This window comes from Ischnura elegans, chromosome 9 (genome assembly GCF_921293095.1).
Source record: "Ischnura elegans chromosome 9, ioIscEleg1.1, whole genome shotgun sequence".
Taxonomy (NCBI): domain Eukaryota; kingdom Metazoa; phylum Arthropoda; class Insecta; order Odonata; family Coenagrionidae; genus Ischnura; species Ischnura elegans.
The window spans coordinates 68008923-68081011 of record NC_060254.1 but is presented as its reverse complement, the minus strand read 5'-3'; the positions used below and the strand labels follow the sequence as shown (position 1 = coordinate 68081011).

At 38.4% G+C, this 72089-nt stretch overlaps 1 protein-coding gene across 3 annotated transcripts; it reads right to left on the bottom strand.

Annotated features, from left to right (window-relative positions):
* Window positions 1-21454: 21454 nt before the first annotated feature.
* On the bottom strand, window positions 21455-65950 carry LOC124165320. Of its 3 annotated transcripts, none has more exons than XM_046542675.1 (6): window positions 65738-65950; window positions 57850-58053; window positions 32428-32698; window positions 30812-31500; window positions 25369-25664; window positions 21455-21562 (listed from the first exon to the last, which is right to left on the bottom strand). In XM_046542675.1, exons 2-6 carry the CDS (start codon window positions 58021-58023, stop codon window positions 21517-21519), a joined length of 1476 nt encoding a protein of 491 aa, XP_046398631.1. In that variant the 5' UTR covers window positions 58024-58053; window positions 65738-65950; the 3' UTR covers window positions 21455-21516. The 3 variants fall into 3 exon arrangements, with proteins under 3 accessions (XP_046398631.1, XP_046398630.1, XP_046398632.1); XM_046542674.1 differs by having other exon boundaries at window positions 57850-58032; window positions 65738-65949; XM_046542676.1 differs by lacking the exons at window positions 57850-58053; window positions 65738-65950 and adding an exon at window positions 48832-48837.
* Window positions 65951-72089: the final 6139 nt, after the last annotated feature.

Sequence of the window (72089 nt, the reverse complement as noted above, 5' to 3'; positions counted from 1 at the left end):
CGAGTCCGTCGCAAACGTTTCAATAATGTTTCTGTTTTGACCGATATTTGGCATAATAAATGCCTGTATATTTTTTGAATCACCAGAGAGGTTGCATATAGATGACCATTTAAATGTCAATTTAGTAAATTTTTCTGTGAGCTCTATTGAAAATTTTCCAAAGTTTGCGAAATTGACATTTTTGGGTCTTATCTTTTCTAGTTTAGAGTTTAAAGAACTTACTTCGTTAAAGAAGAATTTTTTCATAGGACTAATATTTAGCCAAGTATGAGCCTTCAACCACCGCGAATGACCTTATTTTGGGTCTTACGGGTGGCCTACTACGAGTACTCTGCGGGACTCGTTCCGGTGTTTTGATCGGGTCAAACGAGGTGTCAAAAAGCTGATAATGGAACGTTGCACGCTATGAAAAAATATTTTCTTAATGTTTTAAAAAACTAGATCATTTGTAATCCCTCGAATGCAACTTCATTTCCTTCACGTCACAAAGGGCAGAGAGGAGTTGTAATGCTGGATAGCTGCTAGGAGCTGGTCATAAGGTCTCCACGGAGATCATGCATACTAATGGCGGAGAATTACTACGGCGACTCTTGTTTCCCTTATCTAAGTATCAAACATCATATCGTAATGAAAAAATTATCTCCTATCTCTAGACGGTTGAGTAATGAATCAGGGATCAAATGGTTCGAAGGCTACACAAAAAAAATGTGAAATCAAATAAACTATTAAGCCTTGCAAAGATCGTTCGTTGTAAATTTTATTGTGAATTATTTCAAATGCCAAATTTAATATACCCAACTCTAATTTATTAAAATGTAAAAATAATATTCATAAAATATTATTTTCGAAAATAGAAATATTATTAATAAACATTAAAATTGATTTATAATTGATTTAGAAGAGAAATTCAATTGTTGCATGTGGGATTATTGTACAGAGAAGAAAATGAGTCATGTTCGTGTATTTATTAGTAAAATGAGCAAGTAAAAATATTATGCATAATATGAAGTATTATTTCTCTCATAATTTCCGGTAACAAAGAGATTTTTTGTAAGTACAGCATAAAATCGTGTGGAAAAAGAAGCTTTGCTTTGAGGAAGCAACATTGAAGACGCGAGATGTTCTTCCCCCTCAGTCTAATTTAGATCTCTTGCTTTTATTGGGTGCGTCAATAGCTCATTCCCTATTAAGGGCGCTAATCCATCGCAATTCACTCGGCGCCACTTGTTTTCCCTATCTCGATATCAAATTGCCACCTCCAGGTGGAGCCTCCATTGATCGTTCCTTTCCACGCCCGCAGCAACATCTCACAATCCGAAACGACAAGAAGATTGCGTGCGCGTGTTCGCCGGGAGCAGAAGGGCCTTTTCACACGCCCACAGACGACGACGTGCAGCCACGGAAAGAGAGAACGATCAGCAAAATGTTCGGTGTCCGTGTCGCGCCGACGACGAACATCTCAGGAAACGCCTCTTTTTTTTGCAGTCGGGAGATTGTGCCGTCGGGAGTACTGGAATGTGATTCGTGTCTCATAACAGATGATCGACCTACCTTACCTTCCCTTCCATGCCTCATGCCATCTTATCGCTAATAAAGCCCCTTTCATCAACCCTCACATCAACACTACCAGGGTTGCCAACTCTGCCGTGTTCTCATCACAGGCAAACCCACGAATTCTCAAGTCTGCCTGAAAATATGTTCTCCCCCGCCGCGCATTTAAATGGGTTTACGAAAGTCGCCACTCGTGTCGCCGATGGACAAAGTGATCCTAGTTTCACTAACTCTTGATTTACTTTGTGGTATTCCATTATAAGTTTTCTCGATAATAGACAATTGCCTATACCACTTATTTTTTTTCAATGAATTATCATCATCTTGCACCTGAAGATGATAATAATTCATTGAATCCCGGGTCGCGCTCTGTTAAAAATAAGTGGTATAAGTAATTTTCTGATATCCAGGAAACTGATCCAAATTTAACGGGGAAATATAGCAAAACATGGGGTTGTTAACTGATGTTTATACACAAGATTATGTAATATATTAAATTCATAATTTTCAATGCTATTCATCGCAATTACAAATATTACAAAGCAAAATATTGGAAACAAGAGGATGGCATACATTAAAGGAGGCCCAGGAGCATTGTGGTAAAGCGTTGTATATTTTGCAGTTTCGCGTGCATAGGTGTGCCCATTCGATATGTTTTTAGGCTTTATTAACTTAGTACGGCTGCTAGTTTAAATTTATCAATCTTATTTTTATTCTCCATACTCCTATTTCGAGTCTAGGGCCCTCTATTTTACTGCATTACAATGAAATAATAATATTTCATTATAAATAGGAAAACGTTTTCAAACTTTAGTAGAACAACTCAGAAGGTCCACGTTAAGCAGACGTATTCAAACTTTATTCAACAACTCATAAGGAATGCGTACCGTATACATCAGGCATAGCATTTTTCAATGAAGAACTTCCATAGCCCTATTTCACTACAAACGCGCCAAAAAATTAAATATGAGAATTAAAAATTGCACTGTTATTGACATTGATGTGGCTCGCTGGAAAAGAGAGGATGCGGACGGATCTGACAAAAATTTCACCTTAGTTAGGTACCGAGTTCAGAGTTTGCCGGTGCAATCAAATTAATGGTCGGCCGAGGTTGAATTTAGGTGGATTTAGCGAGGAGAACAGAGAGAGAGAGAGGAAAAAAGTAAACTAGTTTTTGCATTTTATTTTTTTTTCTTCGCGAAATTATTCGCTCTTTTGCGTACACATCCCATCCGTGGTGGCAGATGGATGGTCGCTAGGAAGCCCACCATGAAGAGGGGAGGTTCTATGGGTTCCTTGCCCCCCCACCAGAGGTCCAGCGCCCTTCCAACCCCCGCTAACCCGCCACGATGCGACGCCACCCAATAGTATGCGGCTGCAGGGAGTTTTGTTGGGGGGGGAGGGAGAAGATAGGGGGCGTTGAAGTCCTTAGCGGCGTCGTCGACGGAGGCGAATTCCAAATGAAAATTCGCGTGCCGTCTGAATATTCAGCTTTTGCCGACGTTCATGCATATTCAGGCTGTGGGGTAGGGTGGGAATCGGTGGAAATTGGGAGTGGGAGGTTAGGATGTTGGTTTCGCCGTTGGGAGAGTGGTATTCGGATTGGCATTCTGTTCGAGTGTGCATTGGATGGGAAGGGAAGGGGCTAATGAACGCCTGGGGACGAAGGGGAGGGTCGCAAATGGATTAAGATGATTTCGAGTAGGGCTTAGAGGTGGATGAGGAGGTGGTGTGGGTGGTGGGGGAGACAAAGGAGCGGCTGGGAGCGAACATCGGATCAGACGTCGAGATGAGAGAAAGCACTTGTGCGTGGGATTGGTGTGCGTGTCTGCATGCGATGAGTATAGATTAAGGCAGCCAACCTAAAAATAAACGCGGTATCAGAAAATGATACAATATTTCAAAAGGGAGCACTTTTTTTAATGCTATGATTAAATATGCGACGATTCCGCAGAGAAAGAAATACAGGGTGAAAATTACTCGCCTTGACCGGGATTTGAACACAGATCCCCTATTCGTTAGTCTTAGATTTTTCCTCTGCTTGAAGGGCTTGAGATTGGAGAGTTATCAATTTGATGTTTTTAAAAGTATTTCCGCACATTTATAGAGGGACCTGGTTCGAATCCCGGTCAAGACGAATGCTTTATTCTTGGGTATCCGGCTTCGAATCCCGGTTTAGTTTTTAATTTTTTTCTCTGCGGAATTTTTCGCACATTTGTGAATTGGGGATGACTCCGTAAAGTTATCTCCCTGGCTAGTCCGGGAATACTTAAATTAGCCAAGGTTTAATCTCAAACATGTCATGCGCTCTCAAAGAGGTAACGATGTAGCCAAGTACCTTAACAATTTACACTGCCTTGGAAAAAAGCAAAATGCTCGACAGATGGAAGCATTAATTGATTCTCTGCTGACTTTTGTAAGAAACAGCAACTTATTTGTCTTTTATAGTCTGTTATTTGTTTCCTGTATACTATTTTATATTTTTATATTTATTTGAGTTAACGTAAATTTGTGTTTTTTTTCTGCTAACGCGCTGGAAAATAACTTTGAAAAATGTCAGTACCTACATTTGCATTTCAACAATCGTAGCTTTTTATTCGTAAATATGGTGATGCAAACTGTTTATAACAATTGGTAAAAGACATAAATACCAGATGCAATTACGTGATATCCTAATCGGTCGATGTTCAACCTTTTCGAAAGTATACTAAAAAGTTTGAAAAACGTTACGTTTAAATTTTTTTCCTCTACTTAAACGCAAAAATCACCATTGTCTCGCATAAAAAGAACAAATGAATTTCGACCTTCGAATTTATTGAAAAACGTAAGAGCTTCAAGGCCAACTTTATGCAACGAAATAGTTAATCATGATGGTCTAAAATGACAATTCTCGCTGAGAGATTGAGCCTCCGTTTGAATGGACAGTTTGAGAAGTACTGCTGCATTCGTTAAAGGAAAATAATATAATAAAAAAATAATAAATACGAAAGTTCCTGGAGAATAAAAGAGAGCTTTAAATCCTCGAAGTCGTTTGTGCATTTTAAGGGAGCTATCTGATGCGTAGATTGGTATTTAGGCCACCAAAATTTTTCTGGAAGTACGAAATTCACCATGCAAAACGTCTTTTAAATAGCTATGAATAAGCCCTCTTATTTCTACCTTCAGGGCACAGAATTAAATAAAACCCGCTGAGTTTTATATCCATACTTGAGTGATCATGTAATCGATTCCATAAATATAGAAAGAGAGTCCATGGGAAATACGTTAGGGATTCCAACCCTATCATATATAGCGTGAGGGCTGGAAAGGTTATGTTGTAGTCATAGATTAGGGTAATTTTTCATTTTTAGCGGGATAACCAGGGGATGAGATATTAATATTTTCCGAACATTTTCAATTCCATTACTGTGATGCCTGTTTTTGAAAAAATTGAGATGAACAAGGATATCAATTCAAATTCTCAGATTCATCCCAATTAGTTAGCCGCATGCATGTTATGAACATGTTTGCCGTATAAACATGCATCATCATAATCTCTCAGGCCAGGACACTATTACATTTAATTACAGCCTTAACAAGTGTAGACCTAAATACTCATGATTCATAATTTAGGATTCTAGCATATGTTTAATTGTTTGATCCTGTCGTTTATCATCTTATTTCTCTAAAAGAATTTCTATTCTTGTACACGATCGCTGTGCTCCATAACATAGCTAAATTTAACTTAATTTTTCTCATGAAAAGTGACGGCTCTCTTTTATCCGAGGAATAAAACTTCATATGACTTCATCTAGTCATTTGTACATTAGGAATTCCAACTTCATAAACATTGCTTCCATATTTATAGTTTATAAAAAATGAGATACAGACATCGATTTTACTTAACTCTATTGAATAATTCCTTAATTGTCTAATTACAATCAATGCGTGTTTACAGCCTTTCGAATTGAGTTTAGTCGTGCTCCATTGCACTTAATGGCTCGTGCCTATAAAATTGAAACGCATTGGTTAGCATAAAAAGTTCTCTTTTTTGATGTGATTAATTCTTATTGATTAGCAAAACTCAGGAGACTGAAATGAAAATTAGGTCACCTGCATGAATACATTGAAACTAGACTTAAGCAGGTTTCAAGTTATCAGTCACCTCATATAGCTGAGGAGCAATATCACTCACTGGAATGTACTTAGGTTCATTTTAACATGCATCAACATCAAATCTAAGCTTTCAAGGCCAATCCTTTTCCTTTCAGTGCTAAATTTCTAGGTTACACATGCACGGTGTATAAATATCATTTCATTTTTCACAATTTTAGACAAAACAAGGTTCCCCTGGCTTTTGCCAGTCATAAATCATACGAATTATTTAATTTAGTAACTACAAATAATTCACCAGCTGCAAAACTGGGAAATCGTTCGCAGAAAGCCGTGAATTTAAGTTTAAGGAAAATTAAACGAGATGTCGGCTTTGGTACTAAAATTATGACCCGAACGAAATATTACTCCAAATCAATTGGAGGAAATATATAGCTAGAATAATAATTATATTGAAGATTCCCGTATAATTCAGAAAAATCGCGTACTTTAGCCGGCCATTTACCTATCTTGAAAGTTCAAATATATATGATGTTCGGGAAAATAAAATTTTTCTCGGATCAGTGGAATTTAAACACCGTCGTGTAAAACGAAATTTACCAAAGTATTTTTATCTATTTTAATGCAGCTGACGCAAAATACCCATTACTGACCTGGTCGCACTATTCTTTGGGGTAAGTGTTGAGCCCGCCTTTAGTAAGTCAAATCATGGTATGGTAGAGTCAATGTATTTAGGAGAGACGACAGACAGCTGGGGTCATTTGGGCCATGAGGGAAGGGTATGGAAGGAAGGGTGAAGAGAAACCCGGCATCGGAATTAGCCTACTCTTTAAAAAAGGCGCCAAGGGATCACGGGTTAACGTCCCATCCGTCGGACGGTTAGTTGCGCTTGAAATAATGTAAGAACTGATGGTTTCCCAATGTATACTGGCAGTAAAGTCTGCTCGGGTGCTCCACCGGGTAAAAATACTCCATGGCTGCCGACGGTTCGGGGTAAGAGTCGTATTCCATTATTCAGTCCTCATATTCAGCCCTGAAGGTGGAGTACCTACAACTCGTACCGCGAAACGTTGGCAGCCGAAATGTCGGAGAAGTTTATCCGATGGATCGCCCGAGCAGCCTTCAGCATTGCGCTCGAAATATGCTCCAATATTTATTCAAGTAGGGATCGGGCAGTCTCTCAAAATTCTCTATCACCGCCCGGATTTGAACCCGAGCCCTTAGGGTGGAAAGCCAACCATCTAGCCACCATATCAACCCGATCTTAACCCCGCCTACAGTATAGAGGCGAAGGGATATAAATGTTTTCCGCGTGACACACAACACCCTTGAAACCAATGACTGGACGCCGGCTGTGGGCCACATTTGCTTTGTTCCTTTTGCTTCCCCATCCCTTTTGCTCGCTCGCAAAATTTATCGGGATATTGACGGTCGTAAATATTCAGGCTGCTAGGTTTCCACGCTGAAAATTAACGAGGAATTACGTGATGCATAACTCTTTGTTTTAAACACCCATTGTTCTGAGGCCACCCGTCTATGGATGCATGTTGCCAACGGCAAATTTATGAGCAGCGCAGTGTGGATGAGCTGCAGGCGCCGAGTGTGAGTTCTCTGAGCGCTTTGATGCTCCCAATTAAATATTCTAAAACAGCCTATGGTGGAGGTCAACATACCATTATTTATAGGGGAGCACGAATTGAAATCCTTCACGTTCCTTCAGTAACTGTACGTAGTTCAGAATTATGAGCACTATTGTTTGCAAACAGTGAAGCACTATTACTTTTACTATTTAATTAGCAATTCCACCAATCTGATAGCCTATGATAAAAAGAGTGTACCTTCAGGGGCTATTAATTACGAAGAATAGTCACTGAATTTATGAGATTGTTAATTAAGCAATGGATATGAATGGCAGATATTGAAATATTGAGGAAATACATCTTGGGTATTTTTATGCATCGCTTATTCAATTGTAAGCATCATAATTACTTTCTTGAATTATTTCATAAAATACCATCTTCATAATTTCTTTAAAAAAAAAAAAAAAAAACATTTACACCACGCACTCTTTTTCATCACCAAAGCATACGAGAAATCGTTTACAGTAAATTCCACTAAGCTGTGGAAAGATGGTCCAATGATTTTATAATTAATATTTAATAAGTTAGGGAATCATAGTTAATGATTGCCCTCCATAGTTACCTATTACCAATTTCCAGTGTCATTTTTTATTTGTCATTACTTTTCCGTTTCATTATTTATTTATTTTGCATGAAATGCCATGCATTTGTATTCGTTTGAGAAATTAATCTCAAGTGGTATTTCACAGAACATGGAAACATTTAGTATTATTACACGTAGTGTTGTAACAAAGAGAGGTAAATCGCATAAACTTCAATTATTATTGACTATATTAAGGACGGAACCGTTATTCGAATCAACGACACGGAGTAAGGGAATCAATATTGATTTTATAAAATGCTACTGTATATTGTTTCAAATATGAGAGATTTACCGATTGTCGGCGAGTTGAAAGAGAGAGAAAGAAAAAAATGAAAGCGAAAGCAAAAATAATTTCTTGATATAAATGAGAAAAGGAAGTTAAAACAAGAACAGCGACCATTTGTAAAAAACCAAAATAAAAAGCAAGACTTATCTCGACAAAGCTTCCAGCAAATGAGCAACTGGCAAGAGAATAGATTCTCTTTCGGATACAAAAAAAGAAGTAACTCTGGTCGGATTGGTGTTTCAGAGCCGAAATTGCCCATTTTTTCATTAAAATCGCTTGCTTTCATGACAACGGTGACTCTGATTGCGCTAATTGAGAAAGTCTTTGAAGTCCGTCTCGTAATGAGGTAAAGTGAAAGTGATACGGTTAAATCCTTAAGAATCAATTGGGGAAAATACCTTTAAGATATTCTCTATAATAAAAGGGCTTAAACGCCTTAATACTCATAAACCATACGGAAAATAGATAATTAGCATAATAAAAGGAAAATAAGTCCCTACTTCAGTAGATTCCCTAAAAGAAACGAGCAGTATCGGTTGGAAAACTTTGGAGCCACCCGAATATTGACGCGGCGACATATAGCAAAACATTTTTTTTTAACTAACACGCTTTAATGTGATGAGTTACTCAAAAGTATTTCACTAAAAATTTGAAACATAACATGTGTACTAAGGCATGGTACGTTTACTTGGGTAACATCCAGAAATTGATTCCATAGTGATTTTATTCAATTGGTGTCCAATTTCCTCAAATTATGCGCTTGAAGCTTCTATTTCGTTTTCACTAATTACTTGTCGTCCTTAAAACTCTTTGAAAGAGCTGTCTACACTCATTGACATCGTTATAAAATGGAAACCAAGCTAATAGCACCTCAGTTAACTAAGTGTTTATAGCTAAAAATACCATCAATACCTCATTCAGAGTTGGGGTTTTTGCTACAAATTTGGAGGTAAAACGATGAAAGTACCCGAATTAAGTGAGTAAAATGACTATGGTTGCCGGAGGCAATCCAAATATTTTATACCAGAATAAATACGGACCTTCATATACTCTACTAATACTGCATTCAATTTCAACATCAACCAGGACTACAGACTCTGCCCTATATCTAAGGACGTGGTTGCTGTTTATGCATAAAAATTACAAACTTGTGAAATTTTTATATCAAGTCATTTATAGATAGTTATTAATAACTATATGCAATGCAGAAAATATTCGTTGCATTACGCTACTTTTACTATTCTTCCATTCTATCATTTTCACTTTTTCTTTTCAAGATTTGGATAAAACGCCCTCGTAATAAAACCTCATTCAGCCGCCTGGAGGTTGTATCATCCGACGTAAACGAAATCTGAGAAAATCTTTATGATGTGGCTCAAGGCTTCATATTGGAAACAATATTTTTCCTTAGCAACGCATGTGCTGTTTGTATAATCTAAGGAACCCTTCACGCCGGACCCTTTGGATCGCATATATAAGAAATCGTCACGGCATCAATTTGAAGCCGGACCTCGCTTCCACACTAATATGAATGTATATAACCCTGCACTACAACCTCATGATGTCGCCGGGAGACTACTAAAGTAAGCGCGTGATGCTAGTGGTATTCGAAAATCCTTATGATTTGATGTTTATCAAGGCTTCATTTTGGGAGCAGTATTTTGCCTCAACAACTTTACCAGTGGCCTGGGAAAGTTTTTATCATATGGTAGTTTTTTAATAATTCCTTTCGGAAACAATATTTTTCCTGAGCAACGCATTTTGCCTTTGCTCTGATTTTATGTGATCAAAGGCACCCTGGACCAAAATTTTCCCTGGATCGCAAATCTTCTTAGAGGTCGTCACGGCATCAATTTGAACCCGGAACTTCTGAATGGAAAGCAAATAAACTACCCTCCAATCCAAAATGAATGAAAAAATCCTTGTAGTAAAACCTAATGCAGTTGCAGGGGGGACTACGTTGGCTGACGTAAGCGCGTGATGCTTGTGGTCAAGAAAATCTTTCTGATATGGCGTTTCTTAAGATATCATTTTGGAAATTATATTTTGCCTTAGCGACGCATGTGCTGTTTTTATGATCTAAGACCCTCTAAACCCTGTACCCAAGTTTGTATCGCAAATATTCTAAGAAACCGTCATGCAGTCGTCGGAAGACTAGTAATCAAGAGATGATAGTAGTCTTGGAAAATCTTTATGATTTGATGTTTATCAAGGCTTCATTTTGGAAACAATATTTTCCTTCAGCAACACATGCATTATTTACGTGATCTAAGGCCCCATACACCCCGGACCCAAGTTCAACGAAATCGTCACGGTGTCACCTTGAACCCAGACCTTCTGAATGGGAAGCAAATACCCTACTGTCCACACCAAACCGATACCACGGGTAAAGATAAGCTCGCCACATATGAAAAAGGAAAGACGTTAGACGTAGGAGGGGTTGGTTGATGTTTGCAAGCACTAAAAGTCCGAGCAAGAGAAGGAGGAAAACTAGTGTCGGGTCTGGTGTGGAAGTCGGCCTTTCGGGGGGTTCGGTCTGCGCCTTCAGGGGTTGAAGAGGAGTGGGGAGGGGAAGGAAGGTATACGCTGGCGGGAAGGAGTATGGGGGTTGAAGGGGCGACAGAAAAGGTTCGCAACGTATATCCGAGCTGAGCGAAGGAAAGATAAACACAAAGAATGTGCGGAAGTTGGGACGGAGAGTTTTGCGGGAGCGAGTTACAGCGGTGAGGGTGGGAAGTGGGGGTGTAATGTTGGAGGAAGGATAGATGGGGTGGGGCAGGGAGGAGAGGATGAGGAGGGGAGGGAGAGATCCGAGGACGTAAATCCTTTGAAGTCAATGAAATAGCTCGAGAGGAAAGAGGGAAGGGAATGAAAACGTGAGGGAGAAGCTGGGGTAGGGCGATGGGATAAGCAAATGCAGCAACCTCGCCTTTAACTCCACCACAAGATGAGGAGAGCCTGGTTTTGTGGTACATATTGGGGGATAAAATACACTAATAAGAGGTAATATGGAAGGTTTGTAAACATTTTTTCGGAACATCATACTTTAATTTTCTTATTATACCTAATTTTTTTTCGAAATAAACTTTCTTATTTTACTTTATTTTTTTCGAAATCATACTTTAATTTTCTTATTCTGCTTCATTTTTTTAAGTCCAATGAGGAATGAGGAATGTTGCAACTCGAATGTCACCAGATTTTTTAATTGTTCCACAACATCGAATCACTACATATATAAAAAATCCTTTTCTGTTGTTGTAACAACGATTTGGAGTAGCTCTCCAGAACTTATTGAAAACTACATATCATTGATGACTTTCAAAAATATACTTTACATTAAAATGCTATTACATGATAAAAAATTTGGAAATATGATTGTATTTGCTGTTACCATTATTGTATCTTTTATTGCATGTATCAAATTTCGCCGTGTACTCGAGCTCTAATGCTAATGTATACCTTTGTATTTTCTTAGTGGACTAAGGGTCCAAGAACAATAAACATTTCTTTATCTTTATTTCATTTCTCGACATGTTGTAACTCATGCATAAATCATTACTCCGGGAACTTTTTGTTTTCTATTGCAATTTTTCTATTACTATTACTATTTTTCTAATACTATTCTATTTTTAAAAATAATGAAAAAAAATTACATCAAAATTAATGGTAACCTAGGTCGTGGCAATACCTTAGAAACAAAACATCAATAAATATGCTCGAAGTTTAGAGGTATGTCAAAATTTTTTGTATATTCAATTCTGTTCTTATATATATGTTTGGATATATCCGATTGTACCTTTTTTATGTATAAATATTGTTTACTTATCTTTTTATTCTCTGTATTTTATATTGTTCACACTTTTTCTTACGTAGCCCTGAAGATGGTTTAAAAAATAAATCGAAACGTTGGCTGAAACTTATTTTATAAATGACCTATACTCCAAGAAATACTATATTATATATTAAACAAGGTCAAGAAAAGGAAAAAAAAGAAAAAAAATAATATTCTATTTTTTTCATATGGTAGCAAGTTTGTGTCCTTCCTAATTTATGACCTGACCACGTGCTGTTGTTCTGAGTGCTTGGCCCATGTCCGAAGCGAGCGCCTTACTGGCTAGTACTAGACGGACCGGGGTCATAGAGCTACCTAGAAGGACTGTTATCTGTTGATTGTTAGGACTGTTTACTGTTATTGTGACGAATGGAAATTATTTTCAATATTTCTTCGTTCATGTTTAAATTCATTAATACCTTCATTAAATATGACATTTTTATTTATTCATCAATGCACCTGTGTAATTTAAAAAAATCATTTCACGATAAATAATGAACAGCGTTCACGTCGCTCTTGCTTCCCCTACCCTGACCTACAGCACGTCACTAGGCATTTGAAATATGCTGCTTATTTTCATTCAGCATTAAATAAGGAATTATAAATGCATAGATGTGCTAACTAAAACACAAAAATGGTCAGGCGTAATAGAGTGTATTGATTTCCTGAATTTCATTTCCTTGGTTTTGGTTGGTATTTTAAGGTGGTACGACACCATTTCTATGCGAAAACATAAATTATATTTTAACGGAATAAACACCATAAAAATAAATAAAAGACAGAAAAAAACTAAGACGTCAGAAAAAAACTCTAGGTAATTTGATTAAGTAAGTAGAGGCTTCCCCTCAAAAGGACGGGTCTGGTCCATCTAATGTTAACCTTATCCCAACATTTTCATAGATTTTTCTTGTCGCTATTTCGCCTAGGATCGCATATATCCGGCACTATTCACTGTTTTACTAATCAATACTTTAAACGTAGGAAAAATTATGGGCAATAATTAAATTTAAGCTCCTAAATACACATGTCATTTTCGACAGGGTACACAATGGATTCCTCATATTTTATTCCAATTTTGATTTAGGCCGACCTATGTGATCGTGGAGTGAGCCAAATGTGTTTGGATGTCATATCAGGGTGAAAGATCATTGTCCATTTGTCTGTTTTTCTTATTAATCTTTTAGAACTAAAAACAGTTATGGAAGATAAATAAATCTTACACATAAAAAGGATTTGTCCTATACTCCTCCAATTTTGATTTAGATAGATCTGGTGTGCAGGGACGCAATAATCCATAGTATAAGCAAATGCAATTACCTTTACTTACTCGACATCAGCATGTGGAGAAGATCCCGAGCGTGCCGGAGCGAGAAAAATGTCATCGAGGGCGTTGTAGACACTATTGACCGTTTTTCGAACTAATATTTTTAAGGAAAAACAAATTTGCAAAAAAATAAGTGAATAAAATCTCCTCAGTACACCAGACATACTCGACGGAGCATACGAAGGATTCCTTATTTACTCTTCCAATTTTGAAAAAGGTTGATACAGTGCACAGTGAGCCCTAGTACATCTATCACCCATCTAACATTAAATCATTGCATGAGACAAGTGACTTTATACGCAGTCATGCGCACGGGTGCAAATTTTTATGCAACGATGATCTGCGTTATGAAGAAGCATTACATGCAGTAACCCAAGCAGTGCAGCCCTAATATAGTCTCCCATGGCTCGTGTAAAGGCCGTTTTACACCTAGCCTATCATTGCGCAAGTTAGCACTGAAACCATTCGCTGAAATTACTAGAATAAGAGCTCGGAATTTAGAGCAGGAACTATTCTATCGTCTCGCATCCACGTATTCTCGCATGTGCTCTAGCAATTCACCGCTTTACACGACGCAATTTTGATAACACCTTCGCACATACGTCAGATTGCGCAATGACGTGCCCGTGTAAAACGGTCTTAAAGCGGTGAGTTGCTAAAACACATGCGAGAATTAGTGAATACTGGACGGTAAAATTGTGCCTGCTCTAATTCCGAGCTAACATTCTCGCAATTTCAATAATTTTTTTTCATATTTAATTATAATTTAATTATATTTAAAATACAGAAGTGGCTATTTTATCGTCTCGCGTCCACACATTCTTGCATGTGCTTTGGTAACTTAACTGCTTTACACGACGCAATTTTGATTGTGCCTTCGTACGCACGTCAGATTGTGCAAGTACATGCCTCGTGTAAAACGGTCTTTAAAGCGGTGAATTGCTATAACACATGCGAGAGTACGTGAATACGAGACGGTAAAATAGCCCCAGCTCTATTTCCGAGCTGACATTCTCGCAATTTCAAGAACTTTTTTCATAACTAACCTTCGTAATGAAATACCCCATGTAAATCGGGCTTTACATGCAGTAACCTTTAGCAGTGCATCCCTAATATAACCTCCCCTGACTTGCATGGAGACGAGGGCCTGAGCAGGGGGGTTAAAAGTCGGAGTGAGAAAAAATGTCAGCTTAGGGCGGCGCCGACGAGGGAAGGAAGGAAAGTGAAATTCCGCATAAACTCGAGCAGAGAAAAAAATCAAAGTGAGGTGTGAGGAGGGGATTGGGCCGCAATAGCTCCCAGCGTGGTCGGGAGTGTTGCGGTGTCCGCATGTGGTCGGATCGGAGTGGAGACGGGTGCGAATGAAGGGATACATAAATGCTCGATTCTGGTAAAGATTCCTGGGGCCTTTTTCTGATCCTGGGGATAATAAAAGCAACGTGAGAGCGAGATGGTAAGAAAGACGAAGAGAGAATGGTGTGTTTTGCCGATAGATCTTAAGAAACCAAAAGGAGATGTCTTTTGCTCGTCACAGAGACGAGGCGCGATTTGTGCATTGGTGTGTGAAAAGTTCGACCGCATCTAGCTTCGATAACCGATAGCTGAGGATCTGAGATCAAAAGCATGACAGCAAAAGCTTTTTGTGAAAATCAAATTTCCATTTATACACGAATTCCTTCTCGCGAAAATCACCGTAAGAATCGGACAGGATAGAGGCACAAATAGACATTTATATTAGCCCAAATTTAGAAGTCATATGGACGTAATGTAGTAATATTTAGCTGCCTTGCTGAACCTAAAAAAAAACGACTTAACGAGCGTCTAAAATGGAATTGCAGTGAAAATTACAATGAAATAAATATTAACCTGTTAAAAACCAATATTTTCACAATATTTCGAATATTCATCACCCGGATTCAGTGATATGATACCCAGTCTGTAGGGTATTCACAAATGTTATCAAGTAATCTAAGCACTGATTGAATGCAAAAAATGAAGGTATTGATGAGGTTAAATTTCAGCATAAAGTATAATTAATTAAAGTTCAGGCGTGACATTGATCTCAATAAGAATTTATTTAATCACAAATTGAGAACCGCAAATTTAATATTCAAATGGTTTTTAGTTATCATTGAAGTACAAGTAAAAAGGAAATGGCATCCGTCTCTCAATATCGCCACTGCTACAACCGGCATAAGTTTCTTTCAACCGGCATAGGTATGTTATGACATTAATCTATTTAGATTTATTTATTAATTTTTCAAAATAATATGTATCAAACAATGTAGCATTCGTAGTTAGAATTCCAGTTTGAGTAAAATTACCCTTGGTTGCATTTATATTGTCGGTTTGGCTGCATATACATGTATGCTGAACGCCTTGTTCTCACATTCCTTGACTTAAATATTGTTCCTTTCTTCCTGAATATCGATTTGCAGCTCAAATGGCCGCAGCAGCCGATCTTCTCTTCCCTCTCCTGACATTGCTAAACTATGACCATTTTCATCTTCCTTGCTCCCAGTAGCCTTCTTATCGAATCTGCTGTGCTGTGAAGACTTTCACCTTCCTTACCCATGTCAGCATCTTCTTTAACTCGCGTGAGGTTAGGATGAGAAAATTTTACTCTGCAAGAAAATATCAAGATTTCATGCTGAATGGAGGTATCTCAGCTTTTACCAAAGGAATTGATTCCTCGTTGGATTATGGGATGCGCGTTAATATGATGGCTCTCTGATGCTCTTTTAGGAAACCGTAGACTCAAGCCGATACGTAACATCTACGAATGGCACGTTTTAGAATTCCACTATGAGCAAGGAGAGTGTTTTGATCCACGCTGATCGTAAAATTCCTATTGCGAACCGTGATCAACACGGTCCGTAACTCAGCCGCACATAGCCTCATAGAGATAGGCAGAAATACGCTAACGTATAAAAACCAAGCGAGTTTCACACACACCATCTGTTTCCATTCACGGACATCAACTGAAAGCGTTTGTTCCAACGACTAGCGAGCGACTACCCCGTTTGAATCTAAGTAAGGTTTTCTAAAGCTATTCACCTACATAAAGCCCTATTTCGAGAATCAAAAGCAGTGAGTATAAAGAGTGTAATGAACTGTAAACTTTTAGTTCGGAAAATATTGGATGGTTTGGCATTTCCTTATCTCATAAAGACTATAAATAACCACTACATAGAAAGGGAATGTTTTCCTACCTCATCGACCATCGAAATCTGGACGTACTAGAAGGGTTCTGGGTACTACATCACACCTATTTCAGAAGCTTGACTTTAGCCTTTACTTTTCATGCCTTTCATATACTTATCGAATAATATTATCGAATAATATAGAAAATGGAGACGAAATGTTAGATTATTGTTTCCCAGGTAGCTTTTAATTCAAATATATATTTTGTTATAATTAGGGAGGTCCCCAAAGTATTTGTGCACGAAACAAATAAAGTGCATTTCAATATGTTAGTATTGACAGGAAAAACATTGTTTGTAAACGTGATCACGTCAAAGTACCTCATACGCATGCGTACTCTAAATCTTAGGTCATAGACTCTTATTTTGGCATAAAAGACTCAATATTTGAAACCATTCACAGCTGATGACGGTAACTGGTGTTATTCTGGTTTTTCCCACGGAGCGCATTGACATCAAATATTCTAACTTGATTACTATTATACAAATACCACTTAATAGGAACCCTAACAAGTGGTGGTTCATTTGAATTCTTCGTGGAGATGTACGATAAAGTTCATGATAGAAAGATCCTGTATAAAGGCCTATTCATACGGTACATTAACCCTTACGAGTTGAAGTCTAAATGTGCGAACGCTTAAATGAATACGATAATGTATCGTATGACCACCCCACTTGAGGAAATACATAGACAAAAAAATATGACCTGTCATAATCTAATTAATGCATTCGTACATGTTCCTTTCATGTCTACAAAATCGTTTATTCAAACAGACATTAACTCGTACTTGTTAATGTGTCGTGTAAACAGCTCTTAAGAAAATTTTTATCTAGAATAGGAATTTGCCTATTTCTCCAATCACCACGGTGTATTTGTACGGTGTATTTCTTTTCGTATGCACAAATTTTAAAAACGCTTTGCCACAAATTTGTAATCCAATTAAAATTCTTCGCTTAGACATATTCCAATCTCTTCAAAATAATAGCTTTCTCTCTGCTTCAGTATTTCCTGATAAAATTATAATTAAAATTGTGAACATTTTCAAGGATACCTAACATTTTATGAGGGTTTTGGTTCATGAGTTTCTGACAGATAAATCAAACGGAATTAAACGGAGAAGCCAGAAACTTATGGAGGTTAAAATACAATATAAAATCATCGGCGAATGCCATAGCTTAATGTATTCAAAATTTAAAAGGTAAAAACCAATTGAGGATATCAGGAAATGAAATCTTTTGAAGGATGACAGGTTATAGAAGTGGGATGGTGATGAAACTAGGAGTTCAAACAGCAAGGGTGGACGAGTAAATTTTTAAAAATAAAACATAAACAGCCAAGTCATTTTACGGTAAAATGTTTGTTTCAGAATACAAGGATTAAAAAACTTACTGAAGAAATCTCTAATTAATAATATTTCCCTTAAGATCACGATTGGAATTTCCATTAATTCACCGCACATTGTTAACATCTATTTTCTCTATTACAGTTCGAATAGGTATGACTTTTAAGCCCTTTAGAAAACCACTGTCATCCAGTCCAAAATTATAATGAACTTATGGCCGTCTAAATCACACGTCAGCAAGGTTTCCGCGCCATGGAGCTTACCTAATCCTTCCAGCAATTGTGAGGGCTTTTCCAAGCTTTGTGTGCGGGAAAATTATGACCTCTAGGGCTTAAAAGGGACTTCAGAGTCATGCATAGGGAATCAAATCATGATAAGGACGAAAGTTAGAAGATGGTAGTTGCCGTCTGAAGCGATAGAGTCGATTGAGGTATTATAGGAACGTAGTAAAAAAGTGACAGCCCTACTCTGCCGGCAGTGAAAGAGGAATGACCCTTTATAAGAACATTGAATGAAGTCATATCTTTTATCAAATATTCAACGACTGCTTTTCCTGTAGTGTTCAATGGGAATGCATGGGGAGAACCGATTCTATTCAAAAGAAGGTTGATTTCTGTTGCCAGTTCGGTCGCATTTTAGTTGGCTTTCAAAAATATCCGCGGCACGGTGATAAGTGCAATGAGATGTACTTTTTTCCAATATTTTGCAGTACGGTCTTTGCAATTGCGAGGAAAAGCATTGAATAGTTATGAATTTGATTAATCACATCATCATGTATATAAATTCCTGTTCACACCCCTAATTATGACTTATTTCCCCGTGAAACTCGGATCAATTATTCCGTCAGCGACGCGAGTGGTGAATTTTGTAAACCCATTTAAATACGTGGTGGTTGACAACACATTTAGGGGTCGACTTGAGGATCCTCATTCGTAATATCCGTGGTAGTATTACTCACTAATATTTTCTGTGGCTGTTTCATGAATACAAGCTTACATTGAAACTACTCATTTAAACCCACGGCATGTACATACTTAGTAGCGATGATTTAGTAGCGCTGACTTCACCAAAATTTTGTAAGTATAGTGGCATTAAAATGGGTAAATGCATCACACATAATTTTAAAGAATCTTTTGCAGTTTGTCATGCGGTTTAATCAATTTGTGGCTTAGTAAATACACAGTAATTATGTTAAATAACGAGAAGGGTTTGTAGGGGCACCTGGGAGACGTAAATGATCGAATATTGCTACCGATGTGAATTTTTATTCAGTATAGGAATGAGTTCACTCATTAAATAAACATGGTGAATTTATAATTATATGCACTAAGTTTGAATGTAAACGGAATGAATAGTGTGACTCGTCTTAGATGGTCAATCCAAACAATAAAAATTTTAGAAAATCTATTTTCTTATGTTATCGCATCATGATTTATTCTTCAGCCCACTAAAACAAACACTGATATACGTTACGCTACATATTCGTCACCATAATATCCCGCAAGCTACCTCTAAGGAAAAGTTATTTATCATTAGCATGCAATAGATACCCACATACGCACACATGGTTATTACAAATACATACTAATAAAAGTTAAACGTAAATATTGATGCAGGTAGTTTAAGCTCGTACTACGCATGCATCGATTCATGGAACACAAAAATGTAACGCAATTACTCTGGCAAAGAAAGGTAATATTATTCAAAATTATACTGTACCACCTGTACTATATGTAATGTTTATCTGTTAGCATTCTCCTTCAAGATAGGCAACCAAATGCCAATTTATTGATTTCAAATTAGTTTTTTTTTTTTAATGGACCAAACAAAATTCTTGTCTACTGCTTTCTCGCAATGCTTGAGTTTTCTCGGAATATGATAATAATTTCACTTTATTCATAAAATTTTATGCATAAGATGCGAGCTAAGTGATTTAGAGGTTGATTTATGAAACTAAGGCTGCAAGAGACAGATGCATGAGTATAAATCTAGGCCGAGACAATTTCTAACACCTGGAAACGCTGACTACGGACGATAAGTTTTGTATAGTTATATTTGATTATAACTTTTCATAATTTTGATTTTAATGGGCATGAAATTATCAAATTGGCAAATAAAGTTACTTTTAATTAAAGCTCATTGTAATATTAGTTCTGATTAGCAACCCATGAGCCTGAATAATGGATTAATGCAACTATTTCTTGGTATTTTCTTTAAAATTCCATGTTTTGGGAACCACTCGTATAAAGATTCTCATTTTTATTAAATTACTATCTTCATTAAGAATGTTTTCTAGTAACGGAGTAGTCATTTTTAGAAATTTCTTACTAATGTGAGAGCAAAATAATCATTGGTACGTGGAATTGTTATCCTTTAATTTTGGTCGTGGAGTGAATGCAATGATAAATGCATGCTTAGCAAATTTTATCAATTGTAAGTACGCATAATTTCGTCACTGTCCATTTTAAGATTTTACTAGCAGCAGGAGGCATTCTTTACTTTTTAAATGAAGGAAAAAATTAATTTACCAATGTTTCCATACGTCGCGTTCAGATGGCGAGAATTCTCATCATTTTTCCCCCAAGCGTTCCGGACGGACGACGAAATTTCTCATCATTTAGGTGCGTCAAATTCAACAATTTTAAAGAATTCTAAAGTTATTTGGCAGTACGTTTTTAATTGCTCTTCGTTACTTATAATGAATTGATGTATCTTATTCGCGCAAATCGCCACATATTTTCAGTCTCAACATCACCCCCACCAAGGTATGTCTTTCCTCTACATTTAAATACCTTAGTACTCTGCGTGTTAAGGTAAAATAAATTTAAAATCATAAGCATTTCTAAACTTAGCTAGTGGTTAATGATACCCTTCCAATTATTTAAGCATTTCTTTTACCAAAAAACGACAAGCAAAAAAGTGATTTTACACATGTTCCCATTCCCGTCACTACGCAGTTTTCCCCGCCGACGGCGTTAGCGATGACTTGATATGGCCTCGTTTTCCTATATTTATGGTATTATTCCGCGTTGAATCCCTGCTTTGCTCACATTACAAACTGCATCCGGCATGCTCATTACGTGATAAATCGGCATTAAGATTCTTCTCAGAAGAAGCTACGTTCTGCGATGATTACAGCGTGGCGTTATATACGAGACTATTTCAACACGTGGGGAAAATGAAAATTTGTCAACTCATAAAAACTCCCCTTCTCTTGTGAACGCATATCTCCTTTGATTGAATTTTCGCCATAAGTAAAAAAAAAAAACTTTTTTCTCTGTAGCTAAAAATTAGCTTAACTTATAACAATCGCTAGTACGAGTCGCTATGTGTTTACATAAATAACCGATGCTATATATTTACATAACAAACCAATACTTGTTATATTTACATACCTGCATAACTGATCATGGTGTCAGTATGCACCTTTAACTACCATTTGCGGAATCCTGGGTACTTTTACTTACATGTTGCATAAAATTTTGCCTAAAACCTATCCACCCAATCAATTTATCATTGAAATATTCAACTTTGAATGTCGTTCATAGAGGTTACGATGCATTTATTACGCCAGATACGCAACGTGAATCAACAAGGAGATATTAAACCATGTAAGGACTTTATTTCACAAAAATTACAGATTTATATTCACTTCTTCCGTTTTAGGTGAACTGGAGCATCGTGCTTGGTCCTTCTGATTCGGGAAATCTAAAAAAAGAATAAAATATCGACGTGAACCAAAAATCAAGTTATAAAAAAAAACAAAATCTTATTAGTCTACTAAGCTATGTATGCAAAGAAGCATAAGCTCTGTTAGTGTTAAAATACTGCCACCAACTGAGAGATAGAGAAAAGATAAGGAAAATGACATAATGGAGAGCTTCCCAAAAATAAAGATTAAAAAAGTTTTACCATTGGATTACTTTGGATTATCACAAAACTACTTGATGATTATTACAATACTATTATTTGTTTACAAAGAGCTAAACACACATACTAGCATAACATTTATTTTTGGGGTATTTCACAAAGAGTAGTTAGCAACCTTACATTTTGGAATCGGATTTAATCACCAGAATATTCTTATCAAAATGATTTTTTAAATATGAAATACTGAATCCCTGCACTTTCTATGGCCTGACAAGAAACAGGGCCTGGATAGATTCACTTTGTCACTGGAAATGAAAAATGTCCAGAAGACTCGTATTTTAGGCATCCACAACATATCGCTCTTGGTGAGATATTTTAAATAAAGAAACACAATACTGCTTGAGCACAATTGCCAACTCTGAAGGAACGATTCAAATTTGACAGTTGGATCCCGCCAAGAAATTACTACTTTACATCAAAATGTGGAAACTCCTTCCATGAAGAATATCTTAAGCCTGAGCAGCTCATTGGCAAGTATTATTGAAACATATATCTAAATACCATTTAGTTCTACTAACTCATAATTGCAGAGTATAAAAGATGGATGAAATTTCATGCATGGTGATTGCCGGGGACCTTGGAAATTTTCTGAGTTCCTGAGTTACAAACAATAACACGTATTATACAGTTTCCATGGCTACTTAATATGATACACGATGGAAGTTTTTTTCAACCTCCGATGGGTCATGAACAGAAGACGAAGTGAACGATAAAAATTATTTCAATGCTAAATATTGAGCACACTTGTGGTATCCTTTCGACATAATCGCATCGTCAATTGAGGTGTTGGTCGCGCCTGTGGACAAGTTTTACTACTCTACTTTCTTCGGAAGATATTGCCGCCTGTGACCTCCTATGAATTTTGCCTTAGTTCTGAAGCTCAAAACCTGTTTGGAAACCCTTCCCTCCTAGCCACTTCTTCACGTCAGTGTTGAGATGGAAGTCACACGGAATTATGTCGACATTGCACGGCGGATGATCGAAAATGTTAAATTGAAATCGCTCGAGGAGCAGTTGGGCTGCATGAGCGCTAAGATTATGATCGTTGTCATGGATCAGAACACTTCCTGAAGCCAGTATGTCTCCTTTTTTGTTCTGAATGGGAATGGGTGCAGTGTTTCACACACTAGCCACATTGCATTAAAGAAAAATTCTCTTTCATCGGCATAAAGGCCAAGGCATTCGGCGAGTTTTCTGGCTGTTGCTCCGCAGTGCAAACTTGGCGGGAGAATCCATTGAGGCTGTGTAGTTGCGATTGCTACTAACCTTAAACTAAAAACTTAAGACCAGAAATGACTTAAACGTGTGGTGCGGAGGACGCGTAGTTTACTTATCTGCGCAGTACCCGCCTGTCGCTTGTATGGTGCTTTTGCTGAGCTATCGGAGGTTGAAAAATAAAACGACCCTCGTATGTGGGAACAAGAAAGAAAACATGAAAAAAAAAGACCCAGGGGAAAACTTGTGAAGGCCAAAAGTGCCACTTATCCGTGTCACTGCGAAGTACATGCAGCATTTCAATCAAAAAATGAGTAGGTTTTTTAGATTCGGCCGCGTTTGCATCATGTTTATCGCACGGTTTCACCAGGTATGCAGCTGACCTCCTCAGCTCAGGCGTTAATGAGATGTAATTTTGATAGGATTACAGATGAGATGTATTAGTCTCTCTAATGGTGTAGAGATGAGGTGAATGAATAGAATGAATGAATCAATAGAATTTCTATTACATGTGTTTACGCTCCAGAAGTACGGTGTGTAATGACTATTTACCATGAATCTTCCGAGTGGAGTGAATTTCAATAAGGAATGGAGTTGTTTAATGAGACCCCAAATCGATATTCACTGAAAGAATTGGGTCGAGGAGGATAAGTCAGAGTGGAAAATAATATTCTTAGTTCAGTCCTCTGTTCAAAATATTAAAAAAAACACGGAAGTTGCCGTTAACTAATAATGAGTTTGTTACGCCATTAGAGTTCTGGTTCCTTTTCTCGTTCATGGAGATCCTTTCATTCAGGGAGAGAGTCTCTCGACAACGAACCAAAAGACACCCATGCACAATTCCGAGCAGCAGGGGGAAAGCGGAGACACGCTCAGTATGTGCTCGTGACGCCAGCATCTCGCCTACGGAAGGATTAAGGCTATTAATTTTTCGTCGCGAATGTCTCTAGAAGTAGGAAATAGATTGAAAAACGGAAGCACGTGGATAAGCTAGTTTTTCAAACTATCACTGTCAACAGCAATACAAAATTGGTGCATACAACCGTTAGTAAACTGATTGATAAGCAGGACAAATCCCTCAGAGCAAGTAAAAATTCGTCATTATTACGGAGGCTTCCGCGGTGAGTTGATTGGTGATGGTTTTCCGGGTTTACACCGAGTTGATTCATGTTTTTTGCGGACGATAGTTTCGGGCGCGTTCCACCTCCCGTCTTCGGGTCCCGAAGACGGGACCTGGAACGCGCCCCCGAAGACGGGAGGTGGAACGCGCCCGAAACTGTCGTCCGCAAAAAACATGAATCAAAGCGGTGTAAACCCGGAAAACCATCACCAAAAATTCTTCATATTCGGGAAGGGAAAATTTTACACCGTCACTGGATTGACGCGAAGCCATTACCAAAGAGACAGAAAACGGACAAGATTCAGAGACAGTTGGTTATTTGAGGCACAGGCTTTGTCCACGTTCTGCACAAGGTGGAAGCGACGTTTCCTCTACTATGCTGTAGGTGTCCTGTATCCGAAATGAAGCATAGGTGTCTTTGAATTTGCCGATACATGTCATCTTCAGGCGCCAGGTTAATGCGAGGCTGCTAATACCTTATTGTTACAGCATTTGGAACAATAGAGATCGAGCCGCTCCTCATACAGTCAGGAATGAGAAGCCTCGCAGTCAGCCTGATTCGGAAGTATATACCAGCAGATTCGATTAAAACCATTTCTATCATTTATGGGATGCTCTTAAAGTTTTGGAAGGACTATTTAAGCAGAACCCCTCCAACAATGTTTGTCTTACCCCAGTGATACCAGTGCAGTCAAAAACACAAAATGTGCCTATCGCAGTGAAAGGAATAGAAAAAATGTGCATGGATAACGAATTTATTTATAAATATATTATTTGACCTTGTCATCAGTGAAATTATTATTCCGTATTGGTACTTTTCTAAATAACTTATTGTTCGAATGCCGCTACTATATAGCGTTTATTGTAACGTGGTGGTCTGGCAGTGGTTTTGAGGATTTTTCAATGCCGCATGCCTAGCATGCCATGCAATGCCTGGTGTGAATCCCGCGCCTATACCTCACCCTACCAGTGTGGGTATTAACTCCAGTGTGACTGAATAGACGCCAGCCTAAGCGGCTCCCGCGGAAAATGTTGATTTTTACTTCCACTATCATCCAATAAATCCAGGGGAATATCCACCACAGCACCTGAAGACGATTATAGCACAGTAAGAGAAACTTAGCTGCCACCATAAGTAGTGCGCGTGCGAAACTCGAAAAATAACTCTGTCGAAAACGTTTATCTGGAAAAATACGATCCAGACCTTTTTCTCTAGGTAAGAGCCATTAAAGTACATGTAGGAACTCACACGACGGGTCGCTTTTTGGCCGTCCTCTGCTTCACCTCCTCGAGGTCCAGGTCCGTGGTGAAGGCGCCGGGGAAGGTATGCCGGAGGATGGCGAGGCCAAACCCGGCGATGGTAGCCCAGACGCCCGCGACCAGAGAGCAGTAAAAGCATGCGCCCCAGCGCAAGGGGAGGGCCACACCTTCCACGTGGATGTGGTGTTCCGGGTAGGAGAGGAGCTCGGCATAAGTGGGAGCGGCAGCCAGCATTAAAATCCCCGATAAACCCAACAACTTGGCGCCACTCTCCGGCACAGACATCTGAAACACAGTGAAGCCGTTGGTTGAAACATCATAAACCACGTTTAAAGAAACTACATAGTACTTCTGACAGTTTTTTAATGGTCTCGATAGATTTCAACGACAGTGACTCCGATTTCCTCGAGAGATAAAACGTAGATACGATACAAAAGCCAATCCTTAAAAAAAAGAGACCAGCTCTTCATCGTCCTCACTGCTAAACAATCTAAAATTGGTATGAAGCAGCTCTGCTATTAATTTTTTTGTCTCCTAATTTTTTAATACCCACGGACTTCTTCTCCTTCTCATCCTTCTTTACCTGTTCCATATTTTTCATTCGAATTCTTCCTTTTTCGTTCTTGCTATCCACTTGTCTCTCGAAATTTGTCTTCATCATCTCATGTCTCAAGATCTACCCTACAAGGTTGTTATGTCTTCTTGGCAAGGTTTTCATGATGATTCTCTTCCCTCCTACTCTCCATAGTGCTTCCTCATCACTTACTTCCAGTTCAGGATCAAATGGATCGACCTACTAAGTAACAAGGAAGAGAGGAACTAGTGAAGGTAAAAGATTGTTGGCCTTATGACCACTGATATCTATAGGATTTCATGCGACTGTGGTCAAATCAGAATGGAGGAGATTGGTAGAACGATAGCTATAATGCTTAAGGAGCACCGGAGGCATTTTATAATTAGACAGCACGATAAATCTGATATATATCAATATTGGACAACAAGATAAAGTAGAATACGGCCTAAATACTCTACCGTTTCAACAGCTTATGGGACAGGCTTGATAAGCTTGAGATCAGGGTTGATAAAAATACTTTTGATCGAGGAACGGAATACAAACTCGTAAATGCGTGGAATCTCATTTTAAATGAAGTAAAAGTGAGAGAACTCCTCCTTTTTATTCGAATTACTAAGATATTTCCGGCCGATGTATCCGAGTAACCTAACTGTTGCGACTATTTATAGTTACATTTCAATATTTTGGTTCAGTCAAACTTTTTCATTCACTCCGTTGATTACGGATGATACGTCCGTTGAAACAATCGGCACATTACGAATTAAACCGGTTGGAAGTCTGAAAAGACTTCTTGCAAACAATGAGCAATTTTAAATGGAGTGGAGCAAACAGTGGGAGTTGGCTGTCCCACTTGAGAATATCATATTGTTGTTGACATCGATCGGGTTAGTCAAAAAGCTGAGTGGAACGCACAAATTAGCTTCATTTCACATGCTTCGCGTGCGGAAATTGCACGACGTTTGTCATTCATCCATGAATTTACATCATATGGCGATATCTCTGAACTAAATTCCACAAAGTAAATATTTTCCGTGGCCTAGATTCGAACTCAGTTCCCCGTAATTAGCGACAGATGTTCCGCCACTTTATCTCACAAGGCATCTTCTTGGCCCCTTCGGAGTTTGGTTTGAACATGAGGGCAAGGCTGTTTATCCTGACGGACATACAATGCCACAAGGCAGCAGATTCGTGCACAAAGCGCAACAGCCTCGAGACTTAAGTCAGAACATAGAACGCCAGGACAATGTCCTGAGGACATCCACCGTAGATATTATTCAAGGAATAACCGTGAAATAGCCATCGGCGTACCTTTACGTGGTCACCCGTAAGTGAAACTATAGTAAGATAAGTCCATGGAGGAAAACTCCGCCTTGTCGGGACGCAAAACCGGATTTACAGCATTCGGCCACGATATCCGGAACTATACCAAGGCAAATGATTTTTCTTCTGCGGAATTTTTCGTACTGTTAGTGCACATGCGGGTAGGTCCATTATTGTACGCAGCCGCGTAATTAGCGGTTACTTTCTTGATTTATCTCTGAATTACCGGCATTATTCGCTTTTTTAATATATTTCTCCCTACTTTCTATTGCCATGTCAAAAAATGGTAAGGTTATCATAGCAATCTCTTTCGAGGTAATTAATTACGTTGCAACTCAGAGGAGATCACGCTCGTTAGTTAAATTTTTGCACTGCAGGTAATTCGTCAGAGCCTTAATAATTATACTAATAAAATTATAAGCATTACTATCCCAAAAGCGTAAGTCTCCAAAAACACTTGCTGCCGAGGTGAATGATCAGTCTGAGGACGTGGATCTGTATAGTATGTTTACTGTACGAATCATGCTTAGCGAAACAAACAGCTGAAATTTTCTACCTAAAATTTACTCCGCAAAAAGTATGTAATTCCATTATCCTTATCATTATCTCACAAATATGCGGTAATTCCAGCGGTGTAATCCTAGGTCCTGTTCTATTTCTCATGAATTAATCATCAAGTATGCTCCTAACTTAGTTTCAAATGGTCGTTGATCATTCTTCCAGCGATGCATTACTCACACTTTCCTCTCTTTGATAAAAGATGATAAAAATGAAAAATTTATGTGTGCACATTCACATTATCATGCCAATCCTAATCACAATAATATCTCGATTGCACGTACTTTTCGAGATATTCGAGATATGTAAACGACAGCAAAACTTGGGTCGATTTGATTGTCGACGGCTCAGAGTAGTTCTCTTTAAGAAATGTGACCGTAAAATTCCGGAATATGTACAATGCACAAAAAAATGAAATTTTCAATCTGTAAAAATAATAATACTTACCAAAAAAATATTGTCAATATGCGCTTCGTACAACAAGAGATTTTACCCACTTTAGCATCCAGGAAGGGGTTTACCTGTTCATTTAAAAATAACCAAACATGAAAAATATAAGAAAATCTTTGATAATATCTTCTTCTGTGTAAATGTAAGAATAGATTATTTATTATTGTCATGACGGCACAACGGCATTCCAAACTTAATAGAAAGAAACATTTTGGTTAGGTGAGATCTATAAATCTTACACTGCTAACAGGCATTCTAGAGAATTTTGTTTCTAATAAATATTTGTGAAAAATAAATTTCCGCTCTAATTCTGGCGAATATGTCATGAGCCATCAAAAACTTACATTCCTATTTGATCGCCCTGATTGCAGCGCCCTTGACCAACAGACATCCAGTTTATGAAGTTGAGAGTTATGTATCTTTTATAAACGACGGGGGAATTTTTCCTTGTCACCAACTCGCGTAAACCAACTCACGAAAATCCTTTGGGAAGAACTTTAAGAGCAAACTGTAACGAGCTAACTAGGAAATGCGCACCATGCGCAAGGCACGCTCTTCCCACAACTCAATTCCTGCCTTAGTGAGTCACAGGTCACGATGCACGAATTCTTCATCCACCCGTGGCTGATGCATGGCAATGCCTCTTATTCAACCCCTTCCCATGCTCGCAGCAGTTCCAAAATAAAGCCCGGTGTAACCTCACTAACAAACGCAGTCTCCTCCCAATTACCGAAACACGACACGAACGCAAGACACTAGCTATTCACGAATTCAAAAAGACTTAGAGCTGCTGGTCTACTTCAACCGTAGAGCAAAACGAACCAAATATTACATTTAGTTCCTGTTATACAGAGGGGTAAGAGTTGTGGAAGGTCACTCGGGATTTCCACCGGGTCAGGTTCTCCAACTCCATCTCAGGCGATGTTTCTGTGTACGAGTTGTCCATCGTCATCATTGTCCAGGGCATCTCGACTCGTACATCGAAACGTCGGCTGAGATGGAGTTGGAGAACCTGACCCGGTGAAAATCCCAAGTAACCTTTTACAATTCTATACGCCGGGAAAGCCTGTGATCAGAGGGTCAGAGGTTATTTCTCAGTTTTCCTTTTAGGTATAAATTTACTATTTTTAATATTTTTATCGAATGAGATAACGAGGAAAATGTATTCAAATACAAAATCGATCGTTCTATTTGTAAAAAAAACTTTTCCATTGTTATTATGTTTAAATGCTGAAAAATATTTTAAATTAACTTTTCCGAAATATTCCAACTCAGAATTGCCCCAAACTTATAAATGGAATTTTTAAACGGATGGATAAAATATTTGAACTATTGCATTTTCTACCGCACGGCGTTACGGCTCCTCTATTGGAATTACGTACCGTAGGCTTATAACACAAGTCTGTGGATGTGATAAGCGCTAGACAATGTTATTGACGATACGCTTTTGACGAACCTAATGCGGGAGCTGTCCTGGAGTTTTGGATCAGAAAATAAGCTAGTACAACGTAAAAATTTTCAAGTTTACTCATCCCATAAATGTTAACTAATAATTTACATATTTTTGTAAAAAAGAAGAAAAATTATTTTTTATTGTTTAAAATCGTCAAAACTTTTCCCTGAGGTATAGATACTCGTTTCCTCTCTAGATGTGATCCGATTGCTCTTGATGAGAGTTTGGATTTTTTTCAAGTGATGGAAATCATTAGATTTTTGAGTATCATGATAGGAGCTGATTTGTTTCAGATATTCAAATCATTAAATTTCTTTTGATTCCTCGATATTTTTTCTATTTAAAAAGCTGTAGTTGAGCAAAGCTTCACTGCGGGATTTTTAAGACTAAGCTTACTTTATATTTGCCTGCTGCTGAATGATAATATGGTTCTATTTATACTAAAACTAAAATTACAGGAGAAAAAAACATTCCCTGATATAACGAATCCCTCTATGATCAAAACTATACATAGTTACGGTTGAGTTGATAGACTAAAGAAATATCTTGTGTAGTGTGTGTGTTCATAAAATGAGTATAAAACTTTGATTTGTTCATAGTTTTTTGTCATTTTTAAAATACACCATACATTTTTCGATCGATCTCGGTGTTTTATAATAGGTACTGTAAAGTCTATAACTCTGCGCAGAAGAATTCCACGTTAATCACACTTAGGTAGTTATATAAAGAAAAGAATTTTCTAAAGTGATTGCAATCAATTTACTTTAACTCACGCAACCCTGAGGAAAACGTAGAAATTCCTGGATGCCGATTGAATAGTAAAGACAATTTATGTCTTATAACTTTATTTGCATGTGAATTGGCTTCAGAGCTAACGAAGGGTAAGCCAAAAAAAAATAATTAGGAAAATAGAGCAAATTCTTGCATATACTTTTGGAACTTGAAAATGAAGTTTATGCGAAGGGTCTAGGTTCATATTTCCGCCAAGGCATATAATTTACCTCTGTGGAGTTTTCGTACTAACAATGTTCAGTAATAAACTCAAAGATGGGACAATAACACTGCCATCTCTCTCACCTGAAGAGGAATGGAGAAAGTCCAAAACACCAAAGAGGCGGTGAGCAGGCAGGAGCTCCAGTATCCAGCCTTCCTCAACTTCCCTCCCCAGTCGTACGAGCCGGAGTACCAACCTCCGCCTTCTCCTCCACCGCTGCCGTAGTCCCACGTACTTGAGAGGTATTTCGCCATGGTGAGAATAGGACCTGGGGCACCCCTTTCAAGGAGTGACGTAAAGCTGAGCCCAGGGCCCGAACCGTACAGGAAGTCGATCCGTTCGTCAAAAAAGGCCGGTCCCGGAGGTGACATTGCCGCGCCCACAGTACCGCAAGGCCCCAGTCTTGGCCTGGTCGCCAGCGTCGTCTTGTTGCTAGAAGTGGGCGACGATGTATTTGAAGTCTTTCCAGAAGCCTTCGTCGGTGGTACGGACGCGTTGGGGCCTTGAGATGACCTGATAGAGAAATGCACTGGTTTGGACCGCCTTGCCTCATGAGAGTGATAGGAGTCCTCGGCTTCGTCGCTCCATTCGTGCCACAGCAGCTTGCGGGCCGTGCCAGCCACAACCGTTGGCATCTCCGGAGATCCGTCTCCACGGAACATTTGGCCCAGTCTCTCTGCTCGTGAGTGACGGATGGCGAGGAGCGTGGAAGAGGCTATAGCATTGCTCGAATTGGGCGAACAGTCCTTGAGGTTAAGCTCTGGAAAACACCCTGCGGTAGGAGAAATAAAGACTCATTAAGTATTTTATCGGTTAAATCAGTTTTACATGCTGAATTATGCTTGCTTAATTATTCAGTGCGTCAACGCGAAGGTTTGATTGGAAATGAGAGGCTTCAAGAAATTCAACAAAATGAGCTAAAAGGTCAGAAGAACTACAGGTCAATAGGGCTTTTTTGAAATTTTACTCAAAAAGGCGTGTTTTTTCATACAATTTTTTACATGTGTGAGGTAGGTATTGTTACGCATTGTATCTAAATTATATGTTGGGGTCATGGCTACATGAAATTTCCTTTTTTACTGCGTAAATGTAGTAATTTATAGCCCATTTTCTGTATTTCTCCAGTCAAGTTTAAACATTTGTGCCTCAATTGGGTTCCTTTTAAATATAATTCATACAGAATACGGTAATAACAAAACCTCCTTCAAAAGGTCCTCCAGTAAAACTAGGTACATTGAACGTTTTTCCTGCAGTCAGCATTGCGTTCGTACATACACACGTTGTTTTCTATTCTGACGCCCTCATTCTATAAACTCCCGTTCAAAATGCGTTCCAAATTTTAATACTTCATTTCATCTCTCGTCTATGTTGCACCATATGCATCGCAATTTTCCCCCGACTTCTCGTACCACCATCAATGTGTGTTTGTTATTTGATAACACTCTTGAATAGTATTTGGTTCATAGTTTATAACGTTTGTCTTACTATTTGATAACTGTTTTCTTTGTTATTATGAGTCCGTTGTGATTGGTCTTGTACTGTTTTTGGATGCATTAAATAAATAAATATGCCATTTGCGCAGCTAAAGAGTTAGTGGCCGCGCTTCGTCCCGCAGAGCTGCGTACCGATTACCAATCTTCTCTATTATATGACTTTATGACCTTTCTGTCCTTTCTTTGCATCCTATTCCGATATTTACCCTTTAGCCCCACTTTCCTCACAGGTCTGGGTGACGGCTTGCATTCCTCTTCTGGACCCAGGGTGGGGACGGCTAAAAGCGTCATGTTGGCCCCCAGGAGCCCCACATGTAGCCCTACGGTCCGCGCGTAGAGTCGTCTGGATAGGGGTGTCGAGGCCATCCAATCGTGGTATCCGAGCAGCGCAGGAGTCAGCTCGGCCGTCGACGACATCCATTCGGGGAGCATCAGGCTGTAGGCGGCCATGAAGCCAGGGAACAGGCAAGTCACCACCTGTGGAGAGGAAGAGGGTGATGGAAAACGATCGTCAACGCGTTTCTTAACTTTGGCTCTTTTTCCACCTGATCGTGTTACTACATGAAAATTGAATAAATTAATTACTCGTATATTATGTGGTACCATGCAGTGGAAGTTATTAATATTAGTTAAATAAAATATTGCTACGTTTCATTTAAGTCATAACGAATCAATTGAAGTTGGGCAACGAAAATTCCCTAGTTCAGCACGTGACAAAACATATTCTCTGAATCAGGTATCAACCATTTTTATAGCGGCTCACATTTAAATTTCTGTTAAACTTATCTTTAAAATTAATTCCGATAGATGCGCCTTACACAGTTCATACGCTGGGTAAGCCGACTTTCGGTATTTTTACATATCCGACACTGCGTTGGAAATTTCTCCTCGAACATTGCCCTTCCATGGTTGCAGAGTCCACGGGGTTTTTGCATAAACTCGAAAATTAAACAAAATCCATAAAACAAACACCACAAGCGGCCAAATAATTTCTTATGCGAATAAAACCCTAAGAGAACTTCTTGAAAATAAGGCATCGACGGCAAAGGTACCCTCCAAACTGTCCTGATATATGATGCTAACTGACAGAGGTCGGGAAGTATACCTTAATTGGCTGCATTCTACACGTAATGCCACGTAGGAGATTCCAAATTAAAATTGCGAAATCCAAATACGCTTCTATTAAAAATTATTGACAACAACACTGCTATTAACTGTTCTACTTTTTTCCATTTTTTCCGTCAGATTTTCTGTTTTAAAAACTTTTTTCATACATATCTATGTCTGTGCTCTTTGCTGAATAGGATTCATTTCAAGGTGATGTCAAAATACCTGTATTTAATTTTTGAATTTACCACTGCACTATTAATACCTTACGAATAAATAAAAACCATTCTCAACAGAAAATAAATCCTCTCAAGAAACACAAATAAGCTTCGATCACACCGATTCATAATTAGAAATTATGAATGGTCAACTGAAAGACGATAAACAGCCATATTTGTTGATCCAAGCCTCAAATTTGGGTCAAAGGGTCAATGAACTCCGATCAGGGATTTAATGAAAAGCGGGATATGGGAAAACGATGATGGCTGAGGGAACAGACGAGGATTAAGGGTGACATGCGATGAAATTGGACAGGCTGCTGCATTGTTACAGCGCTCGTATCCGGCTGAATAATAAACTGTTTATACCTACGAGGGAAGTCAGCTCAGTGTGCAAAGATTGTTGCTCATTTCACAACGATTGCATGAAAACGAACCGTTTTTCCAGTCTGCGCGCTGGCCAGGCACATTGCCGGAAATTCATTTGGGTAGGGTCTAAGTTAAATACAAGTCAACCGTCCCCTTTACATTCCATTGAGGCATTGACCACTGCGTTGAAAAATCATCTAAAATATTAGAAATATGAATTTTTTGACCGAAACAATTCTTAATACAATGATCAAAGGATACCTACCATCGTGGGTAGTCTTAAAATTCGGGGAAAGAAAATTTTTTACATGAAAGTATTTTCTGATTTTAGACATAAAGAGCATCGGTATTCAGTTTTCCGTGGTCAATCGGTGCCAAAAATGATGTCATAACAGTTTCCCGTCAATGCTCGCTCTTTTTGCTATTTTCCTTTCCCATGACTCTATTAGATACAATAAATTCGCTAGTTTAAGGCACAAAAATAAATTATTTTTCAGAGTTAATAGTGCAAGCAATTTTAAAATATGACATACTTTTCAGATTCCTGAAATATCTATGGAAAACAAAATGGAAAGAATTAGAATAGATTCTAACAGTTCCACAATCTATTTTACATATGTGATAATAAGCGTAGTCTCCAAACCATTCGTAATCTCCTACATGGCATTTGGTTAAGAACCTTAAGGCTGTTACACCATGTGCAGCAAATTTGCGAGGTTTTATCCCGCAGTAATGAATGACCCTAAAAGTGGGTGAGATCTCGCAATCGTAATGTTGATACTCGCTCAAAGCTCCCGTTAAATAAAACTAGAAGATAAATTGTTCCAAGCAATTATAATTACCCATTTTTTTTCCTAAGTTAACTATTTAATTTTATTAAAAATCCAGATTATCAAATAAAATGTCAAAAAGGGTGGATACTCGGGAAAAACCGTTTCATGGCAACTGCAAAGTGCATTAAAAAATGTTTGCGTTGTCATAGATTTGTCATAGTTGAGTAACTAAGGAGTTGCGACCCCATGTTTATAGGGCAAAAAATACTTTAAATGTCTCCCCTACCACCTCCGGTAAGTATTGTAAATTCCTCCTGAAACACTGTATAGTATTTTAACTATAAAATATACGGCTGTTTAGATTAAGTTCTTGGAAAAACTTCTTTGTAGCCTAACAACTTTGTAGCCATCTTTGTAACCTACATTTTGCCTAACTTCCTGCACTGCTTTCGAGTGCGAACTCTCTACCTGTTCCCGATGCCTTCTCAGCGGGAAATCGCCTCTTCGCAGCGTCGTAAGGCGGAAATTACACCTTAGACAAGAAGGAGGAAGAGACGGCTTCGGTGAAAAGTACCTCTGTTGTGCTGATTGAAATCCTAGGCGCAGGTCGACCTGGAAGACAGGTGAGCAGAGGTCGATGTGTGACCCAAGGCAGTGGAAGACGTCCGCCGACCGAAATCATTTCAGAGATCCCTCGATTCGCTTGTATGTGACACATAAGGATGGAAAACAAATTCTCGTTATTCCCGAGTAGTGATGAAAAAATATTTTCAATTAAAATCGAAAATTAGGTTAATCTAAAATCGAGTTTAACAGAAAATAGAGTTTAACCAAAATCGAACTTGATCAAAATTGAGTTTGATCAAAATCGAGTTCAATCAAAATCGAATTTAAAATGCAATAGATCGAGGCAATTCGAGACGAATCCTCGGTCATCGAGTATCGCTCACAACTCCATTTCTCAACTTGGATCTTGATCATTTCGTATGACCTCAGTGGCGTCACTATCGGCCTATGATAAAGTCATCAGTCAGGACTGTAAGACTTTTATTAAAGGCCAATAAAATTGGAAAGGCACGACCTCTACCATCAAGAAATAATCTCAATTATCTAATCTTTCTAAACATTTCTAAATAGAATGGGTCAAAGCGGCGGTCACAAAACTTTGATGCGCGTGCATTTTGTAAATTTTTGCCAACAATAATTCATGCATGTACTCTAAGTAGATTTTAGGGATTTATTTTACATCTCTAAACTTATTGGGCGTGTTTTTCGAATTTATAATAGATATGATTTTGTAGGAGCTATATTTAATAAAAAGAACCGCCGATTTTTTCGATAAATCGATCTTTCGGTTTAAATTTCTATTTTGTTGAAAAGTCAAGCTTTTTATTTCAATAAAATATTCGATTGTTCGAAAAATTGAATTTGACTGGCATTTTTCCATCACAATTCCGGAGGAGACAATATCCATGCTATTATGATAATGAATTGATTCTTCAATCGGTCAATAGATATGCTGTCACCCACCGCGCATATTTTTCACTTTTTATGGAACAAACGCTAAAATTAGACACACATTTAATATTTCTCCATAAATAAATTTTATGACAATCAAAAGCTAGTATCGTGATTTTATTTCTTTTATAGCTACATTTATTCCTGCCACATGAGACGTAAGTAAGATTTTTCATAATTTATTTCAAGTTGTCTTTTTAATTCTGAAATTTGCTTACGCGTACCGTTGATATCTTGAAAATTTAGCTCTTAAACGAAAATTCCTTTAAAATGAGGAGTAAGCAAAGTCCAAAAGTTGGATTTCAAGCCAATTTATATTCTCGTGCTTTTAGCGTTCAATTTCTCGTCTTTGAAGTGGATAAAATACCACCAATTTGCTTTACAGAGCCTTTGGCGAAGCGATAGTGGCACGAACTGGTCGTCCTCTTTCAGCTATTATATCTCTCTTTACCTTGAAATCTGCCGTACTGAGTTCCGCGCCCTTACATACAAAATAAATCAACACAATATTGAGATTCTTTCGAACTAGTGGGAATTGAGTTGAAGGGTACGGCCGTGGAAAGCAAAAGAAACTCCTAAAATTTAATAGACAAGGGAAGAGGTCTGCTGCAAAAAACGGAAAAATAGCACAACGGGAGAGATACGTTGGGATTCTGAACTTGAGGCAACTTTGAGTGGACTGTAGGAGGTAAGACGGAAGGGGAAAATGGGTGAGAAGAAACAGACACCGAGACGCAATGTTACGAATTACCCCACTGCTTTTCTTCTTCATTAGAAATAACATGCTCTTTTCTTTTCAACTCGAGTAACAAAAGTTAAAAACGTAGAATGTGTACTCGCCTAGGGAGTTATTCTTTTTTGGGAGGTTAATGACCACATTCGAACAACTTATGGAACTAAAAAGGAATCGGTCAATGAATCATTCATTTCTCAGTGTAACAACGACGACAAGAAGGAAGTAAAACAATCCTTTTCAAGTGAGCCATGATTGGCACGTATTTAACTTACGAACCGAGCATTAATAATTGATAAAACTTAAGCTGAAGATCAGAGGGAGATATATATCCCACATCATTTTACAGAGGATATAATCTTCATGGAGAAAGGTTGGCTGCAACACAATGCCACAAACGGAATGCATTGACCGGGAAGTTCACCCACCATGTATGCCTTACCTTAGAAGTCATATTCTATCTCAATTTCACGCAATTTCAAGTTTAAATAACTAATAATAGATCTAAATAACGAATAAATCAAAATAATTTATAAAAGTACTAAATAACAAACGGAATGATTCGACCGGAAAGTTCACCCACCAATTGCCTCATTAACTTCGAATAGTCATTTTCTATCCCCATTTCTCGCTAGCTCAAGCTTAAACCACTAATAATTAATTGTCACAGCATTAAAATTTATAAGATACCTCGGACTTGTCGCTCAATTTCTTCCTCGATCAGGCCGTTGGCAAACATCGACTCTTAGCTGAAAACCATTGAGTTACAGCCATTTGCCTCACCGTAATATTGCCCAATGGTTCTATAACCAATTTTTTTAGCACCTACCATCCTGGTTCTCTTAGCGACTTCTTCCGTCTACTCCAAATGGCCATATTATTGCTGGCCTGGTCCACAATAGGGTAGTTTCTTTCATCAAAGAAAACGAAAGGCATTGATTGCCATTCGTTACCCACCATTAGTGTATTCATAATATACAAATTATTTGGTTTTAGAAATACCGGTTTAGACGAATGGCAAGGGTCAATTTTATCCTCATTTGAAAAAGGCCAGATTGGCGCGCATGCGATGCCACTCCACGTGACGTCACAGGGACCTAGTTTCTATACGACTAGATAGGAGTTTTACATTTTCTGAGATTACCAATGCATGCATGAGGCACAGGGCTCAGGAAAACATGTCTTAATAATCACCCATTAAAATTACCTAAGTTCGGAAAGTTTCCTTCGTTTGATAGGGTAATAATAATCCTTATTTAAGCCAAGCGCTACCAGCTAGCAGGGTACGCGGCTACCTGCTAGCATCCTGCGTCATATCAGCGCTCAAAGCCACGCCCCAAGGTCATCTCACTTGCGGCGGCGGGAACCAGAACGACGTCACACGGAGTTTACCCGGCATTCATACTTAGCCGTCGCGTTTTCGCGCGCTTGAAAATTTTCACTTTTCATTTAATCGCGAAAAATAGATATCGTCATTTAAAAATCTAGAAGAATGAAATGCGTACTCCAGGAGTAATAATCTTTCGATTAAGGCAATAAAAAAATAATAGGAAACCACCCTATTGTTATGAACACCATTTTCTTTTGCCTTCCTTCCCGCACAAATTCGCGCTAAAGACCGGTTCACTCCAGCTCACCCACCTATTTCGCAGGAGCGTTTGTAGTGAAAATAGTGACGTGATGCTAGACGCACGAGAAAGCCACGGGAGTATTTGTAGCTTCTACTGGACCACGCAAAGACTCGCTCCCATCGCCTTGCAGCACTGGGAGCTTGTACTGGACTACGCCCGATGACATACGAAGGAAATGAACGGCTACTTTTTAAGGAAACTGTGATTCGCAAACCAGCCACGGTCACGTATTGAACTTACAAACAATGTCTGTGTTTGCGAATTATTATGCTCCACCCTTTTCAACTCGAGTAACAAAGTCCTGAACGTAAACGTTTTTCTCACCTAGGTGTTATGCTGTATATCCGAATGAAAATTATTATATTAGGAGATACGATGGATCTTAAAACGAATCGTTAAATGATTCATTCATTTCTCGGGGCAGCAAAGACGAGGATGGAAATGGATCGGTAAATGAATCATTCATTTCTCTGGGCAATAGTAAGGTCACGTAAGAAATGAACCGCTTCTTTTAAAGTGAGCCGTGACTCACACGCACGGCGTTTACGGTCACTTATTGAACTAATTAACAATGCCCGCGCTAAGTTAAATATGTAACATCATCAGAATTCAGGAATAAAGAATAACCGCCCTGAACACAGACCTGGGGTGGTACTTCAGCTCTGATTACGATTATAAACACAGGACCTTAGGAGGAAGCGGATGCTATCTATGAAAAAACGATTCTCAATTTTTAGCATAAGTTTTTCTTGAAATTATCACAGTTATTTGAACACCTACAACCCATCAAATTACTTGGAGTAAGGATTATAATTTATTAAACTAAGGGGCAAACACTTCCTTGAAGAAACGACTGCTTAATTGCACATCTGTGTTACTGGAGAGAACTGTTACGGAGAGTGATGGAAAAGGTTTGAAACTACGTGAATTTTCCTCTCGAAATACATTAGTGAAAGGGTGACAATGTCATATAGGAAGAGAACTAGTGGTCTTAGTGATGAAGTTATAGCTCATGCAGGAAACATGAATATAACACGAATATGTGAATGTTACTATCTATAAAACAGCGTGAAAGACCATGGTTCAAATTTTAAAGCTAATCTTAGCAAAGTACAGCAAGAGATAATATTTTACTAAGGGTTGTTTCCCCTAGACTATCATTTGGTGAAGTAGATTAGTATACTAAGTGGCAGAAATGAATGCTAGAGTTCATTCTTTTTCGTGAAATGGAGGACAAAAACTCGTTAACCACTGACTCTTAGAGTTTAAAGATAATTCTTTGAGAAAACATATTCTGGTTAAATTCATCTTCACCTTACATTTTGTCCTTTTATTAAGTCAGAGAAATTTCAAATAAAAATGCACGATAAGTACAAATCGACGACCCCTGGGGAAGGAATATAGCAAAAATATAAAAGGATAGCCGTAGCCTCCTAAGACATTTTGAGTGAATGGAAACTTAACGTGAATATATTTGCGCAAAAAACCAAGTTCATAAAATTTTCTCCAGTTTTTTGACAAAAACTCATAATAAACTCTTGATTTCAGCTTTGAATAATATCAAATATGATAATATAACAAATAGTTGAACATCTTTTTCGAGTGCAGTTTTTTTCAAGGTTTTTTTCTTCTTTTCACTCCTTGATAGTAAACAATTACGTCAATGTATTTATCTATAGGGACCTAATGCTGAAAATCTGACATGCAATAGCACAATCAGATATCTCGAATGTTTTAAATAGAGGCCGATTTCAGAGAGGTGATTGATTAACAGCAGAGAAAAGAGTCGCAGTTCTCTGACGGAAATCTCCGTTAGAAATCCTGGGAATGTTTACTCGTCCGCAACAAATCCGCATCGACTGTAACGAAAAAGAGGAGGAAAATTTTACGCAATTGATTGATGTTGATAGACTGGGAATCATCGAAAAGACTCTTACAAAGTCAAAGGAATGAACATTCACCACGAGCATAGGTATATCGCTACCTTTAAAAATGACCTTTAAAAAAATAAACGAGAAATAATTTTGCACATTAGACCAGATAACCTCGTTGTCGTTGCTTTTAGTAGCGGAAGCATCCCTTTCCACTACCCCACTACCCGCTCCATATATATATCCCCATTGAGAGAGTAATAAGGGGAAATTTCGTTAAGAGTCCTCTTTTAGCTTGACTTGGTCAGGAATGATTACCCATTGCAACGGATGTATTTTTACCAGAGTGGCTCTCATCCCCTTTCAACGAATTCGTTCCGGAAAGCCATTATAGAAGATAATGACATATCCAAGTACCATGACTTGACTCGAATCCTGAGATAGTCAACGAGAATAATGCTGAGATAGTATGACTTTTACGGGTATCAAGCAGATGTGATCCTTAAGCCAACGTAGTTTTCAATCTTTGTTTTCTGCGGTAAAAAAATAAAACTCAGCCGGCACCTTAACTTTAATTACCGGGCAGAATAAATTAGGAATGCATGTCTCATATAATAAATTAAGAATAGATATCTTAATGAATAGATTATTTCTTAACAGGGGAAAATATTAATGAAATGTTAGGTTAACCCATTCTAAGGCCACATTTAGATATTTTATGTTTAAATACTCGCGAATCACAAAAATATTTCATAAATATTTCAGAATTCCGTGTCACTCGCTCAAGATTCATTTAACTAACAATAAAAATGCATACATCACTTTCTTAAACTTCGTCGTGTAGAGAAAAAGGGGTTCCCCGAAAACATTTTTGAATTAGGATAAAAATTGTACATTTTATGGGTCTAAAGAACTGTTCCTTGGGAAAAAACAGCTTTACACATGTTTGGTTATACCATAAAAATTCTATGTTAAGCCCAGAAAACGTCGTGGGAAAAAATTGTGCGTTAAAAATTCCCACTTCCAAATTTTGTCCAAGGATGATACAACGGCCGAATTGTTTTTGAGAAATACCTGCTATTGAATAAAGAAATTGCAAAATAGTGATCAGATCCAAAATACCTAGACTGATGAAAAGTAAAATATACTCCTTTTTTCAGTAAAACTATTCAATTTTGCAGAAAAAAAGAAGAAACGTAGGTAAAACAGCTAAACGGCTCTTGCTCAAATAACCTCCGAGGAGACGCTAGGTAGTTTCTATATGGCCGCTATACATTGACCTAATTAGTATTTAGGGAGACCTTAGAAGAGTAGGAGGGAAGAAAAGCCTAATAAAAACCCGACAAGAAGACGGATCAACCATATTGGCCAAATCTTGAGACATGATAGCCTGATGGAGACAATTTTCGAGGGACAAGTGGATGGCAAGAACGCAGAAGAAAGACTACGAACAAAATGTATTGAACAGGAAAAGCAGGGTGTGAAATAAAAGACATACGTAGGTGTGAAAAGATTAGCTGGTCGGAGAATTGAGTGGAGAGCTGCGTCAAACTGATCTTAAGAATTTTTGATGAGTGATGATGTTACATGGGACAGAGAATTGCGTTCGTTCTCACTGCAAGCAATAATGTACGCGCTCCAGCGTACCCAAAGAAAATTATTAAAGGTTATAGCGATCAAATTCATATTCTTCGACGCAATTTCCTACTACAGACGACGCAGTATCCATCGCGTCTGGGCGCTTGCACCAGAGAGGGAGAACTTGTAAACTCCTTGAGTTAAAAGGCGTTCAGCTTACTCAAAGAGGGCGACAAATTCTGTGTTGGGATGAGCATTTCTTTCAAGGGGTGACAGTGAACTGTTTCTGAGAAATACAAGATCAACCAAACGTTCAAAAGTTGGAAAATACAAATCCAATCCAAGCATCAAGCAAAATACCTTAACTAATAATGACTGATTTTTCCTCCAAAGCGTATATACTCAATTTTAAGGAGAACGAAGACAAAATATAGCGAAAAACAGCTCTGGCTTGAATCACCCATGAAGTGTGACTTGGTAGTTTCTTTACAAGGCCGCTTTACACGGAGAAGAGAATTGTATTGATTCTACATGCAAGCATTAACGTTCTTCAGCAACCTCGAAAAAAATTCACAAGGCAGTAGTATCCACATTTATACACTTCGTAGCAATTTTGCATTTTACACGACGAGAAAAATTCCCACTTCCAAATTTTGTCCAAGAATATTAAAATGACCGAATTGCTTTAAAAATAGAAGTTATTGAATGCAGAAATTGGAAAATGTAAATCAGACTCAAACATCAACCAAAATATCTTAATTGATGAGTTATAAAATTTATTTACCCTCTTAAATGTGAATCTTCAATTTTGTGGAGGAGGGAGACACAACATAACGAACCACAGCTAAATATCTCTGACTTGAATAACCTCCGAGGTGAAGCTAGGTATTACTTTAATGGCAACACTACTTGGGGGAGAGAATTCCATTAATTCTCACTGCAACTATCGGGTACGAGCTTCAGCTTATGCAAAAAAATTATGAAGATACATAGTAATCGCATTTATGCACCTTGTCGCAATTTTGAACTTTACACGGTGCAATATACATCGCGTCTCGTCCCGCGGATCAGAGAACAGGGGCACGAAAATACCTCGTGTCAAAAGGTTTTGTTTATTCGATGAGAACGACGGATTCTGTGTTGGGAACACGCATTTCTTTCACGGGATAACAGGAAGCTTCTCCGCGGCAATTTATGACAGCCTTGAGAGAGCATCGGATTCCCCCTTCCTAAGACGCACATGGAAGCGAAGGAAACGTTTGAATCACCACATCGCGTGTGTGTCTACCGACAAACAAGTCTCTTCCTGCTCCTACGGTCTCACACACCGAGCGGGGGTTGCTGGGAAAGGTGCAAGGAGCGGCGCCTCAGTGGGGATTACGTGCCGCGAAAGATTATGACGTGACGTCCCACCCTTCCTTCCCCGCCCTCCCAAACATTTAGAGCAACCCTCGCGAAATATGAGGCAGAGAGTCTTCCTTGTGTTCGGAAGGGTGGAAAGTAGGCATTTTGGATTTCTGAGGGGAAGCAAGTGAGCCTGTGCACAGTGACGCACGTAGGAACTATGGGCTGAGTTGGGAATATGGATCCTGGAGGTAAAAAATCACTCTTTTAAAATACTAGGAAAACCTTGCAGATGTTTCCCTATCAGTGTATTAGAATAAAAGGAAGTTGCACTTATTGTGAAGAAAAGAAGCTACCTTTTCTTTAAAAATGTCGAACTTCCATTATATCACGCTTGAATCTATTGAATCTATTTTCGGAATGCCCGTGCATGTTTATTTACTCCTATTTCTATGTAAATATAGACTTACGTAATTTGAATTAAAATTTAAATATTTCAGGTGAAATACAAACGATCTGTTTTAGCGCATGTGGAAAATATTCAAACGACAAGGACCTTAATCACGTGATGGATCTGATTGGCTGACATTGACGATAGCGTTTGTGCTCGTGCAGTTTATTTTGATTGGAAAATTTATTTCATATCCCACCAAGTGTGAAGTGCGTGATGTTATATGATTTCCTTGGGCAAAAAATGTCTGCAGCCGAAATTTGTCGTGTATTGTGTTCGGTGTAAGGACCAAAATTTAAGAGTAAAGATGCAATCCGTCAGTGGGTACGATTTTTTATAAATCGTAGAACAAACATTCTCGACGAAGAAAGGAGCGGCAGGTCTTCTCTTGTCAGCGATTTTATCTCAGTGGTTCAACAATGAAGGAGAGCTTCCAAACTCCGTGACAGGTTGGTTCCATTCACAGACGGCAGATTTTTATGAAAAGGGGAGTGCAAAGACCGTTGAAAGATATGACAAGTGTTTAAGGCAATTGGGCTACAAAATGGAAAAATTAAGTTTTAATTTTAAGATGTGTCAGGGATGCCGACTCACAACAAATATTGGGGGGCCAATATCGGGGATCTTGCCCCGGGATTTTTTATAAGTAGTGAGTTTTAAGGTTTTTAAGCGTTTTAGAAGGGTCATATGATCAACATTAGAACCCTGATAACTCGAATTTCGATATCTGGACACTCCGGGGAATATCGACGAGCCTGACACATTTTTTCTAACACCCATAACGAATTTTCGAGGGGGCTCGGGACCTCTCAGGCCCCATGGAGTCGGCGCCACTGAGATGCATATAATAAAATTGTTCTAACTTCACTTGTTTAATTTTTATTTTAAAATGGCAGTTATTTTCTAGATTTCTCTTATGCCACCCTTGAAGGTAAATAGTACCAAATTTTTGATAAAAATCTATTCATAAGCATATAATTTGCTGCTTCCATTTTCCATAAAAATGCAGAAGTAGGGACTACAATGTTCGCATTGGCTATAATGGCGCCCCATTGTGCAATATTCCCCTCCACGTAACACTTCGATTTCATAATCCGTACTGATTTTAAATATTGCAGATTGTGAAGAAAATATCATGCGGCTCTTTTTAAATAAAAGTATACTACGTAAAAGCAAAAAAAAAAAAAATGACGGAAGGTAGAAAAAATAAAAGCAGATCACTATTTTCTAGGTGTAGTACCCCGAATTGAGTTATTAACGTACATAATTACATATTAATATTATTACATATATACATATATTACGTACATATTAATGTACCTAAATGACTAAATATTCAATATCTGGAACTGATCTAAAATCGTATAAAGTTTTTTTTTCGACGTTATCGGAGAGGATATTGGAGATTATGGGCTGCATTTCTTAGAATGTTATAACAGCGATGAGCACAATAAACACTACGCATGACAGGATTGTATGCGTAAAAACGATATAAGTTATATGATTTTAGAGGCATTAAAATAATATTAGTTATTAAGTTTACTTTTTAAAAATATTTTCTTCAACCGCCAAAAAGGAAGGGCTCATACATTTTCGATCTTATTTTAAATGTACTTAAAAAATGATTTTTTCCGCAACCACTAGAAAAAAGGGCTCATAGATTTTTGAATTCCTTTTCTTAGCCCTCAGTTCCAGACATATGCGGGGCATTGACCCGGTTATTCACTACCAGTGACAGGACTGGGTGTGTCTGCGTATTAGTGCGCGATAGTAGAAGTCGTTTCTCAAGACGAGAATCCTAACCCTCTATTCCCGAGAAACCCAATTTCACGTGACATACACGCTACTATAATACCAACCCAACCCTATAGTTCGCGTAATACCTCCGCCGTCGTCGTAGTACGCAGGGTACTTGTACAAATGAATTAATTTTAGTAGTTACACAACGTGTACGCCAATTTCTTACTTAATATATCATTTCAGGCATGCAGACAGTCCTTCCATTACGCAGTTAGGTTCATTGTGGAGTGCCCTAATTCGTCAAGTAAAATGAAGCATCTCTTATCATGATAGCTCTCTGTGATTCAATCGGAATGCTGGTTTAGGTAGGTTAGGGTATTGTTTACCCCTAACTAAACTACGGGAGCGTGACAGGGCGCCTTCCTTTCTCCACCTGGCTTCACCCAGGGCTTGAACCCGGGTCCGTAAGATCAGCAGGAAAACACTTTATTCAAAAGTCTATCACGTAAAATCATTATTAAAAATTGAAGATTACAAAAATTGATGCTGAACATTCCAAAAAAGCGTCAAACCTATTTGTTATAACTTTCAGGGATGAATTTCTCGTGTAAAAAGTCTTTCGCGATTTCCCCAAGTCTTGGTTACTAGAATAGTTCATCTATTCTTCTACAGACGGGAACCAATACAGGCATAATTTTTTTCTGCCTAAGTGAATTTTGGTGGAAGGAATATAGATCAGAGAGAAAGAAGAATTTTCTCTCTTTCTTCATTGTCCGAAACATTTTTATTTCCATCAATAAGTTAAGATTTTTTTAGTGTTTTTTGCATCACAAATGGAGATTCTAGCCTTTGACGGTAATTTTATTTATTTATTATTTTAAATTGTATTATTATGTTTATAAGGACTTAACATCCATAAAGGCTCAGGGTAGTTATAGAATTGAAAATAAACGCTAACTGTTATCAAAAAGCTGAGACGTGGGAAAATCCCGAAAGAAGTTTTCAATAAAAGGTGCAAACTTTATGCATTTATTTTTCATAGGACCTGCTTTTTTTTAAATCAGCTACACCAGTTGGTTTGTCGACATTTTTGATTGAGATTTCATTCAACAGAAGACGTCTCTGAAGACGGCAAAGTCCCTTATTCCCGTGAACCCCTTTTCCGCGCATACCACCCCATCCCGTAACTCACAAAATACCTTGGAATTCGGGATAAACAAGGCTCATCCACGCATGTATCAAGTACATGGGTACAATTCGTATACTGTACTTGATAAACCAACTACACAGATAGCCCTCTATTTCTGTCGGTTTGATTTTTGTCGTATTCCGGTAAAAACAAGACCCTATTATCTCTTGCCATTTAATGATCTCTTGGTACTTAAACCCAAATATTGGATAAGATAGTTGAAGGTTGAGCTCGCAACTATCTAACCCACGGGCGCGCGGATTCCATAAGTACAGGCAAGTGTAGCCACTTCCTTTCACGCAGCAAGTCGCACATAGAGGAAGTATAATTTTTTTATGTAGCCTGAAAGTTTTAATTGGGATTTGAACCCGCGACCGTCAGATCAGCAGAAAATGGTTATAGCATTTCTGTAACAGGTTTGGAAAAAAATATAAAATAAAAATAATTTTTCATAAAAAAACATTTTTATCGCGAACTAAAAATAGTATTAGAAAAACTTTGTTCAATAAACTTTTCAATGAACATTAATGTAAACCAATTTGTTGGAATGAATATCATTCTTGTTCATTTAAATTAACGCAGTTCCGCCATCTGTTTTGGGTGGCCTTTTTTTAACTTCTCTCTTTATTTAATTTTAGATCCTTTATAGCAATCGAGATACAGTTAAAAATCATAATAAAAGAATTTGATTATTGCATTTCTATCTGGTTCTGAGTTATCCTGAAAATATCAGCTTGATAGCTACTCGGAAAGTGGGTTAACGTTGAATTGTGAGATTTGACCCGTACAAGATGACAAACAACAAAGAAAGTTTATATAATCGTTATAAAAACTGTGACATTCATAAGTCGCTTTATAGTGTGACCTCAATACTGGATGATTTTGGGGCATTGCCCCGTTAGTGAATACGTTTCGTGTAACTGTGTATGCACAGAGTATATGTGGGTGTATGTGCGTCTTTGTATAAGACGTCTCTTCTCGTAGGAGTCAAGTCTCAAGAAGTCAATCCCCGAGACACCATTTCACACAACAACCAAACCACCCTATTCCATCAAAAGCACTGCGTTCCCTTGCTCGCTAAATCCCTCCGCCATCGGCAAGTGCAGAGTTCAAATAACATGCAGGCATGCATGCATGCATTAAGTAAGCATACTCCGCATACGTGGCATACTTAGGTAATGCATCATTCTGAAATAAATGAAAGAGATATTGCAGCTTCCTCCAGAAAGCATTTCAGTTGAACTCAGTGGTGGATACAAATGGGGGCACAGGGGGTGCGCTTCTTGCGTGGCCGCCCACATTGCCTTTTATTGCAGTACCACAATTGTTAATTTTTTTATATCAATAAGATGACAATATCTTGTATAAGTATATAATCGGTTCAAATAAAACTTTATCACAATTTGTATGCGAATTATTTTTCACTACGATAAAAGTAATGGTAGCTCAAGATATATTTTGCGCCCCTCCCTCGAGTTTTTTCTATCTCTGGTGAAGCTGGTGGAACTTCATTTGTAATCGGTTCCACTACATCTCACTTGAAACAGCTAGTTTAATATATCATTTATTCAGACAGTCCTTTTTCTGTGTCGTTTCGTTTTTTGATGTCGTATCTTTGTGCTTCCGCTGAAATGGAGCATCCCTTGTCGTCATGAAAATGTAAGGAAGGATAAAAACTGTGAAATGTTCACTGGAGACGCGGAAAAGACCTGTCAACTAACATGCAGATTATATCTTCAGAGGAGCCGAATACGCGACGATTTTTTGGCAATTTTCCCACGCTTTTGTATGTTTATACAGTCGCACAACTTCATTTGCTTTCTTTTTGGAACTAAAGTTATGTCCATACACCGAAAATGTTTTCCAATCAGCCAGATCCACCTAATAATCACATTTATTTCCTTTCCTTCACTAACCCTTTGCGATCCAACATCGACGCTGACTCGACAGGCCTAGTGCCAATCATATCCAACGAGAAGTTTTGCTCGACATCACAAGGCACAGCGATCATACAAGGGCTCAAGGGCTCATTATTTCAAGAAATATCACACATCGAAAATTTTCCATGAAACAACTCTTTGATTGAACATGAATACTGTTAAAACCAGTTTATTTTTACTTTAAACGATATTATAAGAACATTTAGAGGGCAAATATCAATTATGTTATTTTTTTACTAAAAATTATTTTGAAAAAAAAATGATTATAAAAAATGAACCGGAAAGGGTTAAATGCATTGGATTAATTAGATTACATATTAATTATAGATAGATTCTAGGTTTGTCCGCGTCTTTACAAGAGAATTTTACTGCATGTCTACTGCTCCTTTTGTAACTGAACGTAGATCATAGCAAAATAGTATTAGTTAAATCCACCTGATAATCACATTAATGGCCTTAACTTCATATTTTACATTGCAGTACTAATTTAATTACATAATAATTAATTACTACAAATCATACAACCACAACACCTGTTATGTTTGTCACTCTTATTCCAAAAAGAACTATACCAGGTTAGTATAACAAGTTTTTTCGGTGCTAAAAACACAATTCATGCGGATAGATTCTAGGTTTATCCACTTCTTTGCATGAAAGTTTTACTGCATGCCTACTGCTCTTTTTGTAACTGAACTTAGATCAACCATAACGAAAAATTATTAGTTGAATCCACCTGATAATCACATTAATGGCCTTCACTTCATAAATTACCTTGGAGTACTAATTAAATTAAATATTAATTCATTTTGCACTTGTAATTTCTACTTGTACTTTGTTTTTAACTATACCAGATTAGTGTAAAAAGTTTTTTCGGTGCTAAAAACCATAATACATGCGGATAGATTCTAGGTTTATCCGCGTCTTTGCATGAGAGTTCTCCCTTCTGGAGCCGACTCGCAAGACGCCAATCCTCCCCGATTCTCTGGAAACCCATTTCACGCGACAGCCTTCGCCTGTAATATCACCCCATCCGCTCGCTCGCAAAATCCCTCCGCCATCGGAATCCGCAAGGTTGGGTGGTGAGAACACGGCCGACACTCTCCGGCTTGTTCGCGTCTGGGGGGGTTTACAAACACAGACACGCCGCGCGGGGGCGCACGGGGTTGCCTGGCGACAAGGCGGCCCATGCATAAATGATAAAGGAATATAATACTGGGTGGGGAGGGGAGGATAGGAAAGAAACAATGTGCGCGGCGACGACTGTCGTTCCATCTGGCGGGTGGAATGCGAAATCTTCGGTCTCGCACCCCCTGAATGAAACACTCGCGGCGAAAGCTCACTCACTCTTTTGAGACTTTGCCGACTCCTCCTCCTACTACTCCCTACCGTGCCGAATATCTTTCTTCGCACACACTCTTTGAGAGCCGTTCTGCGATATTGCAACTTCTCACTCCGAGCGACTAATCTTTGTGTCTGCGAGGGAGATGGGGAGGGAAAGAGAAAGCCAAGTCGCGGCGCCTCTCGCGAACGTTTCCCAGGAATCGCAATCGAAACGAATACAAAAGCATGTTTCATTCCTACCTTAAGATGACGCAACACCGTGATCGACAGGGTGCATATATCGCAACATAAAACTCACGTTAAAATATTTCCTGGAGTTTAGGTCAACGTATGTTATGCAAACAAGTTATAGCCAACGTTTCTGTTTATTTAAAACCATCATTAGGGCTTCACTTTGTAGATATTTATCACTCTAGGAGAAAATGCGAACATATTATAGTAAATTTATATAAAAAAATGATCACAGTCACATGCCATTTTATGTTTATCAACGCTGAAACCGACTCCGCCCTACCATAGCCTAGATATGATTAAAAGGTTACTGTGATGAGATGTTAAAGAAAATATGTAGCGGGAGTTTATTACATGCCTGATTTAATAAAAGTTCATAAGGTAATGTATTCTTAAAATAGTAAGCGAAAACATAGGGAACTCGTTTTAATTTAAAATGAAGACCATTAAATGAATACCCTACCCGACCGGGTGATTTTTAAAAAAATATCATAGTACATAACTCATTTAAAACTTATGCTACATTCTTCACATATTCGGCGAAATTTGAGGTTACCCCTCTGTTAAAACATTTTACCTTTTTATTTTCTAAATGGTAAAGCTTTGAGTCAAGCCTCTAAAAAATCTGAATTGTAAGTCGCTATACTCTCACATAGCGAATCAACACTTAGTTAGGATTGAATACGTAGGATTGAGCTCACCGCAGAGTAAGCCACAATCGCATGAATTTTACACATTCAGGTTAAGGTGGGCAGTTCCCTCTGCTTAGCCACCTTGCACTTAGAATACTTTTATATATATTAACAGACGTTATAAGGCTTCACCCAGGATTGATCCCGGGATCCCTCGTTCGGCAGCTATGCGCTCTACCAACAAGGCTACAAAGCTCAGTTTCACCTGAAAAATAATGAGGTTAAATTTCATTTTGAAATACCAGAAAAATGAGTTCTATTAAACATAATCCAAAAACTAAAATAAATTATCTCACCGTTAAAAAAAATAACACGTTACAAAAAGGCTGGATGCGGAGGACTGATCCATGCTCCACAGCGAAAAAAATGTTTACATTTACTATGAGTGCAAACGAAAATGGAAAGAGACAATATTGTATTATGAAATGAAGCTGGGGAAAAGAGGCAATATTTCAAGAGTAACATCGCAACATTTCAACAAATTTCAACCGTGTCAACGTCGAAGTCGAAGAAAACCCTTAATGAGTGTGTGGAGGCTAAGTGATCCAATAGGAAGGCTCGTAGTCTTAATCGAGTAAAACATAGATCAGGAATGATTATATTCCAGATATTTAATTTAGTTTCTACTTTTTGCATTTTTACTGCGTTTTTCGGGTTGACATATGAGTTTAGGGTGCACAAGTCAAATTTACCCCGTGGAAAACGAAAAAATGCGGCTTTTATTCACAATTTCTCTAAATGAATGATAAAATTAGCTTAAAATCGTGTTTAAAATAGTCATAAATTTAGATTAAAATTCATTATTGAAAAATATTGAAAAATATTGAAATTTAAATGCGTTTTATGGTAATTCTGGTGTAGAAATCGTCAAATAATTAAACATTTTTGTTTTAATTTCCCGATTTTTACTTCCGTTTTGTTCCGATTGCCATCCCTCCATTGTCACTCTTACGCATGGAATATCTTCCTCCACATGCATGCGCTCTTTGAGAGCATCCCCCAATTCCGCGATATTGCGACGTAGCGCTCCGCGTGCCTCTCATCTTTGTGTCTGCGACAGAGAGAGTGGTTGAGGGTCGCGCCGCTCGCGGGTTGGTGGCACCACCTCCGATTGAGTTCCTGGGAAATTAAACCGCAACTGCCGCACACCCACGCACAAAAGCCGCGCTAAATCCGCAGTCACCGGTATTTTATGGGTGCAGGATATTGGAGAAAGGAAGACAGAGGAAAATTGAACGGGGAATTAAAATCTCTCACTCTTGTGCGTGGTTGGCGTCAAAGAAAATACACTATTCAAAACAGTATGACTTCACAAAGAAATTTACCACGATATATCGCTCCTGCATGGGCACTAAAAGGGGAATAGTTTCGGACATGAATTGGTGGAATGCTTTGTACTCATAAAATGTTGAAGAGACTAATTCAACCTCATATCGCTTTGTATTTATTTTAGCGACCAGGTCCTTTAAGAGCGCCGTAAGTGGTGCGGATACAAAGGAACAGATGATGAGCCGTAGATACGAAAGTTAGGAACATGGGCTGTGATTCAAAAAAATCACCCGTTCGAAATTTTACATGCTGAGTTAAGTATTCGATTGCCTAAGTCATAGTTCAAACGGTATTATCACAGGTAATCAAATCGGCCGAGTCAGCAGCGAGAATATTAAGAGGCATCGCATTTATCGAAAATGTATCAGATTAATGTAGTTTATTACTATGCTAATCCCATATTTTAAATGGGGCAAGCCTCAAATACATTGTCTTTTCGGAAAAAAAAGGAAAGACTCAGCATGGCAATTTTATATTTCCAATAATCTTCAGAAATTATGTTCACTCGAGTTTGATTCAAATGACTAAATAACGGAAAGGACTAAATATAACTAGTTGCATTATAACTCTCCTTAATCAAGCTAAATCATAATAGTTTAATTGGTATCGTTTCTTAATAAGTATACTTCGCTATTATCGCAGTAAAATCATTCTATTTTAATATTTAAACTCTTTAAACGCTAGCTGTAGCAATAATTTCTCCAATATTTCTCTGAAATATCGTCCGGAGGCCGAAGGACCCGCTTAAGCACAAAAAATCTTAACCCATGATTTCCCTAAAACGATCAAATGCCCCTCAAAGTAGAATTATTATTTAGTAGGCGCATTGCGTTTTCTGCCTAGAGAAAAATCAACTTCGCAGACGAGAATAAAAAGCATAAGCATAAGGAAATATTCATCAGATGCATCATGTGGAGCTTGTTTCATTACGAGACCGAGGACTTTATTTTGACAGCAGCAGTCAATAGTACGTCAGTAGATATGGCATTCGAAATGTGGTGCCACCAGAGAATGATGAAGCTAAAATGAATCGACCGATTAAGTAGGCAATGAGAAAGTGCTAAGAAGAGTGGGAGAAAAGGATATTCTTCTAAAAATCTTAATGAGAAGACGGGAAAACTAAATCGGCTATTTCATGAGGCATGATTGCCCAATGAAAACAATCATACAAGGAGTAGTGGAAGGGAACACAGCCCAGCGATGGCCCGGAAATAGTCACATAGTGCAAACTATCATGGATGAAAAAGAGAAAGCATAAGTAAATACGAAATGGTTGGCTGATTGAGTAGAAGCAATGCATTTTAGGGAATGATGAAATCACTGATATCAGCTTAACGACATTACTTTAAATAATTGTGATAAAGACTAAATGGATATATTAGACACACTAAGCAGGGATAGTTTTTGCGTTTTATTACAACTATGAATTCGAATATTGTAGTAGTTCTACTTTGTACGTTTCCGTTATTTTGTCATCAGAATACAAACTGGAGTGCTTATTATTTCAGCGTCGATGGTATCTTAGCTGCCGGTCATCTCCTCCAAATACCTGCCTACCTTTCCTTCATGCATCCGAGGGGTCGCAATCAGAGTTTACACGGCACACTCCTTTATCCTCCAGTGGTCGCAACAGAGGCGAAGTGATGCTCATTTTATTTGCTGAGATCTCAGTTTCATGGCGTCGTATTAAATGCCCGTGCTCCCAGGGAAAGGGTCCAATTTTCAACGCAAGAGGCAGCATTTCCAGACCAATGTTCGATATCCAGACAAATAATTCGCTGCTAGTATCAGTAGCTATGCGATACCGGAGAACATTAGACGACTCATATAGAAAAATACGCATTTTAATTCTTCATTAATGATGTCATGATATTGCTAAGGTTCGAAAAGTTACATTCTCAGCATAAAAATAGTGTGACAACGATCATGTTCTATTTCTTTAAAGTAAATAAGAGGCTATTTTCGTCAAGAGACAGTGTAAATCAGAGGCGATGATAAACAGAACCTATGATTAGCAAAGTACGTACGGAGTAACGCAAGAATGTACAAATTCAATACCTTAATCAGCCTTTTTAGCTGAAAATTACATCATCTTCAAGGAAGATAAGATAGTAGTGAGAAATGTACGATGACAGCAGCGGAGAAATTAAGGTTGAAAGCATAGGCGCACTCAGTGGGGGACAGCCGCCCACCCCCCAGATGCAAAAATGAATTTAGTTAAAAACGAAAGTTATGAACAAATATTCTTTTGAAAAAAAAATGATTTTTGTATAAGAAATGTGATTATAATAAAAATCATTAGTTTTTCAAGCCAATCCTTTAAAAAACTAATGTGTCATATTTTTCTTAAATTTTGGTTTCATTATCCTCTTCTTTGCTAAAATGTTGGTAACGCAGACGCCGGTAATCAAATGATATCAATGAAAAGTGAGATTGTGCTCAGCGCGTAAGTAAATTCTGTGGAAATCTCGGAAAAATCCTAATCCTATATAATAAGTATATACTTACTTGCAAAATACAAATTGAACTACCATGGCTTGCCTCCACCCTAGTTTTCCTTCCACTTAAACTCACCCCCCCCCCCCCCCTAGTTTTCATCCTGGGTACGCCCTTGGTTGACAGCTTTCGAATTGTGGTGTAAAATAAGAATGATGAAAGTCAGAATAGGTTGAGTAAAGAAAGAAAGAATAGTTTGAGTCATTAATGCGGAATGAGTTATTAGAAAAGTAGGAGAGAAAAAAAATGTGTTTTTAAAACCTTGGGAAGAAAACGAGGCAATAAAAGCGACCACATCCTGATACGTGATGAAAAAATAATGAAAACTATTTTCGCCGGCCTCGGTGGCGGCGGGGTAAAGTCCTCACCTACCAAACACGAGGTCTATGATTCGAGTCCCGCCTGGGTAACCCCTATTCAGGGCAAGGCGGTTTGTGTACGTTAAGCTCTAAACATGTTAATAACCCCGATGTAGGAGGCTGTATAGAGCTGCTTTTGGTGGTATGGAAAAAATAATTAAATTATCGAGGAAGTACAGGTAGGTAGGACATGGATGAGACACACAGAGTAGGTCATGACCGACGCAAAGTCTAAGAAATGTATGTATTCAAAGATTAGCCTATGGCAGAATTGAATGGAGAGCTAAACCAAACCAACCTTGGGATTTATATGCACCACAGTTGAAATTTACCATGAAAAAATATTTGTCTTAGCCGAGATTCGATCCAGGATCTCCCGAACCGTTAACTTCCCCCTATCTCCCCACGTCTTACGTTCAACCCCAACTTCCCCTATCCTCATCCACCTCCCACCCCCTTCCACCTATATTTTTCAGCGTTGTCTTTTGTTTCTGCATCACTCAACTTTGTGTTGAAGTGAAGATTTGATCCTTTGTAGCATTTAATCCTCTGTAGCATTGAGAAGGGAATCTTGGATTCCAAAACCGGTACGCCTCTCCCGTGATCTTGACATTACCATAGCTCGATTCCAAGCATCTCTCCCGGAGTTTAGCCCACGGAGTGTGTTGGTTGAGCGAGTGTGAGTGATTGTGTGTGTGTGATTACTCAACGGGAGCAGCCTTGGCGAAGCCACAAAACCCTCGCAAAAGTTCCTCCAGAGTTGAGCGAGTGATTGTGAAGGGTGTCCGGCAGGGATAGCAATAGAAACAAAACAAATCAAAACCAGCAAAATTTCAATAGTTTAGTTCCCGGGGACGAAATGCAGAAACGAAACTAAAAAGAAAACTCGGGGAGCTAAACTCAGGGTTGAAACGAAATCGGAGTCAAAATTACTTCGGGTCGAAACTAAAGTAAAACTTCGGGAAGAAACGTAACACAGATAATGTTTCGCACTAGAGGGATCACGTGCTTCACCTTCGAACGGTTTAGTTTCGACCCTCACACCAAGTACGAATTATGGTTGAAGTAGAGGCTCGACATACCGCCATTAGATACATGGGGCACTCATATTTTTACTAATAACAGGATAACGATGAACGCAAACTGGCCATTCGATTTTTAAGCTCAAAGTTTTAATCTCTCCACATGTATGTCAAACGCTATGGGTCGAAACTATTCTCTCTTTTCCCCTTCCACTCAACTTTTGGGATCGAAATTTAACTATGAGCGGCGGAGTTTCGATTAATTTAGTTTCGATTCCGGGAGTAAAGTTTCGTCACGGGTGGAAACCTTGGTGATTTTAATTTCGTGTCGGTACGAAACTTTACCTAGACCTCGTATTTTTGTTTCCCTCCCGGTCGAAACGAAAAAATTTCGTTTACTTTCACTTGCCATCCATCGTGTCCGGTGGAGAGGGTGGGGTTTGGTCATTGAAGAGAATCTTCCTATTCCAGCATACAAACATTGTTTTATTTGTACCTGCGACCTTGCACCATATATACTACAGTTTTAATGGTCATCGGAGGACGTCAGAATTAAAGACCGCCTCAGAATCTACAGGTCCATCATTATACCACGCATGCTGTATGCATCATCAATATGGTCCGGCACCATCACCAAAGAAAACCCGAACAAGCTGGAAATAGGCGCTCGGAAAATTCTTCGAAAGATCATGAATATACCTACCTCGCTTGGCATCAAATACCTCTACGAGCTTGCTGACGAGCCCATCCTATCCTGGAGGATGAAAGACGCAGCAACGAAGTTCTTCCAAAAAGCTGCTAACAGCAACATCGACGTCATACAAAACCTTTCAAACGACGCCCCACGATGGTGGGACACCTACAGACGGCCAATTTCATCAACCGACTTGGCCGAACACCAACCCCCGAAACACAAATAATCACCGGCGCGGGAAGTCACGAAAATCAACAACAACAGCCTGGAAGCCTGCGACGAGGTCCCCATGTTACGGCCATTGGAGTTGTTTCCTCTCCTAGTTGACCTTGAGGCCGTAGAGATCACTCATTTTTTATATACCAGGATCTCCCATTTTCCGGTGAGGCTTGCTAGCCAATTACACCACTAAGCCATATTCTAAGAGTGAACTTAAACACGAGGGGAAGTATTGCCGATCTTCAAATTAATGAGTCTTGTTGCTGTGTATGATAGGAATATAATTCTACGGCTTGGTGCTAAAAGGCTCAATGTCAAAATCGCTTGCTTTTCAGGAGAGCAGTTTGTAGTTATAATGGAAAATTCAACCTTATTTTAAAATGAGGATGAAAAAGTTATCTACATGGAATTTTCAAAAAAATATTATAATCTATTCTACAATTATGTTTTTTTAAATATTTTTGTTGATTCATTTTGTTTGTCTTCAAAAATGTGTTGCAACAATGGTCCAAAAACGGCAATAACTTTTTTCCTGTTTGTTTCAGACATTGCTCCATTTCACAACACTAATTCCTCAAGATTTAAAGCACGTATAATTTGAAAAGCTCTATAGAGGTGTAATTAAAAAAGATAATTTTCGACATTGGCCCTTTTAGCACCAAGCACCAAAATTGAATTTACGGTCAATTTCCGTGGCACGCTAATGCTTTTGAATGAATTGAACTCGTTTACCCTAGGGTTAATTTCAATGCTAAGGCGTCTAGGGTTGGCGTGGGTACTCACTATGAACACTGTTGTGAAGGCTTTCCTCATTGCCGGCCACAGGACAAGCAGAACGGCGAGCGCGAACGCAGCCACCACGCCCAGTACCACCATGTGGAAGTCAAGCATGTACAGGGCCGGCAGATGGTGCATGCTGATACCCAGGCCCTCAGAGAAGGTCTCGTATTCGGCCATGACGACAAACTTGGGGTGAGATGAATAGAACTGAGTAAAAATGAGGTAGGAGATATGAAGTTATATGAAACATTTTTATGTAATTACGTAAAAGATAACGGTATAAAATCTTTAAAAAAAATAATTAATGCAAGATTAAATCATGCTGAAATGTATTTAGTACATAGAAATAAGCACTTGTAATTTTCCACAGTAATATGCTCTAATATTCCAACCAAGGTCTCAATGTTACTGCATCATTTTCCAGGTACAAAAGGTGTGGTAAAAAAAACATTTTATACCTTGAAGATTATGTAGTAACATTGTTACCTAGATCGGAATAAAAGTTTCCAATTCGCTCCATCACGATTGAGTCTTCTGATTTTATATATTTAAAACGTTAACTCAATTGATTTCACATTCCAGAAAATTTAGGGTATCAATTTCATTTGGCAATCACTAAGTAGGATACCATCGAGGAAGAAGAAATAATCGGTGCATTGAAAGTAGGTACTATTTCACCGGATGAATCCATTTTTAAGGAAAGACTTGTCAAGGTTATTAATATATTTTTTTCAGTGGAAGGTTGCTTTTTACTTTTCATCCATTGCATCCTTACTGACTCCACATTGCCACGAGTAAAAAGTAGCGTAGTAAACTGTGAAAGATAATTTTCCGGTCGTATTTTCTTCATTCTAAATAATATAACCATTGTATCACAACAACCATGCTTTGTAATATTTATGAAAAAAAATTTCACAAATTTTAACACAGAAGTTGAGTACGCATACATTTAACCACCATGGTATTGATACTACAGATTAAAATACAGTCGCAATTCCCTAAAACAATCATCTTTAATGAATACAGCGATACATAATTAATAGCTTATATAATATCTATAGAATTTAGAGAACATAATTAATGTTTTTGCATCAGGAATCATTGGAAAAGAAATTTTATATGCCTACTTTTTTTTTTGGCCAATATACTATAGATCCATCAGAATCTCCGCTACATATTAGTTTGATACCAAAATTCAAATGCGTAAATTTGATATATGCACTGGTTCTTTTTCATTTATAAGTTACCTTTTATATGATTTTTGTATGAACGCAAGATTTTGTAACTCCATCGTAGCAGCCGAGCTACTTCTTATACAGATATTACATCGGAAAAACGAATTTTACTTAGCTATCCACATATATCTTGACACCTGGTCTGTTAATGATGATGCCGTTCCAACGGAAAAAGTAAAACCTGAACCTTAACAAAGGTTCAAGGGAGCAAAGTGGTCTCAGAAATACACATCTTTCTTTATGTTACACAAGGCTTTGAAGAATTGTTGCGTTTCTTCAAAAGACGCCATGATTCTAATTCTCACGTTTTGATCTTTGCTTTGGAATTGTCCCTGCGTCTGCAGATACACGAGCTCTGTTTATCCCTCTCAATAAAAATATACGCTCGAGAACACCTTTGTCGCGAAGTGACATCTTGATCGTGATGAGTTCATGAAATAGTAACCCCATTCAAGAAATCAGCCTTAATTTAGGCAAAGATTCATAATTGATAAAGATATATATGACATCGTTGGTGGTCCAAAGACAAATCTTTCGCTGCGTCTCAGATAATATGGCTACTAAATGTCTTTGGAAACTAATCAATCACATGATTTAATTGTCTAATATTCAATTTTCAAACCGTTGCTTATTTTAGTCTATATTCAAGTTGTACGTGAAAATGCTTGACAATTCTTCAGATGCTGGTTCTACTGCACTTATGCTTGTATTTTATATATTTATAATTTATAACATAGACGTAGCCGTATATTTTCTAATAACGAATAAGTGATATTGGATTCAATGATTTTACTTAAAGTTAGAAGCACATTTAGCCTCAGTTGACTTAACATCTAGTCGGTTGGTGACGATGTTGTCTTAATATGAGTGAAATCTGAATATTTTCAAATGTACGCGAAGGGGATAAGCGTCTCAGCGATTTACATATCTTCAGTTTTTTTTACATGCGGCTTAGATGTATCTCCGCATTTCTCTAGACGATTCTCTACCGCTATGCAATGACTCCATATCTCAACATTTGTTCTCTCTTTTAGAATAGTCTCCCCGTCGGTCGAGATACGAGCCTCGTACATCCCACGCAAAACTCCCATTCTTTGCTCGAGAGCCCTTTAGTCGCTGAATCCCATTCCAAGCTTTCTTTATCCGCCGCGTGCGAATATTTGCAAGGGCAACGCGAGACAGTTCTTCTCCGCTACGTCCACGAGCCACACAGCTCGATAAGGCTTTACATTCCAAAAGGGGCAAATGCAACTCTCGAGCTCAGAAGCAGAAACTCTGCTCTCATTGGAAACGTACGGCGGGTTCAGTTGTCCTGGGGCTCCCCCATTGCACATCAAATAATAAGGAGTTCTCTTTTCAACACACGACACACTCGTCACAGATCGATAAACTCTTGCGTCTCGGGGATCAATTATGCCAGGATATGTCGGGCCAAAAGGCACGTCCCATTTGTGACCCAAGGGTCATTGAGAACAAATTGAATTTCTATCATCTGAGGTGGTGTTTCACCAAGTCTGGGGGCATGAGCTTTTATTAAATCAGGCACAAAAGAAAATCCCACTATAGACTTTCTTTGGCATCTCATCACGGCAAAATTTTAATCGTATCTAGGCTTTGTTAAACCAGAGAGTCAGTTTTCGCATAGCTTATCATGAAATGGCATGTGAACGTGACCATATTCCTTCCTAGAAATTTACTATTCTACTTTATCCAAGAGCTTTACTATTATGAAGTAAGCATAATAGTTTAGACTGAAAGTAATGTCTTAGGTCTAAATAATTGAAAGCTAATCACGTTATTAGTGAAATTCGTTCATACGACCCACATAATGGCATAACTACTGTTAAAACTCGGATCGGCTCAATTTAAGTGCGAGATAAAAAAATGTTTCATCATGAGCTCTTAGATCAAGTTTAAATTATATAAGTGTACAAAAAGTATTCGCGATTATTCGTGTGTTCACGCAGGCTTTACTGAAGTACTTATACAGCCATAGAAAAAAAAATTGATAGCTCATGCGCAGGAGATAATGACATTTAACTGATTTAATACCCTAAAAGATATAAGAATCTCAACAAAAATAAAAAAATAGAAATTGCACGTGAGTAGAAAAATAAATAAAATGGAGGAGGCAAGGGCAAATGGAGAACATTTCACACCATCATTTAGTGAGATGGATAGTTTGAGGCGTGTCTTCGTGAAATGCCTTCTTGTCGAATCGAAAAAACTTTGTAGATTTGTAATAAACAACTTTAATCTCGACCAGCTTCATCGCTGTTCGACATCACCATATGATCACCGATGAGCGACAAAAGTGATAGATATTAAAGTTATCTATGTGAAATAAAAAAAAACTCTTTCGATTCAACATCATTCAGTGACTCAATAAATTATCAAGACTGAATCAACCTCAGTTAAATTAGTACGATACGAGAAAAAGTCAAAGGCATGCTAACGCTGTATGCATATGTCAACAGTTTCATAAGAATGAATTATAACTTTATTCATCGATATGCCTAATCTTGGCTCTATCAAGCAAAGTTATTGATCTTTCCATTCTATTCGGGTTTTTTCACCGCGTTTGTTGTTATTTTAAAGACAACAGTTTCGCTGGCGTTACAGTCAGCGTCTTCAGGTCGAAGGTAAAATTTTTTAAAAAGGTATAAAAAACCCGAATAGAATGGAAAGATCATCTAACCAACGCCGCGAAAATCTTCGAACCAAGCAAAGTTATTTATTGTAATATTGTAATATTTTAGTGAGACGTTAGAGGCGTTATATTTTCTTCCTAAAATGTTAAGGATCCGTTTAAAAGATTGAACCCTAGAGAAGCAGATGGTACAATGGAGGAGACGGAGTGGTTTTAAGCAAATTGGATTGTGCGAGTATTTTTCCATTCGCAGGCAAACGGAGTAGCCTTGATGGAGATGAGATGGAACTAGAATCGATAGTTGTTCCTCAGGGCAATGTGCGATAGCTAAAAATGCATGCAGTAGAGAGAAATATGAATGATACTTCAATGTGCAAAGGATATAGACTGGGGAACTTCTTTTTGCTCGTTACCAAGGGTCATTTGCTTTGAATCCTAAGTAAACTTTGCTAATTTATCGTCTAAACTATAGCACATCTACCACCTTAAGTGTTTGTGGCGATAATACTTTCTACGCTTTAACCACGAACAAAATTTAAATAAATTAACGGAAACATGTTTCCTTATTCTATCTCGAATCATTTTCTTAAAGTATTTTAAGTTGTATGTATTCTTCCGATGAAGGTAGAGTAGAATCCGTAAGGTAGAATCCAGAACCCGTGGATGCAGAGATTGTTGTGAGTAGTTTCAGCGATAAGTATATCAATATCCCTGCACAGAACGTAATTTTTTTAAATATGAATAAAGTTTTTAAAAATTTGCTTAATTCCGTGAACTAATTTAAGCATGAAAGCATGAATTAATAAGTAAGGTAGTAAGGTAGGTTTGCAAGGAGTATTTATGAAGCATTATGACAACCTCCAATTCCTGCATCGACTTCCTTCTTCAGTTCACAATTTGGTCTACATCCTTTCATTCCATCGAAAAATCCAATTTTCTTCCTTCCTCTTCCTCGTTTACTCAAAATTATATCTTGTAAAACTGTTTTCAATATCTCCTCATTTACCACGCACAAATCAAATTATAAATAACGTTGGGGATAAAATTCGTTGGGCTTAAAAAATTTCGACGTTTGGCAGAAGCAAGAAGGATATGAATGAAACAACCTTTTGAAGAGGAAAGACCTTCGGAAGAGGAGAAAGCTAGAGTGAATAAAATGAGTGAGTAGTAAAGAAAAATAGAAGTTAGGAGAGGTGTTGGTGAGGCAAGATCTATTTTTTCACCGATAGCCCATACTTAGCACATACCAGCCGTACAGAGGGAGGAGGATCAGCTTAAGAGTGGTTAGCGATATGGGATGGTCTAACAGGAGACAAAATCATTTATGCACTAATACTGTAGGTTCTACAAATTTTTAAATGGACACACCCAGGTTTCGACACTACGCACCATGTCATTTTTAAAGGTGAAAGTCACATTTTTCGAGCTTATTTCTTTCGTTTTGCAAGGTGAAGAGAACATGAAAGTCATTCACTTGAAAACACATCCATCATGGTAATTAATCCAATTTTCACATAACATTAACTACCTCTGTTCATATCAATGCGGTTATTTTTCGCAAATCATTTCAAATGCCACTTTTTCTTACATTTCCTGAACATCCATAGAAATGTGATACCAATAAATGCACTCCGTACGACGAAACTTATTGCTAGAGCTATTTATTACGATAATTAGGCGTTCATGCAGTGCACAAGTGACCGTGAGAAATGCTAAATCATGGTTTTTTAGTTGCTCATTTGAATCCAATATTTAAGCACGACAGCTTAGAGCGTGATACACGCTTAAACGTTGACATTATAGCGAAGGAATTGGCTTTCTATGCAGAGCTATTGAGCGAGGCGAGAAGGGCTTTAGGGTCTCCGAAATTGATATTGATTGACAAGGTCAGTTACGGCGTCGTCGACCGCATAGGGGGAGGGAATGATATCCCCCTCCTCCTCTCAGTGGTTCACGCGGCATGTAGGGCTGGAGGGGGGGAGGTAGCGGAAATTCGAATTCATCGGTGGGAGGGGTTGCCCAAAACGAAGCGATTCGGCTGTTTAATGGATTTCGCTTAGTCGGCCGGATAAAGCCGCGGTCCACAATCGAATGATCACGGTCGACGGAGACAGCGAAGTAACCCCCTCCCTCCCTATAACCTTGGCCAACGAGTGTCCCGACTGAAACGGGTCCCTCAGAATGCGCGCAAAAGACCTAGGTCCTCTTTTCCCGCTGGGATCTTCCGAAACCTTCTGGATATAATTGAAAAAGGCGACGAAGCTCCCACTATCTACATCTAGATAACACATAGTGAGCCACCTGAAGGGTCTTGCGTAAGCGGTGGATATTCTTTCACGTTTAGTAAGCTGGAAATCGGCTAAGAGAATGTGAATCGCAAAACACATGAACAAAAGAATTGAGCACCACTCAACCAGTCCTTCTTCGAGATGTAGGCTACATTTAAAATTACGCTATCTTTGTGAAATTTTCAAGGTATGTTGGACAGGATAATTTTCTAACACGTAAAACACGAAAAATTTAATGAAGTAGTACCTCGAAAGTTAAATTGTTGTTAGAAAAATAAATAAACTTTTCTCCCTAAAAATTAACTTTAATCTCCGACTTCATGGGCGGATCTAGGGGGGGGGATCATTATGAAAAACTGAAATAATAAATCCCTTTTAGCCACATGTATTTGAGCATTTATGAATGCAGAGAAACGTAGTTATACGGTTTCCACACTGAGATAAGGACCAATGTTTGTGCTATTAGGAAAGGTTCATTCGTCAAATAATATTGAAAATATACGTAAATGTGAAATGATCAAATTTGAGCAAAACGTAAATTTGGACAACGAATTACTTAATATTCCCTGAAAATTTCAAACAATTGCCTGTCTACTGAACTATTCGTCATTAATATAAACTAGTCGAGTAGGAGGTATAAGTTCTCGTTAGCTTCCAAAAGAGAGTAGGTAATGGCCTGCAGAGGTGCCCCACGCCGAGGTATTGCATCGTTTTAAATAATACTTGTCTTTTCCACCGGGTCAAAATACCGTTGCTAGTTCAAACGTTTAATATAACGGATTTTTTAACTTAAAAATAAAACAGAAATACATGCGTATTTCGGTTTTTGACCGCATATGTATTCATTAGCGCAAGGCTATCTCGCTAGATGTGCTGATGTCGTGCTGTAGTAGTTATGTAATAGTTGGGAAATGGTAATGGATCAGGCCCAAACCGAACGGGCTTGCCTAAAGAAAAATCATCTCTGAAGCAACCTGAACTTTAGCAAATATTTTTACATCTAAATCTTTGCATATATTCCTTCGCGTTTGTTGAAATATCAGACAAGAGTTTTGCTTACTCTTCTATCAACGTCCTACGTTTGCTACGATTCTTCGACCTGAAGGCTTAAGAATCACTAGAACTGTTGTTTGTTTAGCCAACCTTAGACCCGATTAGGTGCAGGAAAATTGTAACCAACGGCGTGGAGACCTTCGAGATAACATTCAAATTATTTAATCTGAAAGTAGTGAAGTACCTAATACGCAGCTTCCTGTACGCAGGGAAGAATGAGCAAAGAATATTGGAGCAACACTACAATTCACAGCTGATGACATGCTTCAAATGAATGAGAAAGATATAAATGAGGCAAAAGAACCAGACGAAGTCGAAGCCTAATAGGTAAGATAATGGTTCAGATATAAATAACCAAATAAACCAAAATAAATCACGATTATTAAGTTAGATACACCACGAACCACATCAAGCTATTTATCAAATATCAAAAGAATTTATTTAACCTGGGCGTGACGGGAAATAAAAGGTCGCCAAAGATGATAATTGCAAGAACGTCTACCTGAAACCATTTTCCCTATCAGAAAATCATTTATACGTGTGCATTATGCCGTAAAAAACCATCAAAGAAATACCACGACACTACCCCAACCGGCACCGGTGATCAGCGGTAATTATCACATGGAAAATACAACAGGTATTCTATGCAAATATTTGTTTCTCACCTTATTTTATTGATATTCCAATGCTCGCTGCAACTAGTACTTCAGCAAGCCGTAACGAATGTCGTATACACTGGGCAGATATGCCCTACTGAAGAGAGAAGCACTATGTACTGTCCACGCGAGGCAAAACTGCTTCACCTCAAGACGAAACGAAGGAAACTACACGACTGCCTTACTCACATGCCCAACGCTCAATCATTTGGGAGTTGTGCGAATGCACCGAGGTTCGAAGGCAATAACAGAGTCGAAAGGAAATATGTACTAGGTTACGCTGGCCGTGGATCCTACCCATTAAGAGGGCGTCTGATTCACAAGGGCATGGTGACTGCGTAGAGGAGGCCCAATTCCATCCTTTAGAAGTCTGATTTCTGTTGCCACTTCGGTCGCATTTTAATCGGTTTTCAAAAATGTCCGCAGCGCGGTGATGAGTGCAATGAGATGCACTTTTTTTCCAATATTTTGCATCGCGGTCTTTGCAATTACGAGGAGAAACATTGGAGAGTTACGAATTTTAATAATCAGATCACCATGCATATAAACTTCGGTTAACACACCTAATTATTACTTATTTCGTCGTGAAACTTGGATCAATTTGTCCGTCAGCGACACGAGTGGCGACCAGCAAACACATTTAAATGCGCGGTTGTTGGCAACACATTTATAGGCCTACTTGAGGATCCTCTGTTGTAATATTTGTGCACTGGGGCAGTGGCGCAGCGAGGGGGGGGGGGGGGAGTTTGGGGATTAACCCCCCCCCCAGAGCTCAGAGATTGTTAAGCTTAATCTATTTTAGATAAATGGATTGATATTACTCATAGAATAGCGTTAGGATTACTAAAATATCCCTCAGAAAGCCGTAAAACTCACCATTTTGAACCGTTTATCTTAAAATTCCGCAATTTATTAATCTCGCACCTAATGCTTATCCTGGCGGGTATTACATACCACCACACACCCTGCTATTAGTTGCACCTAACCCCCCCCCCCACAGCATGCGCCCCTGCACAGGGGAGTGTAGAACTAGTCAGGACGGTAAAAAACTTTTGACGCGCACTCTGCTAGGTTTAGAGGCCTACCCAATGACTCTCTCGTACAATCTATTCTCTGCGTTAGAAATTTACCCGAAAAAAGGTGGAATTTTCAAAGTATCCACTCAGACCGTTGGCTTCAGATAAGTACTAAACACTTTTTCATCTGTTAATTTTTAATCTGAGATTTACCCACAGAATATCGCCCTGTGAGCAATTTCCTTTCAACGCTCAACTGATAACTTTTGAAACCTTTTATCACATTCTGATTTAAGACGGCAGAGTTAGGAAGTATCTAATTCAAAATATCAGTACTGATTAAATAAAGCCCAAGTTTATCACAATAATATACACGCAAACAAACAGAGGAAAATGTGTTTAGCAAAAGCAAACATCTAACGTGTATTTACTATCTTCACCTAAACAATATAAACCCATACATGGATTACTTACCTAAGAAAAGAAAAAAATGTCATCAATTGGTTTCAAAGTAAATACCTTTATTAAAATTCCTCTCACGTGAATGACGATTTATCTTGCATTCTGTGAAAAAAATACTCGAACCAATAAAAACAAATCAACACTATTGCCAATACAAGTTATATGCAAAGAGATAAAAACTATAATATAAAGAGGTGCACCAAAATAAAATATTTTTATTGGCATGATATGAATGTAATTTGAGCATAACTTTCTAAGTGAATTATATTTAGATTCAACCCAGGCAGCTAGCTAAAAATCGACCCAGCAGGTCATTATTGTGCTCACTTTGACATAATTGTGCACTCAAAAACTACAAAAAATTAATAAATGCCGTGGAGAGCATGCCTATTGGAGTAAATTTTTCAAATTACGTACACCTTCGACTCAATATCAATGCAATTGATTTCTCAGATCGTTTCAAAGGCCATATCTTATGCTTATCACCTGAGCTTCAAGAGAAAAATGATACCAAGAAATTACTTCCGTACCATATGGAACTTTTGAATTCCAAGACTATTCTCATAGGCTGGCATTTCTACCACGGATGATTCCACAACTAGTGGAATTTTAGGAATGCAGTCGAAAGAACTCCGAAATCTGACTTGATCAGAATTTCATCTATTCACCAGCAAGATGATTAACAGTCCGCTAGTGACACGACTATTTTATGAAATTCAAGAAGAATGTGACATTATGCCATCACTCTTTCTTCAAAAGCCTAAGTTTACAACAAAACATATTTGCGATAATAGTTCGTTCCGAGTAAAATCCCTCCAGTCCAAAACTACTGTTTGTCCACAGAAAAAGAATTCCATTTTTTCAATCCCTGGTTGGTAAGTTTAGAGATTGTTGAACCTCATCATCATCATTATTCAACAATCCAAATATTGGTTTGACGCAGGTCTCCATTCCTCTGTCTTATCCTCTACAATTTTCATAGCGACGTTTTTATCCTCTTTTACATCCTTCATAACCTTTCCTATGCAACTAATTCGCGGCCGTCCCTTGCCCTTCTTCCCTTCCACTTGTCCATATGTTTTCCAATTGTCTTCATCAGGCTATCGTGACTCAAAATGTGGTCAACTAAGCTGTCTCGTCTTCTAATTAAGAATTTTAGGAGGCAACTCTTTTCTCTCACTCTCCCACTTCCTCGTTACTTACACGGTCAGTCCATTTTATCTTTGTCGGACCTACTTATTTTAAACGGGTGGTCATATTGGAAGGTCACATGAACTATAATGTGGTCTCCTGACGGCTAAGTAACCCCATCTCCGTACAAGTTTCGATTACCGTCTTAGTAAACGTCCTCAGGAATTTTCTAAGCAGCTATGAACTTAAATATAATGTCCGCATCTAAGGCATGCTACCAGATACTGTACCGGTGAGTCAAGACTCACTCCAACCAGACAGTTTAGAAAAGAAATGAATAATTCGGCGCCTGTGTTTGCGTATCCGGTTTTAAGCGATGTTTTTGCTAAGAGGAAGGTTGAATAGTAATTTTTACATAATTTAAGAATAAATTGAACAAAATAATACATATTGTATTCATTTGCTATTTTTATATTTATTTCATTTTTAATTACCTTTTTTCAATTCATTATGCTAAACTCTCCCTCTTACATGCTATCAGTCTGAAACTAGATACCTTCAGATTGGTTGGTCCCTGTCCACCTGTATCTTCTAGAGGATCGGTTTCCAGCCGCTGCTTAGCTGGTAACCTGAACTCTGCTAATGTTGTTTTTGTGCTGTCAGACACTCCTTCATTTACTCCAAAACTTGAACATCAAGAATATAAGCAGTGTTTCTCTTGCGAGTGGTGGGTAAAAGTAATATTTCGAATAAATTTGCGCATCTTTTGGATTGGGTTCCTTGACTCCCGCTGACACATGAGCCGTGTTCGTGCAAAGGTTCCAAGGAACGCGGTCCCACCGCTGCGGCGGTCGCGTAATGGCATTCAAGGAAGGGAATTGGAGAAGGCTCCACGGCGATAAATCTCGGTAACCGATGCCAATGTCGATGATCGATGATGAGCCGATACCTCAGGCTCCAATACCTTCATATGTTTCCGTCTCTGCGAATTCCCCCGAAAGGGAAAAAGACATTCGCACCGCACCCTGATGTCTTGGGGAGTAGTGAACGTATGAAAAAAACGTATGTACAATTCTTTGTCTTGGACTTCATGGAATCGACTTAAAATAATGAAATATAAAAAAATTGTAACACCACATAAATTTTTTATGTCTTGGCTCGCTGAAACCTTGGTCATGGAGTAATAAATTTTAGTGGAACTAGAAAGTTTTTTATATGTTTAATTATAAACAGTATGCATATTAAAATAAGGACACAGCTATATTTTTCACTTATCCATCATTATAAGGTATTAATGTCGGTTTCGGTTGTTACACTACCATTAGATTAACTTACTATTCATTCTATTATGCTTAATTTTTTTCTGAGTGCTCTTTATTTAAAGGGGGTTTGGGTCTCCTCGTCTCCCTCTACATAAGACCCTTAAAGAAATCCATTGTTTCCCATGCACTTTATGTGCCATGACATATCGACCTTAATCAATTACCTAAGTCAGTTTTAAGTTAACCTGATGATGGTGAATCAACAAAAGCCGGTAGTGCGTTATTATAATAATGCAGTGAAATATTACTTTGATCATTTTTACAACAACTATTTTGCGAATAGACTCAAAAGAAACATCCCAGCGAAAAATCCTTGTCGTATATAGACGACGACGAATGCTTGACGATCGACGCCGAAGTGCCAGGAATTATTTTTTTTAGAAGTAGGAAAGACCACCGAAGATAACGTGAAGAACTTGAAACGTGATCCCTGATGGTTCTGATTGGCTGACTCCGATAGTAGCGTATGTTTATTTGCTGTTGACTTCGATTGGAAATATTATTTCTACCTGATTCAATAAACGCAAAGGAAAGCGTGATGGCCTAGTGGGTAGAGCACTTGTCTGTTTACCAAAGGCTCCCTGCAGTGGTGGATCTATGGCGGGGACTAAGGGGGCTATAGGTGAAAATGGTCGAGGAACTTAATGCCCCTTCCCCTGTAGTGTGTTCGTTACGCCCGGGCAGTAGCCGAAATAATCGGAAGACAACGGTGACAATATAAGCGTTCAATCCCGAATTATACCTTTGAAACAATGCTAAAATACAAGGGAGAGAACCTGTTTCAAGCGTTCAAGGCCCTACCCGCCTTAGGCATTCAGTTTAAACTAGATAGAATTGTAATTTTTTTCGGACCTCCACTACTGTCCCTATCCTGGCTCCGACACTGGCTCCTTGGTTCAAATCCCGGATGAAACCTTCGGGGACCCCACATAAAGTACTCGAGGTGCGAGGTGGCCGGGGAAAGGAATCTGCACTCCAACTCTGAATGTGTGATATTCACACGGTTTTGGCTTAGTCTGGGGTGAGCTTTATCCCCACCTATCCAATCCAAATATCGGGTTTAATCACTGAATATGTGAAAGTATTAAATGTATCGCGATTAAAATATCATCCATCGGTAATCCAAAAACTTACCAAATATCCCAAAATAATAATAAGTCTGGGATTTCAATGTTGGCGTCAAATTTTCGTTACAACCCCGCCATCTTGAGTGATTGCCCATATAAACTCTCGAGCTTTGCAGCATAGAAACTGCACCTTATACGTGAAATAGTCTCCACAATTTGTTGCAAAATAATAAAATATAAAATCCACATGAATTTATTACTGCTGTAGGTTTCGATGACGCACCTCATCATCTTGTGTCTACGTGTCACATCGACACCTAGGTCGTAAAGTAATAAATTTAGGTGGAATCGCTAAGAGTTTTACATTTTATTATGCTTAGTCAATGCGATGAAAACACGCCCGACACGACGATTTATGTGTTGCAATTTTAATATTATGCTACATTTACTTTTTGAGTCCGATAACAAAATATGCCAACGAGAAATCCTCGCCAACTATTAATGTATTTATTTTCATCTCCCCGTAAACACCACATAAGGCGAAATATGATTTGATGCTTTCGCGGAGAATAATTTAGGCAAACTCTTCTCGGGAATTCCACCAGGTTAATATAGCCATAATAGCTAACGTTTCACGCTCCGACTCGGGGCTCATCCTGAGGGCTGCTAAATGTTGCTTCATAAATATTTATAAATTAAAACAACATTCAGCAGCCCTCAGGATAAGCCCCTAGTCGGAGGTTGAAACGTTGGCTATTATGGATAAATTAACCCGGTGGGAATCCCAAAAAGAGTTTGCCCATCACATACGGCCTTTACAACTTGGTTCTAGAACAATCAAAAAAGGAGACATTCACAAACGCCCATGCAATGGGTGGCTAAAATTTTCCCACGCGGGACTCAAACGTACGTTTATCCGAGGAAAGGAATTGTACGTGAAGAGAGGAGCAAGACGAAAGGGATTGGAGGGTAAAATTAAACGTTAAAAAGTTAAATGGAAAGGAATAATGTACGTTTATCGTTACGTTTGTTTTGTTTAGTGTATTACGGAGCCTCAATCTTTTAATTTCATTATAATACTCAAACCCGCGACCTTCGGTTTGGCAGGCGAGGAGTTTACCCCTCCGCCAAACAAGGCCGGTGCTAGGAGAACTATGAATGAATACTAGAATAATGACGCCATGGTGTGAGGGGTTCGGCTTCGTGGGGGGTGGGAGATGATACCTTTGGGGAAAAGGTCGCCGCTTGCCCTGGATATTAGGGGACAGATCCGGCAATTAATACGACGGCCATCCCGCGTGCACTCTTACATGTTCCGCCAACGGTATTCAACGGAGCCACGGATTCGCCCTCACAGTGCCTT

Coding starts and splice junctions, on each gene's coding strand:
- LOC124165320 (XM_046542675.1), bottom strand. CDS start 58,023: ATGGCCGAATACGAGACCTTCTCTGAGGGCCTGGGTATCAGCATGCAC. Junction 32,699..57,849: donor CCTTCACAACAGTGTTCATA/GTGAGTACCCAC, acceptor TCCTCTCCACAG/GTGGTGACTTGCCTGTTCCC. Junction 21,563..25,368: donor GCCAAAAAGCGACCCGTCGT/GTGAGTTCCTAC, acceptor TTCTTTTTTTAG/ATTTCCCGAATCAGAAGGAC.